The sequence below is a fragment of the Uloborus diversus genome, chromosome 2 (assembly GCF_026930045.1).
Source record: "Uloborus diversus isolate 005 chromosome 2, Udiv.v.3.1, whole genome shotgun sequence".
NCBI classification, from domain to species: domain Eukaryota; kingdom Metazoa; phylum Arthropoda; class Arachnida; order Araneae; family Uloboridae; genus Uloborus; species Uloborus diversus.
Genome location: NC_072732.1, coordinates 166,354,552 through 166,426,640, shown reverse-complemented (window position 1 = coordinate 166,426,640; position 72,089 = coordinate 166,354,552). Strand labels below are relative to the sequence as shown.

Below are 72,089 nucleotides of genomic sequence, written 5' to 3'. Positions count from 1 at the left end.
TTTACAAATAGGATTTCATAAAACCTCATTCTTCCGTGTTCCATCAATTCGGAACTCCAGCGCTCGAATACGCTACCTTGCGGTGATTTAAAAAACTGCAAATGAAACTAAAACATTGCCACGTTGCGTTCCACGTGTGTCTGTTGACGTAAACACAGGCAGTTTGTTCTGAGTATTTTTTAACGCAATCGATGTGTCTTAGTTTGCTTTCAGCTACAGAAATTAATTCGTCCCTTAGTAGTATTTTTGAGCTTCTCAAAATAATGTTAGTTTTCATTATTTCCTTAATAATTGGTGAAAGCGAAAATTCTGGATTAACAAACTTGGATAACGTTATACAAGGTAAAAAAATTTACTGTTTTGTATGAATTTGTAAGAATATGGGGTTTTTTTTAATCTTAAATTAATTAAACTTACCATATTTTACAGCAGCATTTAGTTGGAATGAACAGTATGCAAAATATTTTCTTGAATATATTATCGTAGAACAAAATGAATAACCGAGAAAGAATTTACTTTATTCCTTTTATTCTCAGCTGAAAGGTTTCGCCAAATTTGTTTAGAATTACAGTTTTAGTATAGTGCGAGCAAAGTAGCCTTGGCGAGATTTCGCGTTTTTAGTTAAACCATTTTTAATTTTTATCATGAGTGGAATAAATGGTAGTAAGATTACAGAATTCGATAAGTAAAAAGAAATAATGGTCAATCAACTAAAAAGAAAACTACCACCATATATCCGTGAGAATTTTTTTGATGATTTTCATAACATGACACAATTAAATCGTAACTCAGAAATTAGAAAAATCGAAACAGAAAATTTTTAAATTAACTGATTCGGGAAATCGAGAAAAATAACTCAGCAACAAATGGAAAACAATAAGCGCTAACCAAGCAAGGCAAAAAAGTATCATCTTCTTTCGATAACAATTTCTAATGTCATATTGAATTTTCTAGCATTAATTGTTATTCTTGTCAGGCCACAATTATTATTTAGTTTTATCAAGACTTGATAAATATCGAATTCAACATCGTGGAAATAGCTGCTTAGAACTACGAACTACGTAGTTTGCATTAATCTTTTACGTTTAGTAATGCTTCTTGAATTCTCATTTCTTTCTACGTGGGCCAGAATATCCACAAGACTTTGAAAATTAATTTAAAAAGAATAAAGCGAAAAAATCATACGTACGAACAAAAATCACAACACTTTTAGCATGTGCGTTTGTTTTAGTTTTTAAGTCCGCCATTAGACAGTGACTTCAGTGCCCCCTATAGTTCGTTGGAGTTGCGAATTCTATTTATTTTATTTCTCGCTCGCGTTGATCGTCTGCTTCGATCAACGCCCGCTGTTGCTAGGATATCCACCAGTCACATGGTTTGGTTTATGAGCAGCAAAAGGGTTGCCATAGCTCGGTCTACTCTTATTATTAGTCTATGGTTACGACGCTCTTTTCGTTCGATGATGCATTAATACGCGAGTTAGTCTTCATTACCTAATATGTATTTTGTGCTTGTTTGTGTTGTAAATAAATAGCACTTGTTAGCCAGGACTATATTAAATCTTTGTGTAAATTCTGTGTTTACCGTAATGGTAAGTAGATTTGCTTGGTTTTTGTTTTTCAAAAAGAAATTAGAAGAGTCGATAAAATTTCCTTGTTGAAAGTATTTAAATTGAAATGACAGCACATAGATGTAAAAAATTTCTTTTTTTACAAAGCACGTAATTTTGGCAAAGTTACCTTTTAAACTCATTCTTCTTGCCAAAACCAGTATCCATTAAAACAAAGCAAAAATTCAACTTCCTAAGAAATCACATAAACAGACTTTTTCCCTGAATTCTTTCCATTTTTCTCCCTTAATATCATGCTTACTAAAAAATAATCTTTTTAGTTCAAATTCTTTCAAACTAATTTTATTTGGAAAAGTCAAATGAACTCATAAAGTACACAGCGTTGTGTTTCAAGAAAGCTCTAATGACAAAAGTTGTTTGAAAAAATAGGAAAATAACAGTAATAAAACATTCTATCTCGCAAATATTTAAAGGATTAAAATGAGTTCTAATGTTTCTTGAAAAAATGAAGATTGTTATTAAAATATTTTCTATTTCGACAAAGCGGTTTAAAAATGTTCGAAATGTTTTCGTTAAAAAAAAATCCTTCGAAGAATTTCTGTTTAATGTTTCATATATAGTTTAGTTTTAGAAAAGAGAATTGCATTTGAATTCAGAATGCCTCGCAGGCTTTAAAACGAAAACCTATAAAATATGTAAAAACTGTTTTACACTTTTAATAATGGCCTTTGTTACGCCTTTTGGAAATTTTTTGCTGTAGTTCTTTTTATCTTTTGACTTTAAAAGATAAGTTCCTTTTTTCCATCATGCATTTTATGCTCCTATTCTCTAGTTAAGTCATCTCTTATCTGAAAAATATCAAATTGACTAAGTGAGGGATGACCAAAAATTGGTAAAATGAAAATATCAAAGCAAATAAACTGCGAAAAAACAAGAACACTGATAAAGTTCAACTCTGAATAACAGTTTAGCTCGTTATACCAAACCTTTATTTTTCGAATTTGGTAGCTCCAATTGAGAAAGACTTCAGTTTCATTTCTTTTTATCCAAAGAGCGCTTTTAAGCATCTGAGGGCTATAACTGGATTTCAAATGGCAATCACTCTCAAATACTTTTAATCAAACGTGCTAATAGTGTTCAAAAAAAATATGCAGTTATTAACGATTTCTTTCGCGATTTTACTAAATTTGTAAGACGATGTAAAATTTGTAATTTGCCCAGCTCTTCTCCACCTGTGTGGGGCGGACTTATAGGGGTAGTGTAACCTCTAAAAGGGGGGCACGATGAGTTACAACCGTTTGTATTAATGTAAAATATTATTATTTAATCAAAGCTGTGGGAATCCGTTATTTAGTTTCGAAAACTAATTTTGATAGTTTTAGTGCGGTTTTCAGTTAAGGATCTAGTGCAGTTTTAGGATCAAAATAATCAAAATGCATTACAATTCTGCCGTCTGCAGGTAAAGAGCAGTAACTTCAAATTTTTCCTTTTTTTTTAATCTATTGTATGTTATCTTTATCGTACAAGCTTGCTTATTTGGTGTCGGCTGAAAAACGGCGCGAAAAAACAGTCTAATTTCAACATTTCTCTATTGTTAGAATTGAATCCAACACACATTTTTTAAGATACCTCGAAAACTTTTTCCTGCAGATACTGCCGTTTACTTGCCCACGGCAGGATTAATGTTATTTTGCAAGAGTGGCGTCTAAAATTAAGATTATAAACTGGTTCACTAATATGTCCCCCCCCCCAAAAAAAAACAACAATTATCTCACTTTTAAAATGGTCGATGGTTTTACCCGTAATGTACGCTACTTTAAACCCTACTACTAAAGTATGGTTTTTTTTTTTTAATGTAAACTCGCTATTCATAAATGTACCGGTTACTCGGACTTCTTGAATGTCTCAAACTGAGGCTTTTGAAACAGTATTTCTCTACTCTTGAGATTGAAGATCTTATTTCGTTCTCACTTATTTGTCTTGATCTTGTATTTGCGGTGTACGTTTCTGTTTCACGGTTAGTCTTTTTTTCATGACTGAAGGATTTGCGTTGGGCTATAATAAGGTCCCATTTTAAGTTAAATTTATGTAGACTAATATGATGGAGTTTTGAAAGCATAACATATCTTTTTCTTTGATATTATGTTGAGGTCGTGATCGGAATAGCAATGGGATTGTGGCTAGAGGATCCTGGGTTCGGTGCCAGCCGGTCGAAGATCCTACACTAAGAATTACTGGGGAGCATTAAATAAGTCGTGCCTACAAAGTAATTCAAGTTGCCATTATAAATCAACACTGGGAGTGCTAATCAGGTATGGCTCAAGTCCTAGTCTGGATTTAAAGAAACAAGGGGCCCCAACGAACCGGTTGAATCACACGTAGTGATAGGTACGGGGGATCCTGGAAGGCAATGTAATTTATATTATGTTAATGATTGTTTTCTAATTCATGACCAATCTCCATGTTGGTGCTGATTATTTACTCGACACTCTTGATTCGATTGTTCCTTGTATTCAATCCGCAACTGAAATGAAAATAGATAGTTGTCGTTTCTATATCGATATCTTGATTAGCAAAAGTAAAGAATAAATTATGACTATATGGCGTTTGGTAAATCTTTTTATTGACGAACTGCCTCTTTACAAATATTCTTCTCATCCTCCGAATAAAACATTAGCCTCTTTGAAGAATTTTGTGTTCTATGCTTCTTCTAAAATGGTGTAGCAAATCAAACGTGTTAAAGCCAGTAATGAGCAAAAATAATCTTATTGCACTTTTGTATGAAACGGGCGTTCTCGTTATAAATAACTGCCATATTCTGCTGTTTTTTTTTTTTTTTTTGAGCAATCACATTGCTTATTGTTCTCATTTGACTGTTTTGAATTCCTATGATTTTATTTTCCCCTCGCCTCTCTCTGCAGCACCACCGTCGACCGGCCTCACGATGCTGCTCCTCTAGCGAAAATCGTCTCCAGGTTGCGTCCATATCCTACACACACACACGCATAAACACACACCTACACACACACCTACACACACACCTACACACACACACGCATACACACACATACCCACGCACTCATGCCTGCACACAGTTACACACGCCTACATACACACACACACTCGTGATTGCGAAAAACAATTTGAATTCCAGATGCCAAAATTCAAATTAATTTTTATTTATTTATTTTTCAAAGAAACGTTTCGTGCAATGTGTAAAGAGTTGGGGGAAAATGTCGCACCAATTCCTAAACTCGAGCAGGTATGTTTTGGGATTATGAATAACTTTTAAAACGATTTGATGTGTGCGTCACATGACTTCCTTTTACCCCAATTTAATGTCATTTCCTCATTACTGGCAATTTTAATGTGATTCAATAGCTTACTCTCTAAATATCACCAACAGTGGCTAAATTAAAATCAGATTTTAAAAAAATCATCAAATTTGTCGCCAAGTCGGTGACAAAACTTGGCGGCCGAAAGACTGGCGATATATCGCGAAGTGTCCGCCAAATTATATTTTTACTGGAGATTACAACGAAATTACCAATGATTTCCCCCAAAAAAGGGGCAAAAGACCCCTTTAGAAGCAACCGAATACAACCAAAAGGAAAGACCCTGAAAGGTAGACCCCACTAGGAGTCTACGTACCAAATTTCAACTTTCTAGGACATACCGTTCTTGAGTTATGCCACATACATACGCACATCCGCATATACGCACATACAGACGTCACTAGAAAACTCGTTGTAATTAACTCGGGAATCGTCAAAATGGATATTTCGCGTGTCTATACGTTCTTAGGCACTTATCCACGTGTCGTCGAGTCGATAAAAAACTCATCATTCATTCGGGGTGAGTAAAATGGAAATTAAGGTCAATTTTTGAGGGACGAAATTTTTTCGCGAATACAATACTTCCTTTTTTGTAAAAGGAAGTAAAATAGGGGTATGATTTTCTCAAAAGGTTGACTTTCTCCTGTGGTAGGTAGGAGGACTTTATTACATATTAACCCATGGTTGTTAGTTTTTTACATGATAACCATGTATGTATGTATTCAAGTCAATGATGAACAGCAAAGCAAAATTATAAATTAAAATGTAGCGCCGGTTTTAAATTTAAATTTTCCGGGAAAAGGTTATTCACATCGCCCTAACTTAAGAGCTTCAAAAACTTTTCTTTAAGCATGGGAGTGTGCAACTTGAAGCGATTTTTCGAAAACTCGATGTGGTTCTTTTTCTATTCCAATTTAAAGAACAAAATTCTCATAAGATGGACGAGTTGAACATACATTATTTGTAAATATACAGGCGAACCAAAAGACCTTTTAATTTTCTATTACGGGCAAGGCCGTGCGGGTACCACTAGTTACTAATAATAAAACTGAAAATCTCTCTGTCTGTCAGCATCTCTGTGACGCGCATAGCGCCTTGACCGTTCGGTCGATTTTCATGAAATTTGGCACAAAGTTAGTTTGTAGCATAGGGGTGTGCACTGCGAAGCGATTTTTCGAAAATTCGAAGTGATTCTTTTTCTATTCCAATTTTAAGAACAAAAATATCATAAGATGGACGAGTAAATTACGAAATTATCATAACGTGGAACCGTAACATGTGTACAAGCCAATTGGCGAGAAAAATCACCATACATTATTTGTAAATATACTGGCAAGCCGAAAGATCTTTTAATTTTTCTATTACGGGCAAATCTGTACGAGTACCCCTAGTCAGTAATAAAAACGGACACAAAAGCATCATTTAAAATAATATTAAGTTTAAAGTTTTAATAATATTTAAAAATATAATACTTACATCACGAGTTTTAAAGAAACATTTCGATATTTCACAAGAATTTTCAGTTCTGCCAGCTAAAAATATTAATTTATCACTTGTGTTTTTATATTACCCTCAATAGTATCACATTTTTGTAAATAAACATATATTTAAATGAATTTATATTTTATATTTCAGAGCTAAATAACTAAAAAAATATATAATGTTATTTTTTACAGTCCCAAAAATTAGAAAACCTTCAAAATTTTCTGAAATAATATCCACACACGTTTGATTCCATTAAGAAAAATATTTTTTCCATAATTATATGTCAAGAAAATGAAATTACGAAACAATTTATTTTTTTCAATAATCCTAAACTAATATGTGATTAAGTAAATATTTATTACTGTTTACTTATAAAAGAATAGTAAAATTATGTTACAGTTTTTTTACCATAATCTTTCAGTAGTGTGCGATTAAGTAAATCTTTATTACCGTTTACTAAATGCTTTTTACGTCTCTTACAATAGTTAACTAAAGCTATTCTTTTCCAATATATTCTTCTCAAAGCCTTTTTTTATAAATTAAAAATGCGTTGAAGTTCAATATTCCTGCTAGTTTAATCAATTAATCGTGACAGTTTGAAAAAGAAACGACATTGTTTTCTAAAGAATCCCGAAAAAGCATTTTTACGAAGCTATTAGTCGAAGCACTTAATATTTATTGGTAACAATATAGTTCGATAAGATTTTCATCTGGTTTCATTGGATTTTCAATCGGTACTAATTACAAGTGATCATTTATAGTTTAAGAATACAAGGGTGCTCCCTCCCCCACCAAGAGTGACGGCAAACTCTAGAATTAGACCCCCAAATGAGATTAAAACCCTCTCAAAATACCCCCCTTAAAAACACCTGAAGAATACTTAAAATGAGGAGTTTACTTTCAAAACGGATTATATCCGCTTTTGGAAAAAAAAAAGTTTTTTTTTTTTTTTTTTCGTTTCCAAAATCTCTAATATAAGCCCTCGACCCATGAATTGGAACTGTTTTATATATAGTGTTAAAAAATGCTTAAACAATGGTTTTACCATCTAAACGGTGTATACCCGTCCCATTATTTCTCGCGAGGTTTTTTACAGCAAAATGGAACTTATCCCTTATTTGCCGGTATCCACTCATTCACTTTCATATAGAAAAGGCATACATCCAAATTTGAATTTAACGCTTCTAATTCAAACGTAGTTTACAAATAAAATAGCGCATCGAGGTACTGGCGAAGCATTTCTATTCAAGCATGACACCCGTCCATATTACGAGATCGCAGCACCTTGCGCCAGTCTCTTATCAGTTGGGCAAGCGCGAAATCAAATTGTGATTACTAAATTATTATTAAGTAATTGATATTACTTTTCAATTGAGATTAATTAATGATTAAATTGTGATAAAAATTGTGATCTATTAATACTTACAACGTTGGTATTTGAATCGGATTGGGTGGTTTCATTGATCATACTTAATTGGATCGAAGGTCCTTTTTTTTTTTTTTTTTGAAAAGTTCAATGGGAAGAATAAAGTAAATAGGAAAAAGTTTATTTCTGAAGAAAATACGTTTTTTTTTTTTTTTTTTTTTTTTGCAAAATGGATGGCATTTACTCTTTTACACCAAAAGGGAGTATATCCAAAATAAAATTGGCAATTTAGATCTGATAAAACTGAGGAAAAAATCCTAGACTTATGCCAATAGTCATTTGTTATTCTACCAAAGCATTGTGAAAAATTCGAAATTCTAACAGTTATAGTTTGTGCAAAATAACGTTTTTTTTTTTTTCCCTTTTGCCAAAAAAATGTAAAAACTGGATATAATCCGTTTTGAAAGTAAACTCCTCAAATGTTGAAATAAAAGCGTTTTTAATATTTATATGACCATCCAATCGTTGTTGAAGTAATTGTAAGATAAAATTTACTAATTTCTGAATAATAGTATTTCGTGCGTCATTTGTAATTTTGAAATACCCCATACACTAATACTCAAAACATTGAAACTCATTCTCGTGCAAATTTCATGCTGCAAACAGGTAATTGAAATCTTAAACTGCTGCTTGAACTTCAAGCCAATTGATTGTTAATAGAAACGGTTGTAATTAAAGGTGTGTGCTAATTTCGAAATGTTATTTTCATTAGAATGAAAAGTTTTTAAAAATTGTGAGATGCTTTATTACTCATACTCATACGTTACTCATCTTTCTTTTAGTATCATTTTCTTACAGACAAAGTATATCAAATTATCATTTAAGTTTTTGACAAATACTGTAAAATGTTACTTAGAAAATTTAATTTCACTGAGTATTAAAAAAAATACAAAATGCAATACTTCTACACGATTTCTATACACGGGCAATAGGATTAGTCAAATTTCAATAACAGGTGGAATTTCCAAGCGTAGTCAAATTTCAATTTTAGTATTAATGTGCCAAATACTAAAACATTTTAAGTTTTTAGGAATATTCTTTGAGTCAAACAATGTTATTTTAAAAACATATTAAAAAAATGCAGCTCTAGATGAGCTGAATGTTTCCATAGAACTATAGTTGGGGTAAACCTCACCTGGCAGCGCTGTAATGCTATGATTAGGGTCAACAGTGCGAATTTTAGTGCATTTTCAATTTGCATTAGTGTGAAAATATTGTAACAAATTATTTTTTTAATTAAACCATTTACTAGCGGCAACTTTTTTAAAAAGAAATACTTGGTATATTTCAAACAAAAAATGCGAAAACAATCAAATTTAAGACCTTGAAAGAAAAAAAATGAGTAGAATACATAGACTGAAATGACTCCAATACATCTTTCTTATGTGCTCTTCATGAAAGAAAAACACTATATCCAAACAAAGTAAAAATATTTCTTTATCTCTATCAAATAGTACTTTTTGCCAAAAAAAAAACAATAAGAAATAAGAAAATGGATCTTTTCTTCCTCTTGTTTGTTTTATAAGGTTTCTGTTTCAAATCTTTAAAGAAGCTCTTAAAAATACATCATGGTATTGAAAAAAAAAAGTCAGTACGTCAAGACAAAAACAAGCAAACATTTGAAGTCTTATTTTTTAAATTCAGTTCTAGCCTTCAGCGTATAAAAACATGTTTTTTCATAAATAACACAAAACCTAAGACTTTTCTATTTACAATTTATGAAGGAACTGAGGATTTATGAATCTGACAAGTCTGAAAGCAACTGAGGAGATTTTCTGGTACCGAATAAGAGAATGAAATTAGATTTCTCAAAATAAAAATACAGTCGAACTCGTTTATAACGAGCTCAAAGGGAACAACATATTTGTTCGTTATAAACGAGTGCTCGTAAAAGATGATTTGATGAAAAGATCATAGTTATTTTTACATTCCTGTACAGTACCAAAGAAGTTGGTTGTTTGCTTAGAACTGTCTTATTGTCTCTTTTTTGTTGTGATGTCGAGGAACGTGTATCCCTAAAACCATCGTCATTTTCGTCCGTGGCTTTTGTCTAGTTTGAAGTTTTTCTGCACTTTAGATGCCATTGAGTATGTCGAGGGCTGTTGGATTGTTTTCAGGATTTATGTCTTATTTATAACTTTCGGTTGAATTCAAATGTTTTTATGGAGTTTTTCCGAAAATATGATAATCTTTTCTGACGCGTAAATCAGCAAAAATTTTTATGATATGCAAAAAATTTGCTCGCTTTAAACGGGGTTTGTTCGTTAAAAGCGAGATATATTCTCATAAACTTAACGTGTACCAACCAAATCTGTTTCATTTCCTCGCTAAATCCGAGTTCTTGTTAAATCAGGGTTTGTTATAAGCGAGTTCAACTGTATTAACACTATATTTATGAGTTTATAGAAGCATTTTCTGGTTGCATATTTAAAAAATTGATTATCATACTTTTATTTCAGTAATTCCTCCGCGCATAGAGTTGCTTCGTAGCAATCCTATGTCCCCTTAAAATGCATATTATATAGTAGAGCCCGAATTTGCGTTGCCTGTTTCATTCGTTACCCCGCCTCCGTCGCCATTTTCTGTTCGCCCGTGAAAATTGCCACACTAATAATGTTAAAATAATCTGTATTTTACGTTACATTTTTTCAGCGAATCCGCTTAATACGTTTTTTCCAAAAACAGAACAAAACTATTTCTGTGTATAAGACTCGCATATACTTTTATTCTGAACCCCCCCCCCCCCGTGATAAATTTGTTTTAGGTGTTAATACCCACTTTGGAATTCTATTTACTCCTTTCGTCCTTTTTTCTGTGAGTCTTAGACCTTAAGGGCCAACCGACCGACCTCCAGATTGTTTCTTTTAAGCATTAAAAAAAAAAAAAAATTCAACAAGCACTTAACTTTTATTTGAAGTACAGTATTTGAATTTTTATTTTGCTTTCTGGGAAAAAAAATATTTGTTGCTACATTCATAAAGTGGATATTAAGCTCCGTATAGCTTTTGCATTCCATGGGTTTCAACTTGCGTTGTCTGACCATGATTTCACGAACGGATTGGTTTCAGTTGGTCTTTGCGTTCATTACCTGACAGAAAGGTGTCTCAATTCAGGGCATTGAAACTCTATAACACTTTTTATTTGTGATTAAAAACAAAGAAGAAAATTTAGCAAACAAACAACTAAATATTACCCATTGCTCTCTCGCTAGTTGATTTGGTAAGTGTCAATTTATGAACATTATGCAAAGATTTTTATCTCCACCCCCCAGTTTTAGGTTTTCTTTCTTGGTGTGTGTTGTATCATTAGACCGACGGTATACATAAAATCGGAGTCTACTGTTTGTATATAGTGTCTAGAAGTTCAATACTATTTCCCATCACAAAACTCCCCCAGACATGTTTAATGTTGGTGCATAAACGATATAATCAATAGTGACACAAGTGCAATTAAGGGGTGCCCCCTCCCCCCCTACAGATCAAGGATACCCCACTAAATATCGCGAAGACTCCTCCAAATGCAAGAGCCTCTCTCACAAAAAGTGAAAAATACCCCCTCAAAACATTCCAGCCTAAACCATATCTGCGCTCCCCCCCCCTTTAGGTGGGACCCCTGAAATGTATCAACATTTAGATCAGTGGGGTCGAACCTACGGCCCGAGGGCCACATGCGATTCTAAAAGCTTTTCCGTGTGGCCCGTTGTTTGTTCAATGTTACAAATTGAATACCACTATTAGTCACAATGTTACAAATTTGGAGCCAAATATTCAGAAATGCTTTCTGGATGACAGATGCGATTAATAAAATACGCATCAAGTAATGATGACATCAATTCTTAGTTTGTGTCCGTTTCCTTGCATACAACACATTTATTAATTTTTATTTTTATTTATTTATTTATTTATTTATTTTATTTTTTTTATTTATTTATTTATTTTTTTTTTTTTTTGAAACTGTGTAGTGCTCTGGACCTTAAGAATCATTTTGATATGAGGTGCGGCCCTCAGGTAAAACAAAAGTTTGGCACCACTGTTTTAGATGAAAGATTTTCGAACTGAAAGCACATGCTATTCGTTTAGACTACATAACATCATTAAGCATAATATCGTAAATGTTTAGCGTGTATTTTGATATTTCAGAATAAATGAGTCAAAAGAAGAGTTGCGTAAAACCTTAATTTTCTAGATTTCCTATTTATTTATTTATTTTTTAATTGAGCTTTGACACATCTGTTCAATGTGTGCGATACTATAATTGGCAGTACAGCTTATAACCAGGCATTAGTTTGCTTTCGCAGAACCATGGCTTCTCAGAATTTCTACCTGGTCGTGCACCTGCATTATAATTAACATACGGATGCCCCTCTTACCAAATCAATTAAGTCCATACTCAAAAAGTAGAGAAAAATTATGAAGAAAATGGTGTTACCCCATAGGAGTAAATAGGATCTCGTTTTACGTTTTCTGCCATCACATGGTCAGAAATGTACTGAATCAAACTTGAATATATAAAGGCACATGCTAAGCATTGATTAAACACTATTAAAGCAGAAATTAAGATTTTTTTTTTTAAGTGGAGTTAAACGACTTGGCAACCGAGGCATCCATATATCACATACATCATTAGCAACTCTCACCTTCTTCGATAGCAATGCAAGCTGTATAAATTACTGAATTAAATAATACATCGTTGCTACGAACAAAAATATGTAATTTATTTCATAACACTTGCTTATAACTATTTCATGCATGTAATGCATTTTAAATTGTTAAAAAAATTTTGAGAATTATTATTCTACCCTGTGTTTTTAAGAGTCATTGTGTGCATAGCTAATTAAGACAATCATTCAACCTCATAAAAAATATATAGAAGTACATAGAAATGTGTCTAAATAAAAATTCGCACAAAAATGTACTCACCTCTCATAGTACTTTGCGTCATACTGCAGCAGTTTCAGTGATGCAGTAGTAATTCCGCAAGTATCTTAAAGCTAAGCAGGCTTTCTCTTGCAACACACAGTTGAGTGACTGTGGTTGTTTCTAATAGCAGACAAGAATAAAATCACCTTTTTCACAGTACTTACTAACAAGCGATATCCAGTCTTTTGAAACCAGTCCGAAATATACAAATCGCGTTTACGACTTTATAGGCTTACTGCTTTAGCCTTTCCATGTTTCAATCTATTAAATATTTTCAAAATTATCAGGGTTTTTTCTACATTAAGTGTCAGTAAAAATACGGAGCTATCCAGTAAAAAACCCCCCACTGATAAAACATCACTAAACAAAACAACGAAAAAGAGAAACTAACATTCAGACAACAATTTAAAAATAAAAAATGTTGCCATTTTACGTTTTAAACATCGCGTAGGGTAAACGATCAGTTGATTGGAGTGCTTGTTCTTCTTTAGCAGAGAGGCCTGCAAGTGGGCAATCCCCTTTATTTTCAACATACAGGGTGACCAGTAATTAACGCGCTGATGTTAAAAATTAATTTCTAAAAAACTACTGATTCAAAAAATTCTATTTTAAATTCTAAAACAAAGTGCAATACATAGGAATTTGTTTGATACATGTTCGATGTGTCTTTCATCTCTAGCTATAATATGGTGCAAACGGATAACGAAATTCTGCATCACTCGCTGAAGGGTCGAAGTTTCAATGCTTTCAATAACAGACTGAATCGTAGTTTTCAGGTCTTTGATGCTCTTAGGGGTCTTTAGCGTAAACATTGTCTTTGATATAACCCCTACAAAAATGAATCGCAGGGGTTCAAGTCATTAGAATAGGAAGTCCAATTAATTCCCATATTTTAGAATTTTCGGGTACCGTTAAGCCAAAAGCCGCTGATTAAGTGCTCTTCAAGCAGATCAAGAACTTTATTAGAACGATGAGGGGGTGCGCCGTTTTGCATGAGGTACGTGCTTTCGAAATTCAGCTCATTTTGAATTACTGGGGTGAATTGATTTCCCAAATTTTCCACATATCGTTCAGAAGTGAGTCTGTTCGATGTTTTAAACTCAGTCGTAAACTTTCTTTGAGTCACAATTGGGTTGTTATTGTTCGAATAATACGTTCGAACCATGGAAATACGCTCAGAAACGCTATATGTCGTCATTTACACTGAAAATAAACAACAAAAGTCAACTCAATGAGACTGCGCAGAAAAAAAAAATCCGCCAACGCACTGAATCCAACCGCCAAGTTTGGACTTGATACACCAAACAGTGTTCAAGAAATTGAGATTTCTTCTCAACGCCTTAATTATTGGTCACCCTGTACTGTTCGTTTTGATTGAATGTTTGTTTATACCCAGTTATATTGAAGTCTTAAGAGTCAAAAACATCGGTAGGAACACTATCGATATGGTGACACAGCGTAGTTCTGTGTCATGTTTTCAGAGAATGTTTTCTGGAGGTCTTCCCCAGTTACAAGAAGTCGTGATCTGATAACACCATACAATACTTTGTCCGGTTTCAAAAAGCAACCAGTAAGAAATACTAAATATCGCACAAAGCATTAACCACGAGCAGATATGGAGCACGCCTTCACATTCTTGACTACTGAGTATCTCTGGAAAATATCTGAGAACATGAGGGTGGAATTCAGCTCTGTTACGGCATAGATGGTGTTCATAACGGTGTTTATGGCTCTTAATACTTTAAGGTAACTGTGTGTAACAAACGTTTAACCACAAGTAACGTAATGTTGAAAATAAAAGGAGGGGGGATATGTCAGTTTCCGAACCACTGTGTAGGAGTTTATTGCAAGAGTTTGCTTGATGGGGACTACAGTCTCAGTGTTTTACCTCTCTTCCGTACAATATTTTTAATTCATATAACATTACATTACATTTTATGGTCTTCCGTTCCTACTACTGTACGTGATTTAACCGGTTGGATGGGGCCGTGAAGACAGCTCTGTTTTTTTTTTTTTTTTTTTGATCAAGACGAGGAGTCGAGGCAACCCTGAACGCTATCAAATCAATATGCCACAGAGGTATTAATTTGGAATGGGAACTTGGAGGACTTCGTGACCATGAGCATATTGAACCTGCTAGAGTCGCCATTGACAAACACGAAGGGTCTTCGACCGGCTGACATTGAGTCTTGGAACCTCCCTTCAGTTACGAGTTCGACGCATTCGTGATCCGACCACCATGGTTCGAACCCATATAATAAAGACAAACATTACTTGAAATAATATGCTGCTCAGATAAGGGAAAGTACATCCAGAGCGAGGATGGGAGCCGAACTCAACGCCACAAGTGTATGAAGCAGTCGCTCAGATCACTCGGTAACTGAGGCACTGATCGAAGTGCCGATCTACCAAATCTGAAGGTTTATAAACCACGCATAGATAGGAAGGTTAACTCGGAAATGTGTATCTTAATACGGAAATCGAAAGATGACTCTTGTGGGAAGTTTAAAGATTAGCTCAGATAACTTGATGCTGCTTGACTTCGGTACGAGATGTGTATATTTGTTGAAAAAGGATGATGGTTATTCAAGTCTTTTAAAGCTTCGAAAATGCAGGAGCTAATATGGTATTGAGAGAATTAAAGCTTTGCCGTCAAGGCACCATTTCTGCCGCTAAAATAGGAAGCAAAAGTTTTACTGCCAAAAAAAAAACTCCCATCTTTCAAAAGCGTAAGAATGAAGCATAAATCACCAGAAACGCAGCAGAAAACAAAGGAGCCTGTTGGCTTGGTTTCTTATCATAATAATGTTAGACGTTCTAATTGACCTATGAAGTTGAAATGAAGATTTACTCGGAATCGAAGGGTTTCTAGTTTTGGACCTGACAACGCTAAAATCCCACCAAACACAAGTGAAGTTGTTGATTCCGTGGCTTAAAAGTCCTGAGGTCGGTCGTTAGCTATTACCTTGGATGCAGAGCATTAGAGATCATCGCTTCCTTTCCGTACCATGCAGAAATTGTGGGGGTCTCAGTGACCCTCCTATCACGATCTGCCAAAGCATTTTAACCTGATAAACTAATTAAATTGGTAGGTGCGGCGAGTCATTAAGGTGACAGGGCCATACTTAAATTGTGAGATAAATACGTCCAATGGAAAATTCACCGTCAGTTTTTTTTTTTTTTTTGCAGGCCCTTTGATTGTCAAGTTACATTTGATCGATTTATATTAATATTGAACAAGAAATTTTTCAATGTGAACTCGGTACAAAACTTTTTATGTTAATATCGATTGAATAAATTGAATTTTTTGAGCAACATTTAACTTATATTACAGAATATTTTTGTTAGTACCCAATATCTGAACTTAAAAATCAACGTCAATAATAATGAAAAAATCTTGATATTTTTCTTGCTGTAAACATGAATAGCGTCAAATCGTATGTTATGTACACAGTTCATAGAAATCTTCCAGAAGCATACAATTTTGCTTGCTTGTAGGATAAAGTGAGATTAGGTTCAACAGCACTGGTTTTTGTTTTAAGAAAAATGTTTTTAAATTTATTTTGAAAAAATGAAAGTTTTCATTTTCAAACAAAATAGGTGATGCTTCTTAAATTCGTAAAAACAAATTAGTCCTTTTACTTCACTACTAATTTATTTTATAATATACTTCATGCAGTACTTGTTTCTTTCCTTATCTTTACAAATATTTGATGCCTTAAATTTTTCGCCAATGCTCAGAGGTACTACCTCTTCATCTTCAAGAAAGAAAATAAGGAGTCGGACTCGTATTTTCGGGAATGTATCTTGGGCAAATCGTGCTCTTCAAATTTATCTCTTTTTTTCTCTCCTTTTTCTTTTTACTTTAAAAAAACTCTGGTGCAATGAACTACTTTTCTTGATCTTAGAAGCAATCCGAGTGTAGACCATTCGCTCATTGTATGTAAACTTTTGTCATGTTAAGCTCAAAAGCAACAAATTCTTAGTCGTAATAAATATTCTTAGTCGCTTATGGGTAAATAATTACACTTGATCTATTCGTCTTTCTTTTTTTTTTTTTTAAGAGAGAGAGAGAGAGAGAGCGCCAGGTACCAAAAACTTGCAGTGGAACAACCACCAAGATTGTCATAATCATCAATTCTCACCTAGTTCGTTTGTTTCTGGATTCAAGGAAGAAAAACTTTTACCAAGAAAAGTACGAGTAATAAGTACTGCAAATAACGAGTGGGGAAAAAACTAAAGGTCCATACAGTTCCATCCCAGCCGAAATGTGTACAGATTCGGATCTTAATCAACGAGCTACCTCGCTCCAGATGCAATATATCAGACAGCCCAGTTGTCACATCCAGAGACAGCAGTTTCGCTCTTACTAGAACTCATTAGTCAATTAGTGAATAACCGAGCTGGAGGCAGATGTCATCTCGTTGAAGCTGAGAGTGCCAACAAACTGGTAGGTAAAGATCACTCGCTGGCGAGATAAATTTTCTTTCTCTGCCAGTTTGTTGGCGCTTTCAGTTTCAATGAGATGACACCTGCTTCCCCAGCTCGGTTATTCACTAATCCAGAACGAAGGGTTCTAATAAGAGCGAAACTGCAGTCTCTGGATGTGACAACCGGGCTGTCTAGTACATTGCATGTGGTTCCGGCCTAAGCCTTGGCTTAGGACTAACTTACTGCCTTATACCCAGATACCCTATCTATCCATTCATTTTCCCTAAGAGAATTAGCAGGAAACTAACTACACGTGACTTGCGGACTTTTAAAGCATTGCTACTTAGGTGCTGTCCATAAATGGTGAACGCATTGATAAAATGTAAAATTGAGACAGTTTGTGAAAAGAGGAAGGATAGGGTGATGTGACATCGCACTTTTTCTTTTTCTTTCTTTTTTTTTGTGAAAATATGTTTATGAAAAATAGCGAGACATGTCAAAAAGTAAAAAGGGGGTAACTTCAAATATTATATTCTTGTTTCACTGCATTAATTGAATGTAGAACATGGACTATTTTTCTACATAAAGCATTTAAATTTTGAAGATTTCCATACACAATATAAGAGAAGTATTATTTAGAAACTACGAGTACTAAGACCAAATATCATACTTACACAAAGTGTCTGAAAACCTTCAACATTTAATTGCATTATATAGAAATTGAGTTCATTAAGTACATGTAATGAAACAGGACGTTAACATTAAGCAGTAAGTTACCGCTCGTAATCCAGTGCTAAGACAGAACTACATGCAATATACCAAAAGCCCAGTTATCACATCCAGAGACTACAAGTTTTATGCCCAATCTTTGCCTTCGATTTACGAGCTGACCCTCAGCATAGCTCGCTGGTAAGTTAAATTTACTTTAGCTACCAATTGGCTGGCACTCTCAGCTTCAATGAGATATCAGCCTCCAGCTCGGTCAGTCCCTATTCCGGACTGATGAGTCCATAATAAGGACGAAACATCAGTCTCTCCATGTCATTACCGGGATGAATGTATATTGCATGTAGTTCTGCCTTAGCCCTGACTTTAGAATGGTTACTTACTGTGAAATGCGCAAGCTTTGCCTTCAGTTTACGAGTTTACCCTCACTACGGCTGTGGACTTTCGTTGGTTAAGCTAAAATTTACATTAGCTACCAGTTAGATGGCACTCTCTGCTTCAATCAGACGACATCTGCCTTCAGCTTAGTTGCTCGCTATTTTAGACTGATGAGTTGATAACAAGGACGAAATTGCAGTCTCTGGATGTGTGTGGGTATAGTTCATGTAGGAATTTAAGAAATTTGAAGATTTTTATGTTGTTTTAAGTAACAAAAGAAAAATCTATCAAAGTTTAATTGCCCGACTGCATTTGTGCTTATGTTACCAACCAATGATGTGGATTATTCGATTAATACATTCACGGTTTAAGCAAAGCAATATTAAATATAGTTTCAATGCTTAACTTATATTGTCTTTCAAAAAACCTGGAATCATTTTCAAATTTACGAGCTTTACTAGAACGAAACTTTTATTCACTGCTAAACGTTTCGTAAATGAATTACAGCAGCCCGTAGTTCAAGTTAAGATGCTTTTTTCAGAATAATCACTGTTGCAAAAGTTATACATTTACAGAGTGCTCTCGCAAATTGCCATTTATGCAAATAAATGAATAAATGTGCTTCCAAATCATTCCCCGGAGAAGACATTAACCTCTTTATTCAGGTTTCCGTTTTTTTCTTTTTTTTTTTCTGTTGACTATTCGAATGGATAATGTTATAATGCTGCATTTAAAGGAGAAACACATAATTTCCAATAGAAACACCTTTTCTTCTGGCGTTTAAATCGAGACAAGTTTTTATTTGAAAAAAAAAAAAAGCTTAAAGCTTCCATTTGTCACATTACCGTTGCCGACATTGGTAGGTAAATATAGATTTGTTATTTTAAAAACGACTGTCTTTACTTAAACATTAAAATTCAAAATGTACAAAATAGCTACTCCCATGCTCTTGTTACTTCGTAAATTAGGCAAAAAAGTTGTTAAACCATTTTTCTCTTTAATATTTAAAAATGTAGATTAATTTATCTATATGTGTATGTTGCATTCAATTTATGCTTTCTGATAACCAAAACAATGTTTTTTTTTAATACGAGACTTTAATAAAAAATGATTTCGAACTTTTACTTTAAAAATGGAATGAACACTTATCCCATTTCTTTAAAAATAATTATTATTTGAAATTTATGTAGTATTGCAGTTGTTGCTTGCACAAAAAGCGTCAGAGAGACATCAGAAATTAAGTCCCAATTAAAATGGTTTTCTTCGCAGCAGTCTTTTTTTCTCAGAAAGTTTATCAGTGGTTCTCTAGTAACTACTGGTAGCACACAGAAGGTTAACAGCATTTGGCATAACAGGCGTTTAGTAAGCAGCATTTTGTATTTTTAAAAAGAACCACTTTAATGTTATATTTCTTGTGTCCGTTACAATTACTAATGTTGGATACAAAATAATAATAATGATAATAATAATACTGGCTACTATAAAATTGTGGAGGAAAAAACGAGCCGCACTAACTTCACAACATTTTAAGCTACTGCTACACAGCTGAAGTTCAGACTTGTTTGCAACATAAAATTGGTTTCTATGTATTATGTAAATTTCACTTACAAGTTTTCTTAAAACTTACCTCGATTTGCATATCTTATGAAAACGTGTTATCTCCACCTTTTAAAGCAATTTTATTTTATTAAATACACACCATATACACGACTATAATGTTATCGGGACGTAAAATGTACCCATTCACGGAGAAAACTGTAGACTTATGTTGATGTCAGAAACAATGAAACTATAATGTCAGTTGTGAAGTTACTTTTATAATGATGACATCTTTTTTACTCCCGCCCCCCCCCCCTCCGCCTTTTTTTATTTCTCTTTCTGTTACATAATATTGTAACTATTTACTGAAGTAAGCTTTTACGTATTACATAACCTGTTTTCCCATCCTTTTGATCAAGTCGTTGTAAGCTATCACCCTAAAAGCTGCCTCTTGAAATTGTTACCACATATTTAGCAGTAAAAAACGTATCCATTGAAAATCTAACAAGATTTCAAAATCTTTAAAGAATTTCAAGTCACCTTACATACTTTTCTAAGAGAAGTAAATTCGTTTTGACAACAGCAACAAGTCATAAACGAGATGCCGAAATAGAGCGAGCCTAATTATTATTCAGACTCCCACACACATATTAACTCTATTTTCCCTTTTAATTAATGAGGAAAATGATAAAATTTTGCGTAAGTTAATGAGAAGTACCAGTGATAATTATTGAGAGAAAATGTGCAATGAAGTGTACTATGTTTATGTGTGAGTAAAGTTCGGAGAAACTTATTTATCTCCATTGTTACTGATAGTGCGATTAAGAAAGGAAACTCATTTTCAGAAAGTTTAAAGTCTGTTTTGTTGTTGAGTCTTTAAATGCGTCCTCGAGGGACCTCTGAAGCACTTTTGAGCGTAATTACTTCAATTTTCTAGTGGCGGCACAAAGTCAAGATGTAATACTTAACTTTAATACTTTGACGGCAAATAACTAAGAGAGGATCTAAAGTGAAAGCTTCCTAAACGCGTTATAACTTGTGTAACAAATTAAACGTTTACACTTTCAGAGAATGTTAGCTTACGAAACTGTATATCCATAGAATATGGTTTTTCTATTTACTTATCGTCTGCGCTATCTTCTATTTTATTTTTTCTTCTGCAACATACATCATATGACCAAACGTATTGGGACACTATCAAAAATTCACATTTTTACGGATTTCTAAAGAAATAAAAGACCAATTGCTCTGTATTTTTTTTCATGTTAAAGGTATACTTCAGCTGCTATTTTCCAACAAAAATTAAGTCTACTTTGCAATTAGCGGACGAGCAAAAGAAAAGGTTTTTGGTCATTTTTCATTGTAAATAGCTGGGAATAAGCTACAAATGTCAGAAATTAATTTAAAACCTATCAAGAATTTGTTTTTATATTTTCGTGCAAGTATCTCTTATACCCACGGAGATATAAGCATTTCTTTCAAAAATGCAATTTGTTAAAAGGTTTTCAGCTCTTATCACGCAGAGTTTTCCATCAAACGTTACTAAACTTTCAGAATATTTGACAGCATATTAGAAAAACATAACAAGAAAATTTGAAGTTAAAATATTGAAAAGTTAATAAAATATGAACCTTTAAAGCAATTAATGTTTCACTGCGCATGCGCGAAAGATAGCAATTTATAACCTTCATAATCAAAAGCCCAAATATATCCTACAACACATAAAAAATTCCACCTTGATATCTTTAAAATATAAAAAGTTATCCGCGTTCTAATGAGCCGAATTTTAATAATTCTTGGCCAGACGACGAATCGTGAGGGATCGTTCGGTTCGCAAATAATCCGTTCTTATCATGAATCACACAGCATCGATAACAGGAAGTGTTGCCAATTTGCGAACGACCCCTTACCATTTATCGCCTATTTAAGAACTATAGAAATTCGGCTCATTAGATCGCTGATAACTATTTACATTTCGAAGATATTGGGATGAAATTATTTTAAAAGTTGTAGGATATATCTGAGCTTTGGATTATGAAAGTTATAAATTGCTATCTTTCGCGCAATCTCGCGTTTCTCTAATATGCTGTCAAATATTTTAAACGTTTAGTAACGTTTGATCGAAAAGTCTCGTTATATGAGCCGAAAACCTTTTTAAAAAAATTGTATTTTTGAAAGAAATGCTTATATCTCCGAGGGTATTAGAGATACTTTCACGAAAATATAAAAATAAATTTTTGATAGATTTTTAATTTATTTTTGAAATTGATAACTTATTTTTAGCTATTTACAATGAAAAATTGTCAAAGACTTTTTTTGTTTCGTTAATTTGTTACTGGTCCTCTAAATGAATAGCAGATTTAATTATTATTGGAAAATGACAGCTAGAGTATACTTTTTATGTGAAAAAAAATTACAGCGCAATTAGTCTTTTATTTCTCTAGAACTCCGTAAAAATGTGAATTTTTGAAAGTGTCCCAATACTACTGGTCATATAGTGTAGCAATGGCAAAAGAAATTGGATAGAACAGTTGAGTTACTCGTATTATGATGGAATGTGTATGTTGTTTCCTCGCCCTATGTTGGAGGAGAATATAATTTATAGTTTTTTTCGTAATTATGTATTTAAAAGTCTTTTGTTTGAAAAATGAAGAATTGGTTTTATTTATTTAAGTGAAGAAATACATTTATTTATTAAATTTCCTAAGAAGAGAAAAGGAAGAAGTAAATATGGAGAATAGATATTAGTATAACCAGTCGCATAAATAACTTCACAGGTTTAGTATCAAAAACAGCTCAGTCCTCTTTTTAACCGACTTCAAAAAGGAAGCGTTTATCAGTTCATATCGTATATATGTTGTTTTTTCTTTCTGTTTGTCCACTCACAGCGTCTCACCTAGTGAACCGATTTTGATGATTCTTTTTTAATGGATAAGGGATGGCTCAACTTAGGTCCCATTACTTTGTTTGAATATATTTGTTCTTTAAAAAAAAGTGATGATCAAAACACAGTAAATTGTATGCAATTTCCCTATCAAATGATTAAATATAAAACCGATTCTTACAAAAGTTTGGTGCCATACAACTAATATTAATTGCAATGATAATTTGGAATGAAGGCTTCTTTGAAACAAGCATCAAGTTTCTTCAGTGTCATTGCTCTATAGTGGGGGCGAACCTAACTTGGAAACGAGGTAATGCAGTGATTAGGATCTGCGTAGCTTTCACAATGATACCAGGTTAGGTTTGCCTCAACTGAATCAATTATTGCAGAAAGGGCATAAGTTACATTTTTTTTTTTTTTTTCAAAATTGAGTTAGCTCCGGTTTTCTCATATTTGTATGTAGAGACACCGACTAGTGTAGCAGAGAAGTCAATTCTTGTACAACAAAGCACTTTATTTAGGGGTCACATTTTTCGCTTAGTGCAGAAAGGGCGCAAGTCCCGAATTCATGCCCTTTCTGCACTAAACGCGAAGGAAGAAATTTTAAAACCCCATGGGAATATTATAGAAGAACTAAATTGTTTGGCGTAATGAAGTAAAAACAAATAACTCCTTTGATCTAACATAATTTCGGTAATGGAAGGTTCGTCAGTTTGGGGGATTTGGGGAGATTCGAAATCACGGAATCCGAATGAAATTTGCTATTCTCTCAAGGGTTGTATTAACACCATTCTAGGAACTGCGAAAAAACTGTATGCTTTCAGTGTCATGTACGCTGGTCAAAATAAAAAGAACACTGCAAGAAACTTTTTCTAGAAATAACACTGAAGAAATTTAACAAGATTGCTGATGACTTTCCTCTGAGAGGACATTTGTTTGTCCTTTGCGACCGGGATCTTGGGACAGTAAAGCGAATGTTCAACAGATATGACAGATTATAACCATGTGAAATCCAATTTCTTATAGTAAAATCCTGAAATTACTCCAAAATTCAACGTCAAATTTGTTGAAAATAATGAAATCTGTGACTGCTTAAACAGGTGTCCTTCATTTTTTAAGAAGACTTATCTCCCAAATTGAAATTTTGGAAAAAGGTTCTACTGGGCGACACATTTTTCAGTTATAAACATTCATGATGCTTAAATATTCGATAGAACATCAAAGGAACGGTTTCAGGCTAGCTATTTTACAGACGGTTTTCAAGAGAATATTGCTAAGTAACGCTCGTCGGCTGAACTACCTTTGCCAATATTGAGTATAAAGGGGAAATGTTCATATAGTTGAAAGAAATGACAAATATCAAGATGATTATTCAGTGCAATTTTGAATATAGTCATACTAATATGTACATCGAACTTGGTACACAAAACTGGACAAGAGAAGGATAGAAAAAATATTTTCATGGAGGATGTATTTGATGAATATGAATATAGTTTTATACACAAGTAAAACTTTTAATTTTTATCTCAGTTCGTTAGTTTTTTTTTTTTTTTTTTTTTTTTGTATTTTTTTTTTTTTTTTTTTTTTTTTTTTTTACGTCGGACTTTATTATTTCACTAAAATAAGACGAAAGAAAGATGAAAATACACGATGTATTTTCTTAAGATAGTGAATTTATGAATACGGACTTCACTATTTTTTTTGTCACTTAATTATATTATTTTTTATCATCATAAATCAGTTTGTTTGAAAGAAATCTGTTACACTTGATTTACATTTTTTCTCTCTCAACTATTCTTTCAGGATATTTGTTGCAGAAAGAGCATAGATCCAAATTTAAAAAAAAAAATTAATTTCTTTCAGTGACGAAATGAAATGTAATTTAAGGTGAGGTAATGATCCTACTGGAAGCTAGATTAACCATAAAAATTTTCGTAGAATTTAGTTTGTTTCTGAATGAAATAATCGCTTTTTATTGATTCCTGAAAAGTCGCATTAGTTAGACTTATGCCCTTTCTGAAATAATCCATTCAACTATAGTAGTATTTTTATCGTTATCATTTATTATTTATGCCAATAACAGATGTTCAGGCCTAAGTAAGGAGATACAAGATTGCATCACAAGCAACTTGTATGCTGTGATATGTAAATTAGTTTATGAAAACGTAATGTTTAAATGTTTATGATTAAATTAATACACAGATGAATTCCAGAGAGGGACAAAGATAAATTTTTATCGCCAATAGCTTAAAAAGTGTTTATAGTTTTTTTTTTTTTTTTTTTTTAGCATGGAGCATTTTTATGAAAAAATCAGGTGAAGTTTCGTGATGGTAACTTCTTACTATTTCTGAAATACATTTACACTAAAAACAATGAAGTAAAAAAAAACTTTGAAATAAATAGAACCGACCTTAAAATTGCTCTAAAAAGTGAAAAATAATTTTATTCTTTAAACACCGTCGATAATACTTTTAAACATAATTTTTGAAGATGACGCAAAAACGATAGATAAAATCATTCACATCCATAACTCAACTACAAGTATAAATTTAACCCAGTTTTTTTCACTACCACATACATTATGCATTGAAAACAGCATATTTGAGTAAAGATATAAATGTTTTGTTCCTAACTTTCGATGATTTTCTGAAAAAAATATGAATGAAGCATGATTACACTGGTTTTTACATTTTGTTTTTGCGACAACTTCAAAGATTATCTTTAAAAGTTTTATCGATGGTGTTTAAAGAATAAAATTATTTTTCACTTTTTAAAGTAATTTTGAAGTCTGTTCTTTTTTTTTCTTTTTCAATATTTTTTTATTAAAATTTTAAAGGAGATAAGAAAGAATCCCGATTGAGATGCTTTTTAAGAAACCGGTTTCTGATCAGCAGTTTTAGACCTGATTGAGCTGCATGTGTTCCAGATGGAAAAGTTAAATGCTTAAACTTTTAGAGAATATCAGCAAACAAAAATTAAACGTCAAAATAAATGAGACAAAACAGATGTGGCCATCAGATATTAATAATTCCCGTCGCATAAATAACTGGAAAAGTAAAGTTCCAAAACGAGCTGAAACCACTTTTTCAAGTTTTAAAAGGAACGAAAAATACTCGCAATTGTGTTTTTTTTTTTTTTTTTTTTTTCGAAAATTGATTTGTGAACAGCAGTTTTCGACCTGATTTGAGATACAGATCGTATTGTTGCATTATAGTATTAAATAATAAAAATCAGACAACGAAAAATAAATAAGTGAAAACTCATGGATTGAGCTGGTTTTTATACCAAACACTCTTTCTCTCCGTTACAAGCTTGTAACGAGTATTTCGGTTGTGCACGGTCTTCACAAAACCTTGCATTGATGAAGAAAATTTGTACAAGAAAACTATTTAGAATTTATACACAAGACTTTTTTTTCCCATGACATGAAGAAATTGTATCCCAGCCTAGAGACAGGAGGACTTTTTTTTTTACTTATTCCCAACGTAATATTTTCATATAACCACAGAATGTGCATGGAAGAAACCTACATTTTAGATTGCTTAGCAAAAATATTTCAAAAATAAAATTATATTAATAGTTTAAAGCAAAAAGTTTTCTTTTTTTCCATCAATAAAGCCATATGAATTTCAAATTCTAAGAACCAAAGATCTCTAAAAAAAAAAAAAAAAAAATATTTGTGCATTTAATTCCATACATTTTATTTATGTATGTTTGAAAGTGTTCCTCTTCAATAATAAAGTTTATAAATGTGCACAGTGAAAAATCTCTAAAATATGTACAAAAAAATTGAATATAAATTTAAAAAATCCACATATCTTGTTATTAAAATGAATTTGTACATCAGAAAAAAATGACTGCACTTTCAAGCAACTGCGCTGTTTACATTAATGTGCACAATGCTAAATAAAATTATTATAGATTGTGAAATTTTCTTTGAAATGACGCCCCAGTAAAGATGACAAAATGCTTCTTATACACTACCAAGTCAGCAGATATTTCATTCATATTCGCAGAAATAGCTCTATGCATTATTCATGACGGTACGCAGGTTCAATCAAAGTATTCCGGTCAGCACAGGTGGTGAGTGATACCGAATTCAGCCAAGATGAGAAAAAATTTTTAACTTAGTTTTAGGTTGCAAAAGTTTTAGAAAGCGTTGAAATTCCCCGCATATAAGAAATATGCAAAATAAGTAAAGAAGCAAAATAAGCCAGAAATTATGTTGAAATATTTTACGTGGAAAAAAAGAATAATATCAGATCAAAAGTAATAAAACTCATTTTTGGTTTTCTATTCAAAATTGCATACTAAGCGAACTTTAAATTGCCTCTTTTTACTTTTAAAATAAATTACACCAAGAAGTAAAGTTATGAATGTCGGTTTGAAAATGAAACATTAAACATAAAAAAATAAGTATATAAAAGTTACTTAATTGGATATCGTTATTTAAAAAGTTGCTAAAAGCTTAATTTTTACTTCCTTTTACAAATAAGGAAGTATGTACTGTATTCGCGAAAAAAATTTCACTGAAAAATCGGCCTTTATATCCATTTTGCTCACCCCCGAATGAATGTTGAATTTTTTTTCGACCCAACCACAGGTGCATATACAGGGTGAGTTCGAACGAATCTGCCAAACGAAAGGGGGTGATAGAATAGCCCAAGCGGAGTATAGAACCACCCAATATCGTGTAAAATCCTTAACCGTAACCGAGTTATGGTAGATATAAAGAAAATGAGTAAAATAACAAAATTCTGAGAAAACGACCAATTTCTAAAATTCCTGTAGGACCTACACGAAAAATAAGTACATATTTAGAAAGAGCGTATTAAATCCTACAAAATGACACCTTTTCCATCAAAATAGTCGCATTTTACAGCGAGCTACAAGCTTTGAAACGTAGGACACATTCAGAATTGAAATGGAGCCAAAGTTTTCAATCGACATTTTCATAAACAACCGATTGATCTACAATCGGTCAAATCTACCAAAAGCTGACCCATTTCACTAGCTTACAGATGATACAACAACAAATCATATTGGGCTTCAAGTTCAGCAGAAATTTAGGCTTTTGTTTGAAACAGTGTAAAAATCCGCATTCGTTGAAAAGCGAAAACCAGCGAAAAGGCGCACATTTTACTGTTTTAAACTTACAGTTTCGCGTAAGCATGTTGATTTCCTTGTTTAAGAAAATGATATTTTTGTATTTGAAATAATAATTTTTACATTTTATTAAGTAAAAAACACAAGAGATAACAATAAGCAGAAATAAAAAAGCATTACTTTCCCGTGTTTTCAACAAAGGAAAAATCATTAATAAAAAATTACACTTACATCAATGAGTACGTTTGATAAATCTTCAAAATTTACAATAGATGCTGAAATTGGTCGCCGCCACACCTGCATGCTTTCGGCTTTTTGCGAACTGAAACAACTGTTGCTCCTAGTGAAATTTCATTTCTTAGTTTTACTATTGCTCCATCAAACCGGTTGCGTAATTCTTGCAAACTGGTTACTTCTGTTTTGTATACTTCTTATTAGAATCCCCAAAAGAAGTCCACTGGTGTCAGGTCTGACGATATAGGTGGCTAAGGAATGGGACCCGTAAGACCAATACATTGGAAATACTATTCAGTTAGGAAATTCCGAACGGCATTTGAAAATGAGCCGAGTTACCACCGTGTTGAAAAATGATTTCCGCTCTCTCCGAATCAGGAATAGCATCCATTAAGCCAGGCAAATGATGTTCCATGAACTCTAAATATGTGCTTCCTGCATTAAAACACCTTAAAACATATGCAAACTCATCATATGATCGCTGATTACGACCAGCCAAACATTTAAACTAAATCGAGTATGGAACTTGGGGTTAAAAATGGATTTTGTTCAGCAGACTGATGCCAGTTACGCAAAATTATCATGCCCCCTCGAGTGAATAACAAATCATTTGTTCGCAGTATCACCGTTCTGCCGATGTTGAAGGATATGTACTGGACCGAGTAGTGGAAAACCCCAAGTGCGAGTTTCGCACGATTGCTAGAGAAGGTGGACTTTCACAACGTAAAGTGATGAAAACTTTGAACCAGAACAAGTATCACCCTTATCATTTTACACTAGTACAACAATTGCGCAATTCACATTTAGAAAAGCGGGTAACATTTTGCAGATGACTACTAGCCCGAAGCACTGAAGAACTCCGTTCTCTAAGAGATATTGTGGACAGATGAGGCGTTGTTCACTAGAGGGGACATCATAAGTTTGCATAACTGGCATCATTATGCTTAACATAATCCTTTTTTAACCCGAAACTCGGGGCCGTAGTAGCCCGATCGGTAGAGTGTCGGATTCGGGGCCGGAGGGTCCTGAGTTCGAACCTCGATGGTCGAAGACCCACCGTCCTCATTAAAGGAGACTGGGCGACGTTAAATATGCTCGTGGTCTCAATGTCCTCCAAGTGAAACGATACCTCTGGGGGTGCTACCACCAGGTAGCTAGCTATTAGCTCCTGGACTAGTTCTAAATTCTCATTAACTGTTCGATCCGGTGATGGTGCTGCCATCTATCGGTATATAAAATAATGGAGGCAAGGCACTTAGTATGCAGTCCTTAACATTAATACAGTTGTAGTCAGTTGTGACTCTGAATAGGAACCCGAAACTCATCGTTTCAAACTCGATTCAGCATAAATGTTTGGCTTGGCGTAATAGGAGATCATTTGATTGGTCGTATGTGTTTCAAGGTAACCTAACAGGAAACACATATTTAGAGCTCATTGAACATCATTTACCTGGCTTACTTGATACTATTCCTGTTCCAGAGAGAATGGAAATAATTTTCCAACATGATGGAGCAGCAGCACATTCCTCAAATGCCGTTCGGGAATTTCTAAATGAACAGTATCCCCAATGAATTGATCGTACGAACCCCATTTTTTGGCCACCTAGATCCCCAGACCTGACGCCAGTGAACTTCTTTGTTTGCGGATTCTTAAAACATGAAGTTTACAAAACAGCAGTAGCTAGTGTGCAGGAATTGAGCTACTGGCTTGATGAAGCAGTAGTAAAACTGAGAAATGAAATTTCTCTTAAGAGCAACGGTTGTTTCCGTTCGCAAAAGGACAAGAGCGTGTATCAGGTATGGCGGCGACCAATTTCAACAGCTTTTGTAGATTTTGAAGATTGATTAAATGTGCTCATTGATGTTAAGGTAACTTTTTAATATTGTTTTTTTCCATCGTGAAAAGCACGGGAGAATAATTTCTACTTATTGTTATCTCTTGTTGAGTTTTTTCACTTAATAAAATGCTAAAATTATTATTTTCATATAAAACTATCATTTTGTTAAACAAAGAAAGCAGAAAGCTTTCGTGAAACAAAAAATGTAAAACTCAAAAGTGCGACTCTTCGCTGGTTTTCCTTTTTCAACGAATGCAGATTTTTACACTGTTTCAAATAAAAGCACGAATTTCTGCTGAACTTGAAGCCCAAAACGATTCGTTGTTGTATCATCTGAAAGCTAGTAAAATGGGCCAGTTTTTGGTAGATTTGACCGATTGTAGCTCATACGGCTGTTTTTGAAAATATCGCTTGAAAACTTTGACGCCATTTCAATTCTGAGTGTGTCCAACGTTGCAAAGCTTGTATTTCGCTGTAAAAGGCTACTATTTTGATGGAAAAGGTGTCATTTTGTAGGATTTAATCTGCTCTTTCCAAATATGTACTTATTTTCCTTATAGGTCCTACAGGAATCTCAGAACTCGATCGTTTACTCAGAATTTTGTTTTTTTACTCATTTTCTTTATATCTACCATAACTCGGTTATGGTTAAGGATTGGATACAATATTGGGTAGCTCCATACTCCGCTTGGGCTCTTCGATCACCTCCTTTCGTACGGCAGATTCGATCGAACTCACCCTGTATACCTAAGAACGTATAGACGCCCGAAAATAACCATTTTAACTATTCCAGAGTTAATTACAACGAGTTTTCTAGTGACGTTCGAATGTATGTACGTGCGTGCTGAAAAACGAAATGTAGAGGAAAGTTGAAATTTGGTAAGTAGACTTCTAGTAGGTTCTAGTTGTGCACCTCCCCTTTTGGTTGCATTCGGATGTTTCAGAAGAGGTCTTTTACACCTTTTTGAGGGGAAATCCTTGTCAATTTCGATGCAAACTCAAGTGGTGTTATAATCTGGCGGACCCTTGGTGATATATCGCCAGGATTTTGGTTGCCAAGTTTTATCGCCAACTATTGATCATATTTAGAGAGTTAACCATTGAAGCACATTAAAACTGCCAATAATGGGGAAATATTTTTTCCTTCGGTTCAAACTAGGGGTGAAAACAGTGTTTCCTTGCTTTCTATAAGGCACGATTATCACTAAATTGGCGTAGAAGGAAAATCATGTAATGCACACATCACCTCGTTTTAAATGTATTTTTAGGAGCGAGGCTTTGGAAATGCATTTAAAATAATATAAGTTAAATTAAATGTGTGAATTTATAAACGTTTTAAAACAAAAAATAGTGTGCGAAAGTGAAATTCTGATGAAACATTTTCGTGGCTTTATTATTTTCCACTCAAAAAAAAAAAAACGTTTCTGGTGTCAAAAACCAGGTGCTGGTGTTTTTTCTGCCTAGCATATGTGTCCAGAATGTAGTATGGACTATCGCTCAAAAGCTAGCGACTGTGTCAAAGCAAAGGACAAGGTCAAATTTTCGAAAATAGACATTTCGAGGTGCATACTCCAATGCTAATAACTAATTTTGTGCCAAATTCAGGAGGCTACAGAACAATCCTGGTCCTAGGTGAGTCAGACGTCACGGTCAGACATACAAACTTCCTGCTTTGGTTATTCAACGAGAGTCAGGGAATGCTTTTTATGATGAAACAGCTACAGAAAGTTTTATCAGCATTAAGTTAAAAAAAAAAAAAAAAAAAAAAAAACAGGATGAACAACAAAAAATACTCCTCATACTTCTACTTTAGTACCATGCTATTCTTCGTAGTTATATTTTCAAATGCATGAACGAATACCTAAGAGTGTTATGAACTTTTTTAAGAAGAAAGTATTCTGGAATATCCCCATTTCTGAAAAAATACGTGTTCATTGAAAACAGAATAAAAATACTACTACAGTTTTTGATACAAAGTTAAAACAAGAAAATGTATCATTTTCGTTTACTTTTGATTTCAATTATATTTTTATTTTCATATTTTTTACTCGTCACTGATACTCAGATTCATTCATTTATCAATTTCCTTTGGATTTTACACAGAAAGAAAAAAAGAAAAAGATATTAATAGTTATTCAAATTGTCTGTAACCTTTGAGAAAAAAACACAAAAATATATACATACATAAAAGTAATTTGTTTATTTATTTAAACAAAAACATTTTATTGTTTCACATACAATACTGATCTTTGAGCAAATATTTTTAAAACAACAATGACTAGTCTACCTATCTAATATTTCACACGCACTAAAGTATCTTTAATACCTTACAGTTTTCAATCATAATGCTCCAAAACAGTAATGAGCAGTATATACTGCAAATTATATTGTTTCGGTGTTTTTTTACAGAAGTTCTCCTTTTTTTTACAGTACTTTGTTTTGTTGCATTGCTTTCACAGGTCAAGAACTTAACTACAAAGAGTTCTTCCAGTACATTCTTTCAAGTACATTTTTCTGCAATTCTCTTCAATTGTTTGACTTTTTTAAAACAGTAAAATAAATTTTAAGTTTCCAAATGTATAGTTTTTTTTTTTTTTTTTTTTTTTGCATCTCGCAACACACTTCACAGTCTGTTAAATTTGACTTCAAGAGAGTGTCAAATATTTCATGAAAATACAGTGTTACGTGAGCTTGAGTTGAACACCAAAATGTAAAAAAAGCAATTGCATGATCACGCTGACTTTCACTGAACAATAAATTTTCTGAAATCTTTCGAATTAGTTTTGATGTTAAATCTCTACATAAATATTCATAATTGCAAGTTCTAATTTATCATTTCAAAATAAATTACATATCAAATTTCCAAATTCTATTTTGTTATACAAGCTACATTTTCAACGAAATAGTTCAACCTCAAATAATACAAATTTCAATCCATTAAATTGTATGCTACTAGCTACAGCTACTAAAGCAACAGTTGTTGAATTCTTGTAAGGGAAGGGAGGTTTGATCGCGTATAATTAGGAGTCTGAAGCTAATTGCATTCATAGAATGGATAATTAGAGTGTAATTATGGGTTTTAAACTCCAAATCTACTTTCCATCAATTTATAATCAAAATAAGCAATCAAGCGTGTTGATTTTTGAAAAACTATTTTCTTGTAAAAAAAATTAAAGAACAGTGCTAAAAGTCAAATTTAACTAATGAAGGGCTGATTGCAATTGACCATCAACTTACGTTAATTCATTTTGGACAAAAATATTACCAATGCAGATGAATACTCAACAGTAGGAAAGAGCAGTTTTATAATATGGTAGTTAAAAAAGATGAAATATACGTATTTTAATTACTCTGCAAATGGAATTTAGAATTACCTTTGAAGTTTAGCCGTTTAATCAGAATCTAGGTCATACTTATTATTTTGCAGAGATTTTCAACTAAAGTATATTTTTTAAGTTTTGAGTGAATTTGATATATATATATATATACAGTTTGGTTTAACACAAATTGATCCCAAATTGAATAAATGATGGTTGTCATGCATAGAATACTTTTGACGTGCCGTAAATTAATTTTGTTTCAGTTTCCCTTTACTTAAAACCGATTTTTTTCCATTGCTAAGTAAGAAATTCCGAAAAAAAAAGCAAAACTTTTTGTTTTAACTGTTTGAAAAGGTTTTTCTTTATTGTTCCAAAACATTCAACAAAAATCAAGGAGATGCAGAGATGCAAGGGGGATTCCCTTCAGTCAAAAGTAGTACTTTGTGTGACTGAATTTGATAGAAGAAGCAAAAAAAAAAAAAAACATGGACTCAGAAAATGCTTTCATTTTAACAACGGCTATTTTTTAAATTAATTTTTTTAAATGTCCGATTTTTCAAACAAGGCGCGGTCTTTATGACGTCGCAAATGATGCACTCTGGCGCATCTTCTACCGCATTTCCACGTTATGATAATCAAGAAGCGAATCACAATTGCGCTCTACACTTGCTATTAACCATATCGTTGCCAAAACACGTGAGTCAAGATGTTAATTAAATATTTTGAACTGTGAATGACAACACTGAATGGCATTTTGTCATTTGTGATGTTATCAGCAGAAGCGTTAAACGATGAAAGAGCACCGATTTAAGTATTTTTTTAAAAATATTAAACTTAAAAAAATTATTTAAAAAATGGTCAGATTCTATGTTTTTAAGCATGCTGTTTCAGAAAAAAATACTTTTAAAATTTTGGAAGCGACCCTATTTAGACTTTAGCAAAATCTACGTGTGATTGCAAACTTTTGCACATGTTAACTTAAATGATCACTTTAAATGCACAATTAAACTGCTTCCTACTGCTGGTACATATTTGATTAAAATCTTAGTTATTCAGAAGGAACAAGACAAGTGACACATCATAAAATATTCATGTAGCTTTATACTAACTAACGCCAAATTGAAAAGACAAGATTGGATAAGTTACTGGAATCATTTCAACAAAAGTCATGTTTCATTATTAGTAAAGTCATAACTAAATTGGGTTAGGGTTTAAAGATACTGTGTTTTTTTTTAATCCAATTAAACAAAAGGACTTTAGAGTTAGTGTGTTTTCAAAACTTCATTTGCTTTTTTTTTAAAATCATTATTGCACAGAAAATAGTATAACTTTTTTATTTGAATTTCACTTTTTTTCTATCATTTGGTGATTTTAGAGTATATTAACGATAGTTGCACAATTATGTTTAAAGATTTGGCTACTTTAAAAACATATTTAAATTTCAAAGTTAAAGTGAAGAAATTGTCTTAAAGATAAAATTCCCGATTTGCAGAACGGCATCAACGAGCTTTGGTAACACACAATCGAGAAGTATTCCACGCTATGAGGAATATTGGCATCCATAAAAGCGAAAGGATTCCGCACCAAGGACTGAAAAATGTACGAAAAACATAACTGCGCGTCATTTTCATTTATGAAAATAATTTATTGTACAGCAGAAATAACCATTGTGCGATTTAATGTACAAATATCCCAGTGATTTAATCAACATTTCGTATTTCTCGCATAGTTCTGTAAATTATTTCTAGTTAAAATAGAATTATGCTTCTTTAGAATGGATAAATTATTTTCCTCAATCGCTGCATAGTTCAAATTTAGTTTTAGGTCCCGACTAAAAGTTATTTGACACAAAACTCACTGATAAAAAGCTGAACTCTCAAATCTGTTTTCTCAAGAAATCAATGACCTAAAATGTAGTTTTAAATCTCGACTATAAGTAATTTGAATCATATTGACATGTTCCACCGATGATAAGTTGAACTCACAAGTATGTTTTTTTTTTTTTTTTAACAAATCAATGACCCAAAATTTAGTTTTAAGTTTTGATAATAAGTTATTCGAATCATACTGACATATTCCACTGATGAAAAGTTGAACACATACGTCTGTTTTCTTAAATCAATGATCGAAAATATAGCTTTAAATCTCGAATATAAGTTATTTGAATCTACTGACATATCCCGCAGATGAAAAATTAAAATCACAAGACAGTTTCGGCACAAACTAAAAATCTATAAAATTTATCTCTTTGTTACTGGACCCCTTCTGCGTGCTGACGTCGTATTCGTGCTTTCGGGACTGATTTTGTCATCCACGCGAATCAGTCTTGTTCGTGACAGAATGTAGGGCCTCTTGATGTAGCAGACGCAGCAGGATGGAAATCGGAAGGCATCCGTGTACGTTTTTTTCTGATTCGGATGAAGTGCTAAGAGCCTCTTATAGGCGTATTTCTGCCTACACCTTGAACTCACACCAGCTGGGAGTGCACCATCCAAGTACGTGCAAGGCTTATCTTCATTTCTGAGGAAAGAAAGATGACACAAGGAGTTAATATATGCAAATAAAAGGAAGTCAATAGAATATCAGTAGAAACTTCAACATTTAAAACTGTATATCTCAAAGCCAGGCCAACGTAACTCACACTATCATTACTTTGCATGAGAGCCTAAAAATGTTTGATATATGCAAAAACTTAGGACTCATGTTCTCATAACACTGATAAATAGTTATATGGGATTTTTTAAAACAGAATTATGTTGCTTTGGCTCTTTGCGGAAAAGAATTTTACATACCATTATGTAATAGATCTCGTAATATGGGATAGTGCGGAGAAAAAGAAGATTATTTTAATAGGGATTGAAATTCTGCATTAAAAACCTAGAAATTTGGTGTCAGGAAAATGGAATGAGAATTAACAAGAATAAAACTGTGACTGAACATTTTAGTTTAAATAGACAGCTGTTTAGCCTTCATCTGGAGTTCCAGGGAGAGGTTTTACAGACCAGTGATCCCACCACCTACCTTGGATGTCTACTAGATTCCCGCCTGAATTGTCATTGCAAGCGAAATTACAAAACAACCACTGTGATCCACAAAGAATTTTGGAAGGCAGATTGTTGTTAAAAGATTTTTCTCACGAGATCTTTTTTTCAGTGGATTCCGGCGCATTGCGACAGTTCTGGGAATGAACATGCTGACCTACTTGCTAATGATAAAGCACTCAGGGCCCAAAGACCCAATAAAATTTTGATTTTTCATTCATTGAAGCTTTTTACCAACAAAACATTTAAATATAATTTTAAACAGGATGCTCTGAAGATATCAAGGGGCAAGTCCTGGGCAATTGCGAACGAGAACCCTTCTCGTGTCCCTGAAGCCGCCCAAAGAGGCGTCTGTGGCTACCTTTAGACTGCTAACAGAACATGACTGTCTGCGGTCACATCTTCACAAAATTAGAATTAACGATGAAATTCTTAAACGTTGTATTTCGTTTAGTTATGTAACTGTTTAAGGACATATGATTGTATATTATTGGTTTTTTTAAATTTTCGATTAAAACTGAAAAAGTAGGTTAAGACGTTGCTAGTTGAGCATAGGGGCAAGTTGGGCAATCGATATATCTCGAAAACTATTCACCGTACGGGTAGATATCAAATGTGGGAAAGAAGGGGTTATGGGAGGAAAACTAATTCCGCGATCTTCAATTGCAGCTCGACAAATGAGTGAAGCATACGTGCACTATATTTATTTTGTGACAAAAAAGTGAAAAATTCATTTTCCGCAAGTTTTTGTCTGTATTAGTCCAATGTTATCTGTTTACTGTCAGGCAAGTTTTATCCTTTCATAAATTTACTGTACTTTTGGTATGTATAGAGATTCTGGATATAACTTATACCGTTTTTTCGTAATCTCACTTTAAGACTTTGGTTTGGGGTTAGTTGAGCAAGTATTGCTCAACTGAAAACCGCGACTTAAAACAAAAGTAGCAATATATTTTTTGCTTTTGTTAGGATCCGGACTTATAAAAGGAAAACTACACGAAGTTCTTTCACTACTGACGACTTGAATAATGCTGCAAAGGATGTCAATGATGAGGGAAAGAGTGTGAATGCCGCCGCAAAATAATTCGGTATCAAACGGATGACTTTGACATGATTTTTTAAGAAATTAAAAGGTGGTGATTCATCTATGGGTTTACGCAAAATCGAGGCAAGTTTTTTTTCTTTCCAGCAAGAGGACTCTATAAAAAAAATACTTGCTGCATATGGCATCAATCTATTACGGATGCTCCCCAAAAGACGTTTGTTGCCTTGCTTACGAGTGTGCTGTTAAAATTAGCATTAAAATTTCATTTACCTGGACTCCAAATAAGATGGCCGGAAAAGATTGGTTTACAAAGTTTTTAAAATGAAATCCGGAACTATCCATTCGAAAACCAGAACCATTTTAGTTAATTTGAAACACAAATACTTTAAGTTTTGTTAATTTGTCACTAAAAGACTATAAATGAAGAGTTGATTTTCAAACAGAAATTTTATTTCATCTCTAGTTAACATTTATCCAATGGTTTGGTTAGACATTATAAGTGCTCAACTTGCCCTATACCCTTGCTCAACGTACCCCATCTATGGGATACGTTGAGCAAGCTTGACCTTTTGTATTCCGACTGCTGTAGCTCTTAAACGTGTGCTATTAGCAACAAATTACTATGGACACTTTTGAAAAGTGATACATTACTAAGCAATCAGGTTGCATAACAATCGTTTGAAACTTAACGTTGAGGAGCGATATCCACTCAAGTGACAAATTGCTCAACTTAGCCCCGTCCTACCCTATCTTAATCTTGAATCATCTTAAACTACTTTTTTTAGAGCATCTTCCTTGTGAATTGAAAAAGCGTTACAAGTCAAAGAACTCATTTAAAAGAGTTTTAAAACAATCATTCATATTTAGCTGAGTTTAAAGCAAGCGACAATGGACTTCTTCAAATTTCCTCCAATAAAAAACTTAACCAATCCAACTGAGCAGTTTTCAACGACGCACAATAAACTAGAAGAAGTAAAGAACTTTTGCAAATAGTTTGTGGAGTATAACTTATTTTCGAGATAAGTGGGACCAGCTTTAGATTTCATAGTCAGGAAACCTATTCCAGGGTAAAATTTGCGTTTCGATTACGCTTTTGAAAGCAATTTTCTTGAAATTAAACTTCGTTTTTTGTACCACCCGGACACTAGAAGTGACGAAGCACATAAGTTTGAAAACTGTACTAATTATTGGTTTTAAACTCAAATTTAAGGAATGCGTCATCACATATAAACAATAAACTTAATAGTGATAAATCATAAAAATTTCATAATTCAGACGAACAATTTTTGAACGGAGTATACACAATTAATTTAGAGCACAAGAACCAATCAGTAAACTGTTCATTTTTGATGTTTTAACCATATAAAATTATTTGCTCAGGAGAAGTATTTGAGAATAAATAAGTTAAAAGTAATATTGCGGAATTGTTTTTTCTTCTGCACTGAAGCACCGTTTTTTCCCCCCAAATAGTGGTGTTTTTTTTTTTCAATTGGGGCAGTCCATAAATGATGTCACACTTTGAAGGGGGAGGGAGGTTCATGAAAATGAGTTTATGACAAAAATGAGGAGGGAGCATCAAGATGTGTGTACCACACATTTTTTGCTACTAATAGTGTAAAAAATAGCGTGACGTGTGAAAATTTGAGGGGGGGGGGAAAGGTGACGAGTGTCAGATTGTAACAAAGAAAGGGAAGGGGCAAACGTGCGACATCATTTATATACAACCCTACAACCCCTTAGGTCACTTCTACTGCTGGGGTGCATTATGAACAGTCATAGGTTAACGGCTCATATGCATTTGTTTATCGGCCTTGGTTCTTTTGATACTGATAGTTTCTTCTCGACTTAAAAATAAACAAAAAGACGAAGATTTTTTACTCACTCGCAGATCTCCGCCATTACAGCTTGAACATAGTCAACATCATTGATCACGTATGCCCACTGGTCATTCTCGTTGACCGCTGCCTTTGGATAGAAGAGTCTGGCTTGCTGAGAGCAGACAGTTTCCTCTGACATGTCGCTGGGCACGATCTTGCGAGCATGGATAGTCAATGTCCCAAACAGCTCCTTGAATTCCTCAGAAGAATAGTTGATTGCTTTACGAATGTCCGTTCTGGAACATCAAAACGGAATTATAAAATGGAATAATAGTTGTTACATACACCGTAAAAAAAAAGAGCTTTTTTATTAAACGTACAAAAATTTCGCTTTAATTTTAGCACTTGATTGTAGTTTATTCATTATCATTTTTACCGTGTTACCTAATTGACGATAAATTTATTATGGAATACTAAGCTCTGCATCGAAGAATAAGTTGCGTCACGGCCACCATCTTGGGACTAAACGCAGCTTTCTTCCCATGTTTGCTTTAATAAAGTAGCGTGTTATGTTTCTTGATTGTAGATAAACATGGAGTTAGTAAGCAATCACAACCCTGAAGCAAAGCCATAAAAGACATTGTGTCACTACTCAATCTACGGTTCAAGGCTTCATGGAATAACACTATCAGTTTTTTTTTTTTTTTTTTTGATTAAAAAAAGTGGCATTTTGTTTTTATAGTTACCAAATAATACTAACCAAAGTAGGATGTTGGTTCCTAGCACTTGAGCAAAACTGGGTTTTAATAACAATATCATTTCAAAAACATTAAACAGACTAACAATTCCAACTGAGGAAAAATGACTGAAATTTTGTGTAACGACAAAATATCCAACAGTTAAGCAAGAGCAACTTTTTATTAAACTTTATACTACATCATCGCATAAAAATCGTTATCGGATAAGTAATATATTAGTAGTTCAGAAAAGATTCCTATGACTAAATAAATTTTTAGCAATAGTCTGGGACAGGAGTTGCAATGGTCAACACTCATGTCGGGTTAGTTATGTGCAGTGGGAAAGTTGGATAGTCTGCCAAATGGAACTGAAAATGATAGCTTTCACTGCGGATCACTTATTGAGATTAATTTATATATTACTTTTTTGAAAGTTTTCAGATACCTTTGCAAAAAAAGAAAAGAAAGCACTTAAAGCTGAATTTTCATCGCATTCGCAGATAAAAATTGCAAGTTAAATTAAGCTTTATTTCGATACAATTTTGCTGCCTTGTGCGCTGGAGGAGAGGTTTAAATCATTTTTCACAAAGTAAAATATGCAATAGATTCAACAAATAAAATAATTCTTACACAATTCGTCTTTCTGCGAAACAAAATAAATGACAAAGCATTTCATGAATTTCTTTTGATGTTTTAAGAATTTATTTCTTTGTGTGTTTTACAAATAACACACAAAGTGCTCTAAAAATTTATTTTACATACTTCAAATTTTAGCAGTATCATTCTTAATACAACTTCACAGGTTTTATTGTAATAAAATTCTATATGCATAGGTTACTACCTCATCTTGAAATATTTAAGCAATTTAACAAGTTTCTTATTTTTGTTCTTTACTTATAATATTATGCTATTACCGTGATTAAGACACAGCCTTAAGACTTTTTTTTTACTCCTTGAATGAAATTAACGTTTTTCGGGTTCACAAATTTTATTTGCAATCATGTCAGTTTCTTGTCGAAGGTTAAATTTATCAAAACTGAAAATATTTCTTTTTATCATTAAAAGTGCAAAAGGTTTTGTTTTCGTTATTATCATTTGGATATAATTAAAAGGAAATTTTCATAAGAACGTAAACATTAAGTCATTTTTTTTAATTTGTAGATAATCATATTCTAGCTCTTACTTTTTCCTTTCTTTTTCAATACGTCCCTGCATATTAATTGTTCAACAAATTGCCAACCAACGCTGAAAGCTTGCTTTAATCTTATCATTTGGTTTACAAACTCATTACAAGCGCAGAGTACATGGAATTTAACACCACCAATTCTAGTTACATCACCTTCTTGAAACTCTTTCGTAAACTCCGATCGTTTCATTTTGCCTACATTCTGCGAACTGTAAATTATTAACTTGAATCCTACAACAAAATTTTTAAAGTACCATAATTTTAATTTTTGTTTGAACATGTAGAAAACGTAAATTACTGAACAAATGGGAAATTGATTTTAGTCGTTTATCAGCTTTATGAGGAGAAAATCTAGTCCGTTGCAATATTTACAGCACTGCGATATAATAAAACAGCAATATGAATAAATTTACCACTTAGTCAGGCAAAAATAAGTTTATATTCCTAATTTTATAATAGTTTTTATAAACAAATTGCCCATACAGTTCCCTCGAAAACATATTTCCTATGTAACCTAGTATCACATAGGGTAAGGTCACCGATAACAGATAAAGATCCAGTAACAAACTTTTAGGTGGCTAAAACTGATTTTGCAGTGGCCCAAGAATACGGTGCAACCATCTAGTGTTATCAGAGTAAATTGTATGAGCCAGTTGGTATTTACAAGGCAGTGGTCAAAGGTTATGAACAGCCACAACGAGGTCAGTTGATGTTTCAGGTTCATTTGAATACATTAAGGCTTTAGTTCCGTAAATAAAGAACTTTTGTACATTTTTAAGAGAAAAGGGGAATTTTGTTTATTATTCATCCTTTCCTCTCATCCAGTCTTACTGTGTATCATCAGATCGGTTTCTGATCTCCATCTGTCTTTTTTCGCTGCCTGTTCCTGAGGGGTTGGACCCTTATTTTTCTTTATTTTTGAAATTGAGCACGTAAAAATTGAATCAATTCATTCCAAGGATCCAGAAGCAGCCGAACGTTAGATGAGATGTTGTTACAAGAGAGAAAAAATAATTTAAAAAGTCTAAATACATTAAAGGGCTCAGAAAATTGAGCTAACCTGAGAGCGATGTCTTAAGCACGTGTGTGACTGTTGCTGTTACCCTACTATTCTATGAAATAAAAACTCAGATTTATATGTATCGTCGCCTCAAAGTAACAGTATGGTATCTTAGTGTTATTTCAGGGATTAGATATCTTACTGTTATTCTGAGGCGACGTTATATTGTCTGATTGAGATGGAACGATAACAGCGTGTTCTTAATTTAACTCCAGCTTTTTCGCTGTCACAAATGGAGCCATAACTGCAAGTTCATAAACAAAATCCAGATTGTTTGCTGTCACAAATTAGCTAAGACAACGAGAGGATTGGCTGTATATTTTGAATATAATTGGCTCACAAAATATGATAAAAATTATTGTTAAGTCTTAAATTCTTTCCTTTGTATATTCCTTTAACAGAAAAATAAAAAACAGCTTAGTTCAGAACTTCAACGTGACAATAAATTTTTAGTCCTTCGCATATGGATTGAACATTGTATTGAAATATATTTCATCGAAAATTAAAAACTATGTATGTAGTATAAGTTGATATAAGCTTTTTTTTCCCAAATATAAGTCAAGTAAAAATAATTTACCTATACGACTCATTGTTCCCCGATTGTTAAACTTGTATTTGAAGGTGAGCACTGTGTCAGTGTTGTTCTAAACTTCTAATTTACAAGCGTGATTTGTCAAGAACAATGCATATTTTAAATCGCAGTTACTCACAAACTAAATATCACCGGAGTGGAGTGCGATTTCATTTTCCTAAACTCACGATATATTTTATGCGTAAAAAATATCAACACGGATCCAAAGGAAAGCAAAATTCAAAATTGTGATGTCTTGTTTTATGAAGGACTTAATTTCAGTCATGGAAAGATATTTATTCATATACTAGAAAATCTTCCGTCATGGTATGAAGGGTACTAATTGCTTCTTTATTTGAGATATTTACCGAAAAATTTGACTTGTTTATAAATAGGTACATATGAGAGAAATGTTTAACACTGATTGGGAAAAAGTTAAATTCATCATTGCCATAATAGCTTGAACTAAAAAAGGGACCTCCTAGTTATTTTTACTCAATGTCTGACCAGCAAAGCAGTTTTTTTACTGGATCTAGTTTTGCCTTGCTAAAACAATCATTTCTTTGCTTCTCAAACGCTGCCAAAAAATATTATCAAATTATAAATAAAATTATTGAATTGATCTCGCAAGCTATCGTGCGAGTTTCACTGTTGGTGACGTAAGGAGCGTTACTCGATCACTCGCTATTATATATATGAGGATCTAACCATTTTTGCAAAAATCTATTTATTGAGTCTATATCTTTTCATCTGTCTCTTCATATTCATTCCTCTATCTACGCGTCTATCTACATTTTTCTGAATGTATATTTTTGAAACTATCTCATTGTGTACATCTGTTAATGAATATATATATTTACGTGTTCATACATCTATCCATTCCATTGAGAAGAGATAAAATGGAGGGAGTGAAGACTGTCATTCATGAAACCAAGACCCCCCAAGTCACGTGATAGATTTTTGGCAAAGCATTGGAAGAAATCGGGTTTCTTTCACTTGTTTCACGCAAAACGTGCAAACCATTCATCGTAGTTGAGTCACGTGACTTGGGTTCTGTGGGTCAGCTTTTGATAAGCCAATGATTTTACACTTGCTCCCTCCATTTTAATTCCTGCTCTAAGATCCATTCATGTATTTCGTTATCTTCTGTTTCAATTTTTTTTACATTTCATTTACGACGCTGTTTAGTTTACCTTTTATCTAGCTATTTCTTATCTGTGTCTATTAAATGTTGCCTACTTGAATAGTGAATTTTTAATTTAGTGCAGAAACTAAATGTACTAGAGCATCGTTCTACCACACATTATTGCAAAATATCTTGCGTGAACCTGTCTCGTGGAAACTTGGTTTTAAAATCTTCTGTTTAATGTGCAGCACTCACGACAAAATCTTTAAGAGAGAGAAAAAAAATGCTTTTGATTGATTTTGGATTTTGCTAACGCTTTTATAAAAAAACAATCGAACCTGCTTTATTGATGCGTCTTGAATATCAATATCAACTATTGAACACGAAATAATACCTTTCTTCCAAGTATTTAGAGCCAGGGATTAAATTCTAGCAGAAACCAGAGGCTTCAGAACGTATTTTTATTCGGAAATAGTTGCAGTTCCGTCTAACGAATAGAAATTCCCATAAATCGAAAGAAGTACAGGAACTGAACATCCATAAGCCCCCATTCAATTTCAGTTCTGTTTAAAATGGTTATCTATAAACTAGTATATTTGACAGAAAAAGTCGCTTAAAATAAAGTGAGGAAACATATCTTACAATTTTGTTTATCTCAACGTAAAAGTTATTTTAGTTTCTGTAGGGATCACTTCATTATTAAAATTTAAAATGATAATGCTTAAACTCTCACTGATTTTTTCAAACGCTATCAATGCAGTCAAGTACCCTAATTTGGGACATTATTACGAATTTTGTTTTGAGTGTATGAATTCGTCAGTATTACGCAAATAAGAAATAAATGATATAACAGATAAAAATGAATAGTTTTGATTCGAGGCTATGTTTACTACATGTAGACTACACTTTCATGCTGCAGCTTTATGGATTCGTTCAATTATTTTTAAAATGTCCACAAAATGTTAGGTTTTTAAATACGGAAATAAGTTTGATTACCTATGCCAACAGATCTGTCCTAGTTTGAATTTTTGTCACAGACTATGTACTTGTGCCTTATTTTTGTGCACAATCATTTTCCCTTACCTAATTCAGTTTTTCTTATTCATTGATACATTTGAGAAATTGCAAATACGCTCCAAATTTGAGACGCAGTTCCAAGTTTGGATACAAATACAGAAAAGTGTCTAAGAGGAATACTGAGTAAACAAATTGTATAATTGTATTGAGAAAAATATGTAGCATATCCCAACTTAACATGCAAGACCTCTATTTTCACAACAGTTAGCCCTAGAAGCACACTTATAGCAGCAAAAGCGTTCAAAATAACGTGAGGAGTTTGGATGATGAAAGTCTGAAGCGGAAAAAGAAAAATACGAAATCTAACTTTTTACACGGGCCCCAGTTCCCATAACTTATGTGTAGGGAAATGATCTACTTCAAAATAATTCCTAACACAAAAAATTGAAACATTTGCTACCAAAACTCAAGGAGATATTAGAACTAAACTTTTTTAGGGGCCGAAGATAATAGAACCTATCTCCCTTTCAGAAGAATGACAGGTTGTCGAAGTAAAGAAATATATTTTTTTTTCATTGCTATTGAAAAATAAATGCAATTGTTATGTTAGACAAGTAAAAACACATTACGAAAGTTCCTACAATTTGAAAAAACACACTATGCACACATAGAATTTCAAACCCTTGTTAACAAATATATCCCCCCTCCCTAAGATGTTATTGATGACGAGTGTGAAGTGGTTAAGTCACAAGAAGCTGCGGGGGTTTATATCTCGGTGAATATTTGTCGTACTAACTTCAAACTTTGTGTTGGAATCATTTTTCAATTGAGATTATATTAATAAATATAAGTGAGGGGACATCTGGTACGTGTAAAAAGTTAGATTTCTTATTTTCCCAATAATTTTCATTTTTTGCTTCTAACTTTCAATATCTAAACTCTGCACCTTATTTTGACCATTTTTGAAATTGGAAGTAAGCATTTAGAATAGCTGTATTGTTAAGAGTTTTTTTTAAAATGGAGACTAATCTGGTGACAACAAATGTTTCACACCGTTACTGGACAGAAATTTTGTCATTAGTAAAATATCGGAATCTGTTGAACAAAAAATCTTTTGCCAAAGTATTTCAAATGTTAGTTCTATTAATGAAAATGAGTCTCAAGGTATAGAGAAGATCAATTTATTTGTGTTGAATTTCATGTATTGGGGAAACTCTAGGGAGACTGCACCCAATTTTCGGTTTTTCATTTCCTATTTTCTCTGTAGAATAGTTAGAACGAAATAAAAATATACATAAATAGTTTACCATTTTGCACACTATTACGGCTTAAAATAATAGCATAATTCCAAGTAGAAAAGGTACAACAAAATATTTTTATCACGTCTGCAAATGGTTCAAGTGTTCCTAGAGCTAGGGGGGCCTGACCCAATACTTGAGGAGACATGAACCTCCTCATTAATGAACGAACAATAATAGATATTGAAATCAACTACTAGGCTTGATGGTGTTTTTTGTTTAAATAAGTGATACGGAAGAGAATATACAAAATGATCACTCTTTAGGTGAAGTGTTACATATATATATTTTAAATTTATCTTACTCTACATCAGTAGGAAGATTCATATATATTGAAATCAAAAACACAGGTTTGATGGTGTTTTTTATTTTAATAAGTGATACTTTAGGCGAATATACAAAATGTTCACTCGTTAGGTGAAGTATTACATTTTTATTTATTTATTTATTTATTTTTTTGCTTATTGTTATTAAGAAGAGCAGAAGTCGATTTCAAAACTTTATCAGTTCAGACCTAAGCAATATTTCAGTTCTTTTATTAAGTTACAACTCATTGGGCTCAAAGATTATTAGTACTTTAGTTATTTGCCAAAAAGAAAACAATTTTTAGACAAGAATATATATTATAGTTATTCATTTTTAAAAAATCAGGCCTTCATATTCACAATATTAGAGTCATTGCACGAATAAAATCAAATCATTAGGACTAAATGCCAATATTTTATAGATTCAAAAATAAAAATTCATTGAAAAAACATCAAATTTAACAAAAATATCAAATTAATCTTTGGGTCAAGTCTCCCTACTTTGCTTAGGCCCAAGCTCCTTAGTTTGTTTTTTTTTAACCTTAAATTTTTAGCAACTTAGATTAAAGTTATATAAAATTACTTTATACCAATAAATATCTAGAAAAGTCACTACATATAAAGCATGCCTACTTTTAAAATTCATTTCCCTCACAACTGGAGGTGAAAACCTAAAAAAAAATCAAAATCTTTAAACTTTACTTAAAGGTGCAGTATCATTTAACACTGAATTTATTGAAAACCACTGACAGTTCTGAAATCGCTTGTCTCTGCAAAATACTGTTGTATGACTGGTCACCAATAATATGACTAAAATTTTCCCTAAATATCCTTTTCATGGAAAAAATCATCATGTTTCAACTCTCCCTATGGGTCAAACCTCCCTAGTTTCCCCTAATGAAAGGATGGAAATTTTTGTCAAAGAAAGAACATAGAGAGCTAACAATCAGTTGCATGAGGAGTTTTTTTTTTGTTTACCAAATACTTACATGCTCACAAATGTAGAGTGAAAGGAGGTACATTATCATTCAAAGGAATAAAGAAGGCTGGGGGGAATATTTGCAGTGGCAGTACACATTCTGAAATGTGTGAAAGTATAGAAGATTGTATTATTTCTTTCTAATATTTTTTCTTTATTTAGTTGTAAAAGACAAACTTGCTTAAAGTGATAATAAGTGCCCTAAGTTAATCTATTGCTGAATACATAAAGGAAACATCAAAATACTAAGTGTCAAAAGGGAGGAGGATACTTAACTGTAGACAATGAATATTTTGATGTTTTCTTTTTGAAAGGTCAGGCATGCACGCCTAAACCTTGAAATGATTTAAAATACTAAAGATCTTCCTTTAAATAGGATGATTTGTTCAAATTAAAAATAAATGGTAAATATGCTTCTGAAGGTAAAAGGTCAAAACTGTACCAAGCATGGGCACTTTACTGTACCTATATACAAATGGGTGTTTGAGAAATAGCTTCCCTACTTTGAAATGACATAACAGAAAAATCATGTAAAATAGCTAGGCAAGACAAGTTGCATGTTGCACCAGCACTCCGGGCTGTTTTAAATACCGGTTGTCAAAAATAGTACAAAAGTTCAGACAGCACTGTAGTCCAACTTTTGTAAGGATGCATGAAAGTGCTTCTGGAATAGAGCTCAAATCGCATTGCGATGGGTTTTATATGAGCACCTTTCACAGCAGTATTATGACCATTCAATCGCATAATGTTACAGCTGTAAAAGGCAGTCATATAAACCAATGAGTTCGCTGTGGGTGATGAGATTTGATCTCTGTTCATAAGCACACTTTCATACACCAAGTGAAAAGCATTTGATTACAATACTCTCAAATGTCCAAGTTAGAACTACTTTTGAAAACTGGTGTATGATAAATTCCAGACCAGCTGGTGCAACATACCACTTGTTTCACTTCTCTATCTCACACGGCTTTGCTGTTATGTCCATTTCAAAGTTAATACACCAATCCTCATATACATAATAGCCAATTGACTGATCGAATAACTCTCCTGACGTAACCAACAATGAAGCTCGCGTAAAGGCATCATAATTTGATAATATTTTTTGGTAATGTTGATTACCAATTGGTAATTTACCACTGAGTTACCATTTGGATTACCATTTGGTAATGTTGTTATTGGTAATATTTGACCTGCAGGGAAATGCTTTGTTTTGACAGGGCTGATATGGATCCAGTAACTTAACTCCTTTGCTGTTAAGACTTATTTTTGGAGAATGAAGAAACGTAAAAGTGGTTAACAATAAACTCTGTTTACTGGAGTTTAGTCAGTGGTGGAAAATTAATGCTAACCATTGGAGTTTAGGGTTAAGCCACTGGAGTTAGGGTTAAAATTTCAACCCTCAAAACATCACCAAACAGGCAATGGCTTCGTTCAAATGTAGAAGCAGTTTTCACTCGTTATACCTTGACGGGCGATTTTCTAGTTACAAATATTACAGACTACAATGCTATCTGAATTTTTGAACTATTTTTGAAAATTGATGTATAAAAATTCCAGAGTTGTTTCACCTATCTATCTCACACGGTTTTGCTGCTATGTCATTTCAAAGTATGGGATTTCTTTCTCAAATACCCTATTTTTATTTTATTTTCTTAGTTTTCCGTAATAATTTTCCGAAAAGAATAAATTTTGTACTTACTTCATCAGCACAAAAATTAGTCATCTAGAAAAACTTACTTCCATTTTGGATTATTATCTCTGTAATTTCGTATGTTTCTAGATTTTCTATTTTCAAAAAATTATGTTTTCTCTACAATAATTTCTGTATTTCATATTAACACTTATATAATTTTGGGTGCTCAAATTTTAGGGGTCCATTTTGCTATAAACAAACGCACGTTTATTTACCATTATTGCCATCTTTAAAAGAACCATGTTGTATTCCAATGAATGAAAAAAAAAAATTCACTCTAAATTAAGTTCATTTGCTGCTTATTTATAAATTTAACCTTGCGTTTCTTGCCTTAACTGTTTTTTTTTTTTTTTTTCTTTTTTGTTTGACCTAAATGTATTTCCTATTTGATAAAACTCCGAAGAAACTTCCGTAATTAGTAATTGTTTACCTCAGTGCGGAAACAAGGTGACGCATAAAATTTCAAAATATATTTGCAAACACATGCTTGTGAGTCGTTTGTTGTCTCGAAATATATGTACGAAAGTCTTTTTATAGGGTCAACTACAAAATCTTGATTATTTAGGACATGGGCAAAGCTACTTTTGATAGATTGATTTTGTCGAAACTACTAAAAACTAATAAACTTAGTATAAGGATACGTCCTGGATTAATACGAAGGTAATGCACTTAAGTAGGGAAATGTGGGGCAAAGTGAAATGGTTAAGTTGACTGGGTTTTTTTTTTCAAAAGGAACAGATTGGAAATTTGTTTTCAAAACTTCAGCACACAAAGAAAGAACATTGTATTTTATAATAAAACTTTCGTTGAAACAGTATTTTTTATTTTTGACACTTAATTTGAGAAAAAAAATGGAAATATTTAACTTTTTTTATGGGGCAAAGTGAAAAATAAAATATTTTACTAAGTGAAATATTTTCTATTCGATTATTATACATAATTTTTTGATCAAAAGAATCATTAAATAAAAGTTTGAATAAATAAATGGAAAGATAATGAAACAATAAACGAATAGTTAAATGAATAAATCAATTAATAAAGAGTGTCCCAAAATTAACGCAAGATTTGAATTTGCCACCATTTTTTCCATAAATTGTTGGCAGCCATGAAAAAAGAACAATTTGACAGTTGAGAGTTTAGGGTTAGTAAAAATGGGGTGTTATTGTACCATACAGCTAGAGAGAGTGAAACATTTCAATTACTGCATAAGGCACTTCCTAGTCGCGTACTCTCTCATTTCGGTGATCAGAATTGGCACCATAGATCGTGTGATTTAACATTTTTAAATCTCTTCTTATGGGGTTATTTGAATTCAAAGGTCTATGTCAACAAGCCCACAACCACCCGTGCATTGCCGTGTTGCGATACCGAGCGCCAATAACAGTAACTGCTTGACAAGCCTCAACTTTCATTATTTTTGAAACAATTGTTCAACAATGAAAGCGCGTTATTATATCGTATAACGCTCCATTTTTGATTACCCTAAACTCTCAGCTGTCAAATTAATCTTTTTTCAGGGTTGCCAACCATTTATTGCAAAAATGGCGGCAAATTCAAATCTTGCGTTAATTTTGGGACACCCTTTATATGAAGAAAAATAAATGAGCGAGTAAAAGAATTAATGAATAAGAAAATAAGTGACTGAATGAATAAATAAGTGATCTAAATGAAGGAATGTGAATGAACTAATAAATGAAAACGTAAGAGTTCGTAAAACGTAAGAGAAGGAATGTGAATGAACTAATAAATGAAAACGTAAGAGTTCGTAAAACGTAAGAGAAGGAATGTGAATGAACTAATAAATGAAAACGTAAGAGAGATATTATATGGTTGAGTGAGTAAATGATACAATCTATTTCACTTTGCCCCGCATGTACTTGACTAATTGTATAATTTATTTAAAAACAAATAAGCTTAATATTAACTAAATTAATACTCCATTGAATATTAGGAGATCTCAATATTTAAAATGGTAATAACAAGAACTTTATCATTATATTGTAACAAAAATAATTGACTTACAGCAAAATATTACAATATGATTACCAATTAGTCTATCTAAAAAAACCTCAAGAAATTACCTACATTACCTAATGCTTTAGTCTTCGGCGGTATTTTTTTCCTGATTGGAATAGACTACATATGGTACTACCTAGATAAAATAATACCAGATAGGTGGAGCTAAAAGCAGAGTAAATATTTCACCATTCCACTTTACCCGCTAGTTCACTTTGCCCCATGTTCCCCTACTTGAAAAAGTCCGGTACAGCGGTTTTATTTTGGCAGCATTGTTCCATATTAACGAGACAAAAATCACTTTTGCACCTTAAAAATCATTGTTGCTACATATTCAGCTTTACCTTTTAGATCACAATAATTTCATTTTCAAAAAAAAAAAAAAAAAAATTAAATGCAATATTTTATGCGGAAGAACTTAATACTTCCAAAGAAATGTATTTGAATTAAATATTTCGCACTCGGAATACTATTTCCCATTTTTATTTAGAGAGTTACTTTTTTTTCAGCACAAAGTAAGCCCGAACTTTTACTAAGATTTACTGAAAAGACGAAAAGGATCGAATTTAATGTTTACGAAAACATTTTATATGTAGTACTCTGAACTTACTCGGGATAATCCTCCACATTTTCGCAAAAAGTGTCATCTGTTTTCTTTCTGCAGAAAGGGTGCCCGAACTTATCCACCCGAGGCGCCAGGGGGCGTCGCCTGCCTACGTATTTAACAACTGGATCAGGAAACACTGGCAAATTATGATCGCTCTCATTGGACGTTGGAAACACTACAATCTTTTCATTTTTACTCAGAATGTCTTCTTTGTCTTTGGGAGCTTGTTGGCAGGCAGTTGCATGCAGCCATGTCACAATCACTGAAGTAACCTGGAATGGAACAGAAACTATGATAATAACTATCTTGATATGGTTCCCTGAATTCTGCTTCTAGTTTTCGGAAGAAAAAAAAATGTAAATTTTTTTTTTGCCATTATTTTTTACTTCCTTGTAAAAAAAAAAGGAAGTATTGTATTCGTAAAAAATTTTTCACTCAAAAATCGACCTGAATTTACATTTTGCTCACCCCCAAATGAATGTTTAGTTTTTTTTTTTTCGACTCGACCCCCCATGATTAAGTGCCTAAGAACGTATAGACACGCGAAATATCCATTTTGATGATTCCTGAGTTAATTACGACTGGTTTTCTCATGACGTCTGTATATACGTCGCATAACTCAAGAACGGTGTGTCCTAGAAAGTTGAAATTTAGTTCGTAGACTCTTAGTGGGGTCTAGTTGTGCACCTCCCAATTTGGTCGCATTCGGGTGTTTTAAAAGGGATCTTTTGCCCCTTTTTGGGGAGAAATCATTGTTAATTTCGATGCAAACTCAAGTGGTGTTACAATTTGGTGAACACTTGGCAATATATCGCCAGTCTTTTGGTCGCCAAATTTTGTCGCCAACTTGGCGGTTTTTCTTTATTTTTTTAATCTAGTTTCAATTTGGCCACTGTTGGTGACATTTAGAAAGTAAACTATTAAATCGCTTTAAAATTGCCAATGATGGGAAAATGACATTAAACTGTAGTAAAAGGAAGTCATGTGATGCACACATCAGCTCGTTTTATAAACTTTTAAACTTTAATCAGCTGAACAGGGCCGTCCCGAGGGAGGTGAATTTTCCCGGGGAAGGCCGGAAGAGCTTATAATTTCTTCCGGGGCTTATAATTTTTGCCCCTCCCCCAGAATAGCGAGAATAATGAAAAAGTACGGAATATTTTTAGATCAATTATGTGATAATTAAACATGTGCAAGCGTCCTTCGTATTTCCGTTATTTTATTTTTTCGTTGCTGTTGCTATGCTCAAACTTTAAAAAAGGAAATCAGAGAATTTCTGCATCAATAAAGTATGCGTCTTGTTCTTTGTAAATTAATTTAGTAAATTGGTTTTTTCCTTCTCGTTTTTTTTTTTTTATTGAACAATCACGATCGCTTATTGTTCTCATTTGACAGTCCTTGACGTTGTGATTCCTTTTTCGGCTTGGACCAGCAGCACCACCGCCCACCGGCGGCGGCACGGCAGCTCTGGCCCTGAACACTGTCCCCCGGAATCCACTTCTGCTGGGTGGTGGCGTCCATGTCCTACACACGCATGCTCATGCACCCCCGCCTACGCGCACGCGCCTTTACACACATACACAGGCCTGCGTGCACACACGTAAGTCTGCACACAGACAACTATACACACTAGGGTGGAACGAAAAAAACAAAGTTTTTATTTTCGAATTGTAATAGTGCAGAAAAGTTGCGATTGGTGAAGTCAAACAAAACAAAAAATTTTAAAATCGGATAATATCTTCCGATCCCGCAACGAGCCTAAAAATTTGAAAAAATGGAAAATTTCATGTGTTCTTAGAGATTTTTTTAAAAATTTTCTCCAACGTTTCTTTTTAATACTCTAAGACGGAAAAGTTACGATTGGTGAAGCCTTCAGAAATTTAAAAAAACATATTGAAATCAAATAATACCTTCTGATCCAGGAACAAGCATGAAAAGTAAAAAAAGGGAGAATTTCATCCTTTCTTAGTGATTAAAAATAAAATTGTTCTTGTTGTTTTTTTTTCCCCGGTGTTACAGGGAAAAGCCTTTTTAAAAACCCTATATTAAACAAAAACATTAATTTATTTCTTGACTATGCAAAACTACCATTCTTTACAACAATGAAACATTTTCAAATAATACAACGTTATAAAATATTTACCAAATTTACAATCCAGTATACAAGTCCTATTGTTTTAAGTGTTAGTTGTTGAAGCTAATTTATAATCAGATTTTATGGAAAATTCGGGCATAATTGATCTGGATTTCAATGTTGCTCTTAAGTAGCCATCTCTTGATTTAAATCCACACACTTTGAGTGAAGCCTCCGTCACTAGCTTCACACATCTTTCGACAGCTGGCGTATGGCATTGGAATAGTTTCATATCCCAGTCGGGTATAGTGCCTGTTGCAATAAGATTTTCAATGTCTTTGTTAGGAACTTTTCGAAGAAAAGGTGGAGAAGATAGCTTTGTCGTGTTCCAATTAATAATCTCTTTGTAACCTTCTGCTTCGAAATTTAGAGATGGAATGACAAAGTTTCTAATGCTTTTGCCTTTAGAAACAGAGTCTCTGGCTTTTAAGACGTTTTTAAAGTTCTCTTATGTGCCTCCTTTCATCAAACACCATTGCCATTAATAAGTTTTCGGGATGCGCAAAGAAAGAGTTTCTTTCAATGACAGGGTAAATTACTTGTTTTAGATTGTCAGGTAAGTATCGACAGGTTTGAGTTGTTCTGTAAACATGAATGGCACCGTCTGTGAAATTTTTGCGGTTCTTTATTTCGCTAATGGGGCGTATTAGATGCATACACTGTACTAAGCGGCATAAACAAATATGAGTATCGCGGGATTAAAGGGCCATGTGAACAATTTACAAGCAGGCTCTAGTACTAAAATATCACATTTGTTTTATAAACAAACGTTCTTCCATTAGTATTTCATACCGAACTTATGAGGATCGTTAAACTAAAATAAAAAAAAAGCTGAAAAAGGGCTTAAAGTTTACATTTTTTCAAACATGTAGGTTCGTTGCGCGATCGGAAGATATTGTTTTATTTCAAAAAGATATTTTTTTTCGCTTTGAAGTCTTTACTAAACGTAACTTCTCTGTTCTGTAGCCTGAAAAAGTACATTGATCAAAAAATGGTAAAAATTCGGAAAAATCCTGAAATCCTCAACTTTTTCGATTTTTTACGCTTGGTTCTGGATCAGAAGGTATTATTCGATTTCAATTTTTTTTTTTTTTTTCTGAAGGTTTCACCAATCGTAACTTTTCCGTCTTAGAGCCTTAAAAAGAAACATAGAACAAAATTTTTAAAAAATCACTAAAAAAACACGAAATTTTCCATTTTTTCAAATATTCAGGTTCGTTGCGGGATCGGAAGATATTATCCGATTTTAAAAATCTTTGTTTTGTTTTGTAAGTCTTCACCAATCGCAACTTTTCCGCACTATTACGATTCGAAAATAAAAACTTTGTTTTTTTCGTTCCACCCTAATACACACGTAACCATCCAGGAGGAGGGACATGCTTGGGGGGGGGGAGCCATTTATAGAAACAATAACTCTAATGAGTAGGGTCTTGTCGCAACTCGTGATTGCGAAAAACAATTTTAATTCAAAGTTTCAGAATTCAAATTAGAGTTGATTGAAGAAAGATGGTCATAGGTCTTTTTTTTTATACATCTCACTTTTCATGAAACTTAATAGTGTGTTTTGTAGGTTTTATTGAAGCGAAATTTCAGTTATCAAATTTTGCACCTTAAGACTTGATGTTGATATAACACGGTACACATTGCGTTACACTGCAACGATTTACATTATTTCGAAGTTTCGTTGTAACACGAAACGCGGTTCTGATACAACACGGCGAATGTTGCCCTGATTTATGGCATGTAAATACATAAAAATAATTGAAATAATAATTTAAATAAATTCAAAGTCTCGCATAGCACACGGTTTCGATATAGCATAGTACGAATTACCCGTGTTATACAAGGTACACCTGTAGTCTGCAATCGAATGTGTTGGATTTTAAAAACTGTTTAAATAAAAAACAAAAAAATAATAAAATAAATTGGAAATGCAGAAGACGCTTAGTTTATGGCGCCCCTTCAAATATTGCCCCCGAGCCGACCGCACCGCTCTTTTTGGACAGCCCTGAATCTGAACATTATTTACAATATCAATTCATTATTTTATGATTCACTTCTATTTTTGACTAATGTCTTTAAGAGTACATAGCATAGAAAAAAAACAGTAAATGAAGCACGAAATACCAAGTTAGGAGTATTTCTTGAGGGTTTGTGCTTTACTAAACTTTTTTTTCCCCATTTAATTCATTTTACACAGCAATTCGATCATTTTTCTTGTTCTTCTCTTTAACAATTACTACTTATTTTCAGAAAAAAAAATTTCAAAATACTTTTTTTGTGAGTATAAGATTAATCTTATCAAAAAAAAAAACTTTAAACTATGACAAAACATATAAAAATCGAGTTTTATCTTTTTTTTTTTAGTTTGAAATGCGAAAATCTATATAAACAAATGACCATTTGATAAATGTTCCGTTCCAGAAACACAAAAAGGAAGTTAGTATCAATAAAAATTTGAGCCAAAAAAAAAAATAATAATCATAACGAGAAATAATACGTATTTGCACGTGTACACTACACGGTAACAATAATTTTTAAATTTTTATCAAGTACATAAACAAGCTGATGCCAGAAAGTATTAATTTTGTGCAAGAAAGATTCTGTTTTCATCTATATACATAAATAGCTACTTCTGTATGTGTGTATGTCTGGGGTAAGCTTCAAAACTACTGGACCGATTTTAACCATTTTTTCACCATAGATAACTACATTATCAGGAAATAACGTAGGCTACCATTTATTACGAAAAATCTTGGTTTAAAAAAGTAATGATGGAAAACAGCAAATTTCATGTAATTTCTCTTTAATGATTAATATAAAATCCATTTTTACAAAAATTCGTTGCCTCACAACAGCAATAATAAAAGTAATTATAGTAAAAATTTTGAATCAAGGCTGAAATTTATTGCTTTCTTAGGATTTTTATCCTCATCTATACACATAAATGGCTACTGCTGTATGTGTAAGTATGTTCGGGGTAAGCTTAAAAACTACTGGACGGATTTTATCATTTTTTTTTCACCCTAGATAGCTAAATTATCAGGAAGCAACTTAAACTATAATTTATTCCTAAAAAACTTGGTTTAAAAAAGTTATGATGGAAAACAGTAAAGTTCGTGCAATTTCCCCATTAAATGATTAAATGTAAAACCCATTGTTACAAAATTTTTTTGCCTAACAACAGCAATATTAAAAGTAATCATAATGAAAATTTTGAATCAAGGCTTTCTGGAGCAAACATGACATTTATTGCTTTCTTAGGATTTTTGTCCTCATCTATGCTAATAATCGATAACTGTGCTCAGTAAAAAGACAATTGATTTTGGCAACAGTTTGAAAATAGAAAGTGTTTATTGTCTAAAATTACACAAGGCTACAAAATTCGAGTCAAGAAAAAGTGATTGTACGTTAATGAGTAACTTTTATTTTATTGGATGCGCTGATTTCAAATAAGACATCCATTTTTCTCAATCACATAAGAGATTTTGACCAATTGAACTTGAACATATAGGCAGAAAAGCATATTTTTTCCTATTCTGAGAGAAAGAGTCTTTTCAAAATATGTGTAAGTTTATTACTTACAAACGAGTTTACGCATCAAACATACATTTGGAAATCAGTTACTGAATATATATATTAATTTCATAGAAATAAGAACATAGTAATAATTAATCATAACGATTCAATTATAACATAAGGCAATCTTTTCAACTGGCGCTGTTTTTGCAGCCAAAGACTACGTAATAATGTTTCTCGGCTTTCATTTCACCATATAACCAAAATATCGAGATTAAAAGAATCTTTAAAACTTTTGTTTAACTGTAAAATAATCCGCTAACTAAATTAGGAAAATCTATAAACAGAACACAAACTTCCATCAGTTTGTCTTTGTGCGCAATTTCAAACACTGGCCAAGTTTTACTACTTATTTCGGTAGAAAATATATAGTATCATTTTATGGTCACCAAAAATATCTTAGTATTTGGCGACTGTATCTCTTTGACGAAAATTAGTAACAGTTTTGCAAAGTAGAGTGGGGGAGCATTATCCTAGGTATCCCAAAACGATTACCGCAAATTTGGTAACATTTTAAATCGCACCAAGAACCCACAATAATTGAAATTTCCCAAAATAACTAAAGCGAGCATAGCAGGATTATGGGCGGCTACATTTTTAAAAACCGTTTGTATTTCAATTGCCATGCACAAAAAGTTTTAGACTATGTTCAAAAAAAAAAAGAAATATTAACTGATAAATCTTTTTAAACAAGTGAAATTTCATGTTTTGGAAATTTATCAAATTTTTATATGCTTAAATGTTGTGCTTTCGTTTCTAACTGAATATTATGTTATTTATACTTATTGCTATTTTACTTTTATAGGTAAGGAAGAAGCTCGATTTTTAATAACGTCAACGCGGTGTGTTTTGAGTTCTTTCAGTTAAAACGGAAAACTAATGTAAGCAGCGATTGTTTCTTACAACTGTTACTGACCCAGGCAACGCCTGGTATTTTTGCTAGTTACTAATACATTGCATACAAATGTTTCAGAGTTATAAAGAACCTTTTTAACAATGCCAAAAGCTAACAATTCAAAAGGATCTAAGTTATTCGTAGCGAATCTCTTTTTTTTTCTTGGAGTAAATGTCAATTAAAAACATTTACCTTAACTTAGAACTTATAAATACATCTCGCTAGAAATTTCAACTTGGGACATTTTTTTTTCTTATTTTTACAAATTTTAATGGAGTAAAAATTTTATTTATCAGGCATCACCAGGCATCATCAGGACAGTATGTAATATGAAAATCACTATGCATGCTTTTCTTAATTTATCTAAGATTTTAAATGGTACTGTATTAAAAGCATTGCTCCGTCTTTTCATGGACTAAACCGCCAATACTTTTTCTCAGCGGCACTTTTAAGATCACTTACGCAGAAATAGGAAAAAAATGGCATTTATTCACCCTAAACAAGTGAAACTATTTACATAAAAATATTTTACAATCCCAGACACAAGAACCAAATAAATCGCTAATAAATTAAATAAATCTTACGTTTGAAATTAAGTACATTTACCATTTGCTTTTGACTCCCATCCCTAACCATCATGAGCACAATTGTTTTTTAAAATGACAAAATTAACAAAACGTATAGAGATAAACAGTGTTACGACCAAAAAAATGCACCTGGGAAATGTTTTATTCGTATACTTATATACCTGAAGGACACGTCATACTTGACGTCGAAAGATTTTTCAAAAGTCTGCAACATGTTAAATTAGCATTCAAAGCATGCATCACAATTCTACCTTAGTTGATTTCATTTTCAATGATAGCGAAGTTTCTACGTAACTTTTCAAAAATGTTTTTAAACACCATAAAATCAAAGTCTCGGTTTCATGAGTTTTGGTTTTTTAACTCTTTGACTAAAAATAATTAAGAATTGGGTTTCATAATTTGAATTCCGATGGACAAAATAATTAAGCGATTCCCTTTGTTTAAATGAATTTATGTGAAGAAAGCCCATTTAAGATAAATAAATACCTTTGTGCTCTTGTTATCAGAGCCATACTACATATTGTAATGATACTTTTTCTATAGTATGGTTTCAAAAACTTTGTTTTATAATACTGTTGCCAAATGAACACGAAGTAGGTATGAGGAATGTACTGCAATTTACTTCCTTCTAAAGAAGCAGTCTCAGATAACGTCTTGCAATGAAACTTGTCCTACATGAGCGGTTTTTAGCCGGGAGGGGGGGGGAGAATTTCAAATGGAGGGGAGCATGGGTGTTTGGAAAAGTAAACTAGCATCAGTATTAGTGTCTATAACTCGATGAACTATGTTGTTATATTGAATATATTTTACATTATTTTTTTTGTTAGGTTTTTAGTGCAGTTTCAATCTATGTATCCGTATGGATCTGTATTAGCATACATTAAGTCAAAATATCGAGCAAGGCATTGAGAGTAACCTAAAGTGTACTTTGTCGCAGTTACACAATCTAATATTCAAAAACTTGTTCAGGACAAACAGCAGCAATCCTCTGATCAATAATAAAAGTTACTGGTATTACAATACAACCTCACTTGACCCTAGCTTACCTCAAATGTATTCGTACGTGCACTAACTTAACTATCTTTTCATTTAGTAATCATCTTATGTTTGAAATTTCGACTTTCCGATTGTACTACTTGTATTGATTATTGACGGCTTTTGGTGGAAACGGGGAACCTCACAATGTTTAAAGGAAGGTGCATGGCCCGGAAGTTCGAGAACCCTTACTATACATAATGGTGCAGAAAAATTTATTAAGTTTGTACCTATATGCGCGTGATGTTAAATTGCTTAACATTATATCTCAAACAGTTCTAAGGATAGAAGCTTAAAATTTTCAGTGATTTCAACAGATATCTAAGAATCAACTGAAGTGACATTTTAATGCAATTATGTTTTTGTTTCGTAATTTATTAAACTTTAACCAATAGTCACTTTTCAAATGAAAAAAAACTACAGTTTTTGACGATTGAAATGCTGTTGAGGAAAAAAAGCGAGTCCAAAAGCAAAAATTTCACTTCGGTATAAAATAAAATGCGTTTAAAATTTCAAAGTAATATGTGACTTAGTTTAAGAGAAAGGAAACGCGAGTTTTTAAATTGACATTTCAAAAAATACGTTGAGAAAATCGCGTTTGAAAGTAAAATTGTACGTACATTTTAATACATTCCTGCCCCATTAATATTTAAATTGAGTTACTTTTAATCCATACAGAAATATCGAGTTTAATGTCATTTGAAAGCTCTTGGCTTGAATATATTAGGTATTTAAAAACTGAAAAAATATTCTTTAAAAAGGGTTTTGGGTACAAAATCAATTTAATACTGTTGTCAAATACTAAAGAAATCCAGCAAAAAAAAAAAAAAAAACATAATACTACAAACATTTCAACATTTAATTTCTAAAATTTGAATTTTAAAGGGCAATATGTCTCCACTTTAGACTACTTTTGAGACCAGAATTTTAAGCTATTTCCCTACACATAAAAGATGCATCCAACCAAACTCACTCAGGTAACAAGAGGTAGCTTATAATTGGGAAACACGGGACTAATTATGTTCTCAAATTTGGGTTTCAACACATAATGTGGATATTAGCCAGTCAAAGATTAATCTCATGTCTAAAGGGCTTATAAAATTTAGTTTATGAAATAATTTCATCAAAAAACAGGAAGCTATTATGATTTTTCTACACTTCGCTTCACCAGGACTCAACATAAAGCCATCCATATAATGCTTAAATAAAATTGTATTGAGTTATGGTTTAAGCAAAATATAAAATTTTTAGCGTTTGAAATACGAAAAATAAAAAATCAAATCTACTTCGAAACAGCCAAAGAGATTTCGCTAAATTTATTATTTCCAAATCCTACGAAATAAAAGTAGTAAATATTAAAATTATGTAAAAGCGTACCAAAAACATCCTTTAATACTTCGAAGTTGAAGCAAAAAAATTTTTTTTGAGTCTCGCTAAAAACAATGCACTAATTCATATAACAGTTAATCTAAATTGGTACAGTCATTTAAATTTCTGCGAAGTAACGAAAATAGATTAATTTCAATGATGCGACTTTGTTGACAGCAAATTATTTCGAAATCATTCACCTTGGATTTGAAACACTTATTGTGTTTTTATTATTTTATATATTTTGAACTGGGGTTTAGCTACGATTTTAACGAGCTTCTACTCTAACTTACTATTTGGGTTTTGCGTATAACACAAATATCGAAAAAATATAACTTTTGTAATTTGTAGCTTTAAAACAATTTAAAGTTTTATGCAGTGTTGCACCTCCTCACCTATTACATCACCGGTTTTGCGGCGTTTTAAGAAAAGCTTTACTAATAATAAAGCTGAAAGTCTGTCTGGATCTCTGTGACGCGCATAGAACCTAGACCGTTCGGTCGATTTTCATTAAATTTGGCACAAAGTTAGTTCCTAGCATAGGGGTGTGCAGCTCGAAGCGATTTTTCGAAAATTCAAATTTTGTTCTTTTTCTATTCCAATTTTAAGAACATTTCACCCAGCAAATTATCATAACGTGGAATAATAAATTATAGAATTATCGTAACGTGGAACCGTAAGATGGGCACGCAAATAAACATAGTCAATTGGAGAGAAATTCATGATCCATTATTTGTAAATATGCAGGCGAACCAAATGACCTTTTAATTTTCTACTACGGGCAAAGCCGTGCGGGCACCACCAGTGTAAAATAAAAACCTATTTGTTTTCAATCTGTTCAAAAAAAAAATTGAGGATCTTGTTTAAAATAGGTTTCATTAGAGATAGATCAAACCAGACGTCCAACCATGTCGAAACATTTCGATAAATATAGAACAAAGATTCGTACCTCTTAGTACAGGGAAATCCCGTAACAACAAATAACAATGAAACAAAATATCCGTTTCAACGACCTAAATCTAGCGTCCTAATTTAATTGCCATTACATTACTTGAACTCCATTATAACGATCCCCGTAACAACGAACAAAATGGCGGTCCCTTGCAGCTTGTTGTAACTGGATCTATGAGTTTCAACTTAATTAAACGGGCAGAGAATATATGTGACTTTATTCTAAGTGGCGAATTTACAAGTCGCAAATGTCGCAATTGCGAGGAGCTTCCACGACATAGGAGCCTCGAATAGGATCCAGAACAGGCAATATTTTTCATAGTTCTGTTCATCTCTAATGGGCCTCCAAAAATTCATCGCAACGGGTTTCCAAACCTGTAATTCTGCCACCATTTATTCTAACGAAGGATCATAGTTTAGGGTAGTTATATAAGTGAAGGGCTACGGGAAGAACGATCAAAATCCATTTTTCGAAAAAAACTCTGGTTAACCTATGGGAACACGGTCGATTATTACAGACAGTATTCAAGAGAAACATTATTCAGGCAAAGAATCATCATAGTGAGTGAGTTTTAACGGGGGAAGAATGGGACTAACTTGGAACCGATTCGAGATTTCAAGCTCAAAAACGTAATGAAGGAAATTTGAGCATGGTGGACTATGATCATTCTTCCCCGTGGCCCTTCAAGTTCAATAGGTTTTGCATTTCGCATTGCTCCTTCTTTGCCCTTGTGGAGTTTATTAACCTTTTTCACAAAGGAAAATATTTCCTGAAAGGAAAACCTGCCTCGAAGCGATCCCTTGTCCATTAAAATGGCACAAGAAAAATTGCACTAAAGATATTGTAAGATCATTCATTTTACTAGTCGAACCCGCTTAGTGGAAGGGCCATTTTTCAACGAAAAAATATTCTAATAAGCGGGATATTCCATTAACTGGGATCAAATAACACATTAAATTGGTTTGATACATTGATAATTTATAAAAATAAGAGGAATATTCTTTTTAACCGATATTCTAGCAACTGGGCTCGACTTTACTTTCTTCTTACAAAATTATTTTGACAAAGTCCTTTTGATTAAATTGCAGGGGCCTTAATACTAGAAAGCACCCAGCACTTTTTTGAATTGGGGAAACATTAAATCGTAAAAGTTAATGCGTTTTTTTTTTTTTTTTTTTTTTTTTTTATTTTTTTTTGTCACCTTATAATGGTAAATTGTTTCTGAGGGAGGTAAAAAACAGGTTACAAATCTTTTTTTGAACTACAAACGGAAATTTAAACTCTTTATTGAGTACTTAATCTTTCATATTTTAAATTTATTTCAAATGATTTATAATTATTGAATCATTTTGTAGAAAAGTTTTGTATAAAGTTTTAAAACATGTCTTTTGCTGAATTTTGAATCATTTTTGTGCACAATTTTAAGAACTTAAAATGTTTAACTTCGACTTTGAAAAAAAAGGGAGAAGAAAAAAAGACTTTAACTCTATATCCCAAACTCACACTAATTTTGTTCTGCACATATAAAACATCATCAACAAGCTTGTTCAAAGCTATCTCGCGTAGAAATAAAGCCTTCGAGAGCAGAAATCTTTTTAAAAATCATTTTAAGCATTGTAATGGCATGAAATAAAAACTGGGAATGATGATTAAGGTTTTAGTTTTAGAACAGAATTTTTACCGCCTCAAAACATACAGATATCTACTGTTTTGGCTTCAGTAGCTACATTTTTTGCAATTAAAAATATTTTATTTTTAATACACAGCAAGGACGGATACAAGGGACCTCTACATCGATACTTTTTCCGAATTTCAACCCCCATAACGCAAGTGTAGGCCATCTTTGATAAACTTGCGGAAAGGATTGAGCTTCGAATCGCCCTCCCAGAGGCTCATCAGAATTGAAATTTCAGAATATCAACGTCAGACGATATAGGGGGCATGTTAGGAGAAGTCTGGAGGCGTTCCCCCAGAAATTTAGCAAAGTTTATGTCTCAAAAATTCAGTTGCAGACATCTAGTAAAGTTATGGGAAGGAATGAGTTCAGTGATTTTTTCCTCCTGTTAGTTTTCGAACCTGAAGAAGTTTCTAAAAGGGCAATTTTAGAGCCTTCGATGATGTTACTGTCTGACCACGGATTGTATGGAAAACAAACATCCATTTTACAGCCGGAAATGAACGAATCTATTATTTTTTAGCGATGCCAGCTTTTGCAGAAGCAGAGTCTCATTCAAATAAGCGAAATACCAGCATCAAATTTTTACTTCCCCCCCCCCCCCATTCAGACATATTCATCTTATCTGGAAGTTTGAAAATTCCATACAATCCGTGGTTAGACAGTAGAGGGACGAAGTTTCGCAACATTCTCCCGAAATTATAACAAACAAATTCTAAAGCACAATTTTAGAATAGGGGAGACTAGGGAGACTTGACCCAATTTTTGGTTTTTATTTTTCATTTTTTTGTAAAATAGTTAGAATGAAATAAAAAATATACATGGATAGTTTGCCATTTTGCGCATTATTAAGGCTAAAAATAATAGCATAATTCTAAGTAGAAATGGAACAAAAAAATTATATTCATCACATCTGTAAATGGGTCAAGTGTCCCTAGAGCTAGGCAGACTTGATCCAACACCTAGGGAGACATGACCCCTGCATGGATGTGAGAAGAATCATAGATGTTGAAATCAAAAACGCAAGTTGGATGGTGTTTTTTGCTTTAATAAGTGATACTTGAAGTGAATGAACATATGTCCACTCTTTAGGCGAAGTGTTGCAGATTTTTTAAAAATTAATCGTATTGCACATCAGCTGAAAAGCAGAAGTTTTATTCGAAACTTTATCAGCTAAGACCTAAACAATATTTCAGTTATGTTATTAAGAAATAAATCATTTGGCTTAAAGATCATTACTATTTTAGTTATTTGTCAAATAAAAACAATTTATTAGACCAAAATATTTTAGTTATTGTTTAAGTAAAAAAAACTCACCTTCATATTCACAATATTAAAGTTATTGCTTAAATAAAAGCAAATCCTTAAGGTCTAAATTACAGTATTTTAGCTGTTCATAAGCAAAAATTCATAGAAAGAACATCAAATTATTCTTTGGGTCAAGTCTCCCTAATTAGCTTGGATCAAAGTTCCCTAAGAAGCTTTCTTTTGTTTACCTTAAATTTTTAGCAACTTAGATTAAAGTTATATAAAGCTACTGTATATCAATAGATAGCTAGAAAAGTGACTAAAATATGTACACTCCCAAAATTCATTTCTCTCAAAACTGGAAGATGAAAAATTCCATAATCTTCAAAATTTGCTTTTTAGGAACTGTATCATTTAACACTGAATTTCTTGAAAACCACTGATAATTCTGAAATGGCTTGTTCCTGCAAAATACTGTTGGGTAACTAACTGGTCAACCAATAATATGACTAACAATTTCCCTAAATGTCCTTTTCATAGAAAAAATCCTCATGGGTCAAGTCTCCCCTATGGGTCAAACCTCCATAGTTTCCCCTACCTCTTTGAATGGAAAAGGGAAGGTTCGGAGATCTCGCGACGGACACCCCTCTATATTTTAGAATTTAGACGACAAAATTATACTAAAGCTACCCCGCCACCCCCCGAAGCCTCTGTGTAAGTCAGATACGTAGTTAAGACGCAAGTTAAAAAATCAACCGCCTCCTCCTTGAAAAACTTCTGGATCCGTCCTTGATACACAGTATTAAAAACATTGCTTATGTAATGCAATGTATCAACCGGTGATGAGTTAAATAATTTGATAGCCAATTTACTCAACTGAAAAGATTTTAAAAAACACACTTGATAAGATAACAAAGAAAATGCCTTGAAAATCCTTTTAGAAATAGCTAAGCTAGAATGTGTGATCTCAGCAAAAGAGAGCTGAACGAATAGAAACGGTGTTTGTTTTTTTTTAAAAAACTGAAATTGATAACAATTTTACCAAAGAATCCAATTAATCAAGAATCGTTTTAATTAATTTTAAGTCTGAGAAACTGCTGCAAAAGGAAAACATAACTGACCACCCTCGTCTCAGCTGTCACATTTCGGGAATGACTGAGCGTAGAAAACTTCCACCAAAACTAATTTGATAGCATATTTAAACATTTAGAGCAAAGATTCCCAATTCGACGGATCATCGAAAAATGAAAGTATTTTAAAAACATTTGTTATTTTTTGGTGTGTTATGCCCTTTAGGTACGTTAGAAAAAGTAGTTCGATGGCTGTAACATAACTTTAATATCTCATTAACAAATTTGACAACTGCCGGAATTTATGACTTTTTGACACATAGCATTCTGTTAGCGGTTTTTTCTTGGCAGTAAACGATCATTTTTAGAATCCACCTTCCGCTCTTCCGATCGAAAGAAAAATTTAAACCACTGCAACTTCTCATTTTGTTCGCTGGCTTTTAGCGAAAAAAAAACAGCCAATTTCCCGGTAATAAGTTTTAAGACATCAACCTTTAATGCAAAAAAAAAAATCTTTTTAGACAATATCTAAGATGACTTTCTAGTTCAAAGTATTTCATTCAAATTAATCTTCAAAAAAAGTTGAAGAGATTAGGAGAAGACTAATGCATTTTTCAGGAGGAACTGCCCTTTGTTCAATTAAAGAGTTTTACAGGTTCCTACACTCTACATCCAAATAAAATAGCTTTACTTGAACTGAGCAGCTATCAATTCAATAAATATTAGACTAAAACGTTTTTTTTTAATGTGTTTTCAATTCATGGGAGCTTAATGTAAATTTAGAAGATATTTTTAATTCCTAATCATATTGTATGTTACGAGAATAACAAACTTTCATATTGAGCAATAAGTTACTGACCCTAAACCAGAGCTAACGCAAAACTTCGTGAAATATACCGACAGCCGGTTATCTCATGCAGAGACTGAAATTTCGTCCTTGTTCTGGACTCATCAGTCTGGAATGGAGAATAACAGAGTTGGAGGAAGATGTCATCGCATTGAAGTTGAGAGTGCCAACAAACTGGCAGATAAAGTAAATTCATTGATTGAATAATTGAATCATCCTTTGGTGGAACATCTTATCCTCTATTCCTAGGAAGGTTTACTACTTATAGTTTCTCTGTTCTTAAACATGAACATGCATCTGCGTAAACTTATTATTGCATTCGTGGCATCGTTGGTGCTTTTTGAAACTGATATATTTTTCCAAATGAAAAATATAGTTTTCTTTCTAAATCGAAGAGTCTTGTAACAAAGGAAGATTTTTCTTTTCTTTCGGTGCCTATAAAAAAAAATCCTAAAGGTGAAAGAGATCTGAATGTGAGAGGCCCGCTAAGTCAGCAAATCAGGGTACGCTCTACCTTTTTTGGTGCCCTGCTCTATTGACCTAGTAGACAACTTGGAACCTTCCGAAGTTTGAATAATTTTTAGTAAAATGCAATCAAACCGTTATTTTGAACCAGAGTGCTGCTATGCCGTGGGCAGGTAAATGACAGTATCTGCAGAAATGAGTTTTTGAGATATTTGGAAAAAAAAAAAAAAAAAAAAACGCGTTTTGGATGCAACACTAACAGTAGGGTAATGTTAGAATTCGGCTTGCTTTTTCGCGCTTATTTATCAGTAGAGAACAAATAAGGAAGATTGTACAATAACGCTAACTTACAATTGGTGACAAAAATGCAGAAAAAAATTAAAAATTTGCAGCCGTGGGCAGGTAAAACGCTGTAACTGCACTTGATCTGTTACTAACTGCTACTAACTTGGAACATTTGCAGATTTTAATATGCAAAGCAAGTTTCATTTTATTTGAGTCTATCAATAAACTAGATGTCGAGGTACCATGGCTTTTAGAAAGTTGATCAACTTTTCCAAAAACAAAAGAAACAAGTTTAAAATTATTTCTGGTTTTGCGTTCACACAAACAAGCATTATTACAGCATACGGTTAACAAACTACGTATTTTCATAAAAAGTACTTTTTAACACAGAAAATATTACATCCGATTTTGAAATTGGTTTTGACTGGAATATTTTTACAAACTAACTAACTCCTTTCAGTAGCTCATTTGCAATTTTCTAAGAACGACACTTTTTATTCTGCGCAGTATCAACTGAAAGTTCACATCTGCGTCCGAAAATACCCATTTCGTATTCCACTTCCACATTCCAGTTGTGAAAAATAGAACAGAAGATTGAATGTAGGGCACGGTTTTATCGAGATTACAATACAGTTTAAGTATACACAAACAGTTTGAGCTTAAAAATTAGCAATAATTCTGTACATTGCATGTTGTAAAAGGTAACAAATATGAAACGCGTTAAAATTGTGTTTTGTTTATAATAATAAAAGTTATGTCATTTGTTCTTAATGTTTTTTTCAAATCACATATGCTTTAAGAAAGATCAAGAAAGCATAATTATTTTTAAATTTCATTTTTCTTTGAAATTTTAGTTCGTAGCATAGGGGTGAGCACCTCCAAGCGATTTTTCGAAAATTCAATTTTGCTCTTTTTCTATTCCAATTTTAAGAACATTTTATCGAGCAAATTATCATGACATGGACCAGTAAATTATCATAACCTGGTCGAGTAAATTATCATAACGTGTACGAGCAAATTACCATAACATGAGCGAGCAAATGAACATAGCAAATTGGTGAGAAATTCATTACCCATTATTTGTAAATATACAGGCGAATCGAATGATCTTTTAATTTTCTACAACGGGCAAAGCCGTGGAGGTACCGCTAGTTTATCCAATAAAAGCACAGAAATTTTAGATAAAACTGACACTTCAGTTTTTAACTGACACATAAAACCGTCACATTCAAAAATTTCTGAAAAAGGCGCACCTGCACAAAACAAACAAATGCCATTGATATATATTCATGAGCGCCGCATAAAAATAAATCATTACACACTGTGAACCCAAACAACTTACCAGCAGGTATCTTGGCAGTGTCCACTGTTCCATAGCCACCGCAATAGCTTGTCCTAGAAAACAAACATTCTACCTGAGGGAAGTTAACCGCACGTCACCAAATGATCACCAAGGTCATGACGTCAGGTCTCGGAAGTGTGACGTAAGAGGAACAACCCTAATAGGGCCTTTCCGAGGTGCTTACAATAATAATAAAGCCATTCCTCTACTATCAGAGACGATGTTGAAATTCCCACCCGACTTGTATTAAACCAGAAATTTCCGAACTCGGGAACCCGACTTGATTTTGCTTCGTTTTTGTTTGTGTACAAATGTAGATCAGTTGCGACCACACTTGACTTGCGCGACCTATTTACGTCAGTGTTAGGTGAGAAGTAAAAAATCGAGTTGCATTATTGAAATGCAAGTGGAAAAACTTAGTTTTGAATTACACGGAGATGTTGTCAAAATAATTTACACGAATTAAACCAGTATTTTTGGACATAAGAAGTGCAAATTCCCTTTAGTTAGGTGCTAGTTTACATAATTAAGTGAAAGACCGAAGTCGTATATTTTCATGGAAAACTTTTTTTGAGAAAACGTCAAAATTCATTCTCGAAAGACGGTAAGTCGATAAGTAATCATTCAATTTAATTGAACTACATAATTTATATGAGCCACTGGCGCAGTGAAAGGTGGGCTTAGGGGTAGAATATCTCCCCACCCTACAGATCTCGGACAATTCTAATGCAGTAGTTTATACACATGTAAGGACTGTTTTGATCAAAAAAAAAAAAAAAACCCAAAAGGAGGAATTTCTGACTACGCTAGTGATACCAGTGATTCTGAGCTGGTAGTCTCAGAATCACTGGCATCACTAGCGGCACCGACCTGCAAAAAAAAAAAAAAAAAAATAGGCCCTTTGAGATTTTTACTCTAATTTTATTAAAAAAAAAAAAACTTTCCTCGTAATAAATAAATAAATAAATAAACTATAATAACGGTAATATGTGATAATATTTTATACGACGAGTTTTACATTGATTTTCGTAACTCTGTATGATTTTTCACAAAGGTTTATTTACTTATGTTACAAACACTACAATATTTTATATTTATTACTTATGTTTACATTTAAAAATTGAGTTATTTAATACCAAGAAAAGTTTTATTATTACTTTGTAAAAGCAAAACCCTTTATTAGAGGTAAAATGTTGTTAAGTATTTAACGGTCAGAGTCGAAGAGAATCTACGAAAAGATTTGGCATTCGTCGGATTGGCCGTCAGAAGCTAAAAGGGTAATTAAATAACATAAGCTTGTAATGTTGAAGTCATATTGAAACAACAAAACGAATTAAGTTTCAGCTAATACAGCTAAATTTAAGAAAACTATTTTTTATATCCTACACAATCATACAACATATCCAAAACTGAAAATTTCAATTAAAGTACATTCGTGAAATATTTTTTTACACATTTAAATCACACATTGATTGTAGTATTTATACAAATTTTCAATTAGATAGGACACTCAGAAGTATTTAAAATGACAAGAAATGCGAAAATCTTCAAAACGGTAAGCCCTACCGAGTTGAAACTTATTTTATTCAATTCAACGCACTAAAAGCGTACTGAATGCGTGTATGAATGAATTTTGAGAATTGAACTCACTCGACCAATGGAACGCCTTTTTATGTGTTTGGAGGGGGGCGGCACTGATTAACATTGCCTGGATCGGCGAAAGTGTCCCGCTCCAGAGAACCAAGTAAAATGAATTACGAAATTAATCATTTTTATCTGCGTAAAATATACCGTCGCACTTCACAAAAATGGCTAGTGTTTCTTCAAAAATTATTAGAAAAATATTTTGCTGTTAGAAAAAATAATTGCACTGCTTTCTTGAATATTGCTCAGAATTCTATAGATCTGGTCTTAAATCATAAAATAATGTATATTAAATTTATGTAATGAATAGCATATTGATTAATACATTTTGATAAGCATAATGCAGCAAGTTTAAGTACTTTTGCTATATTCACTGTATAAGGAAAGCTAGGGGTGCACAGCAATGGTGTCCTGGCAGAGTATTTAATATATTTATGAAATAATTTAGTGAAAGATCCCGGGGGTTTTATGAAAAAGTGATATTTAAGCAGATTAATATATATATATAGCTTTCTAAACTTGACAAAACTGGAAGTGGGAATTTAATGAATGTGGGGCCGTAGACTTTGTATTACTGCTTTAACAAATATTTTTTTCGGAGTAATTTAATATTTAGAGTATAGAAATTGAAGCGAATAAAGCGATATGCAGAGGATTAATTTCCTTTGTAGTTAAAAATGATCTTTCTAATTGGGACAGTGAAAGTTATTTCAGTTGATTGTCTAATATCCTTTATGTAATCAAGAACTCAGAAAATTCAAGAAATAGCTTTGATTCGATCAAATGCAGTAATTATCTTTTTTCTATGAAGTTCCCTTAGTTCCTTGTGTTAAACAAACGTGAAAGGAAAGTATATTTAACAGATAGAATCTTTGTGGCGATTTCTGGAAAATTGGTAAAACCCTAACGTCACTTACTTGTGTTTGAAATAAATACGCTTTCGTCTTAGAGGTGATAAAATTGCAGGAAATGTTCTGCTTCGCTGAATCCGCTGCTTTCAAAAACAGTGTGCCTGATGTTAACAGTTTACTTTACAATGCCTTTTAACAATAGCTCCAGCATTCATTTATTGTTGCTATTTCTTCGTGGGAAAAATAGTCATTGACATTCTAAGGCACGACGCCTCAAAACTAATTTTATCTCTTATGTTAGCAAGCTTCAGCTTGAACAGACGTAACCATTCCCATAAATGTCAAAACGTATTTAACTCTTCGTTTAACAACGAAGTCAAACAATAGAATAACATTTATACTGCGAAATTATTAATTTAATCT

The 72,089-nt window shown here is 32.9% G+C and overlaps 1 protein-coding gene across 1 annotated transcript; it reads right to left on the bottom strand.

Annotated features, from left to right (window-relative positions):
- Positions 1-32,048: 32,048 nt before the first annotated feature.
- LOC129217476 (protein spaetzle-like) lies at positions 32,049-69,292 on the bottom strand. The gene is made up of 4 exons (XM_054851781.1): positions 69,172-69,292; positions 51,693-51,961; positions 39,160-39,390; positions 32,049-35,711 (listed from the first exon to the last, which is right to left on the bottom strand). Exons 1-4 carry the CDS (start codon positions 69,202-69,204, stop codon positions 35,432-35,434), a joined length of 813 nt encoding a protein of 270 aa, XP_054707756.1. The 5' UTR covers positions 69,205-69,292; the 3' UTR covers positions 32,049-35,431.
- Positions 69,293-72,089: the final 2,797 nt, after the last annotated feature.

Bases quoted from the DNA above. Each gene is read 5' to 3' on its own strand.
- LOC129217476 (XM_054851781.1), bottom strand. From the start codon at position 69,204: ATGGAACAGTGGACACTGCCAAGATACCTGCTG. The intron at 39,391-51,692 runs GTAAGTTCAGAG...TTGATGTTCCAG, and splicing joins AATGTGGAGGATTATCCCGA to AACGGACATTCGTAAAGCAA. The intron at 35,712-39,159 runs GTGAGTAAAAAA...TTCTTTCCTCAG, and splicing joins GTAATGGCGGAGATCTGCGA to AAATGAAGATAAGCCTTGCA.